The sequence below is a fragment of the Prionailurus bengalensis genome, chromosome A1 (assembly GCF_016509475.1).
Source record: "Prionailurus bengalensis isolate Pbe53 chromosome A1, Fcat_Pben_1.1_paternal_pri, whole genome shotgun sequence".
Classification (NCBI taxonomy): domain Eukaryota; kingdom Metazoa; phylum Chordata; class Mammalia; order Carnivora; family Felidae; genus Prionailurus; species Prionailurus bengalensis.
In genome coordinates this window covers 202,520,409-202,592,497 of record NC_057343.1, presented here as the reverse complement: position 1 = coordinate 202,592,497, position 72,089 = coordinate 202,520,409, and the positions used below count along the sequence as shown (strand labels likewise).

Here is a 72,089-nt window from a genome sequence, read left to right as displayed (position 1 = left end):
GTACCTTCTAAATTTGGGAGAGGGTAAAGCACAAGACATTGGCATGACTGTGATGTTAATAAAGTTAGCAGGTATTCAGTGCTCAGAATGCATCAGCACTGCACCAAGCACTTTACAGGCATTGACACTTTTAATCCACCCAAATATTAGTGTCTCTATGTTTACAGATTAGAAAATTGAGGCACAAAAAGGTCAAGGGACTTGTCCAAGGTCAGATAGTCAGCTAGTGGCTGATCCAGAATTACAGCAGATGATGCTGTAATTGGAATTGCAATGCTTAAAAATCAAGGCTGGGCCAGTTCTCCTGAGTGAATCCTCCACCTCCAAAATAAATTCAGAATATGCGGGTCCTTTGATGAAGTAGATTTCTCCCAACTGGAAGTCAGTCTGTATGTGCTTTTTTAGAGTACTTGGTTTAAAGTGACTTAAAATCATAGCTTCTAGATTATATTAAATAAAGATAAGGAGCAAAGATTATATGCATATTGAAATATTTTATGATAACAGGGGCTCCTGGCTGGCTCAGTCTGTAGAGCAGGAGACTCTTGATCTTGGGGCTGTACGTTCAAGCCCCCTGTTAGGTATAGACATTACTTGAAAATAAAATCTTAAAAAAAATATTGTATGATATGTATGATATATAGTATGTTATATTTGTCACAAATAGGCATTTTTGAATGTCATGAAATAGCATGGAATAGTTATCTCCATGAAATAGTTATAAATTAGATATAATCATGCGTTTCTTCTAAATTAGGATTCCAGGTTGGGGCGCCTGGGTGGCTCAGTCAGTTAAGCGTCCGACTTCAGCTCAGGTCGTGATCTCACAGTTAGTGGGTTGGAGCCCGGCATTGGACTCTATGCTGACAGCTCAGAGCCTGGAGTCTGCTTCGGATTCTGTGTCTCACTCTCCTTCTGTCCTTTCCCTGCCTGGGCTCTCTGTCTCTCTCTGCCTCTCAAAAATAATACAAATAAACTTTTTAAAAAATCTGAATTAGGATCCCTACCGAGGAGAAATTTTCTTCTTTCTTGCTTTCCTAAAATAGAGTTCTAGATAACTAGTAAAAATGGATTGGAGGAAACAAAGTCATTGAATTATCTAGTTTAGTAGAGATGCTTTCATCAAACACCACCTTTTTAATAGGTAATTTCTTCCTTACTCATTATTCATTATTCATTACTGATATTCCTGGTTTAATTTTCTTTTTGCTCTCTAATAAAAGAATTTTGTCAATTCCAGAGGTTATTATTAAAATATTTCACTGTATTTTTTCCAGAGAATTTGAATGTATTGGGAAAAGGTGAAAGACTTACTTTAAAGAAGTGAAATGGATCTTCTTGGTACAAAAACAGTCCTGTGTACAAATCATTCATTTTTTTTATAGTTTATTCAAAGTGGGTTTTTTTTAATGTTTATTCATTTTTGAGAGACAGAGAGAGACAGAGCACGAGTGGGGGAGGGGCAGAGAAAGATGCACACAGAATGCAAAGCAGGCTCCAGGCTCTGAGCTGTCAGCACATAGCCCAACACAGGACCCGAACTCACGAACCATGAGATCATGACCTGAACCGAAATTGGACGCTTAACTGACTGAGCCACCCAAGTGCCCTCATTTGAATAACTTTTAAAAACCCATAAATATAGGCTGAGTAACATATTTGCACGCCAGCCAAAATACAACTGAAAACCATATTATCATACTTTAATTGCTTTATTTAGAACTTACGTCTTTTAAATTAGCTATAAAATATCACATTAAAAATTTTTTGTATGTAGGAAAATGTATGTATTTGTAATCATGAGATTCTACTAAATAGATGTCCTACTTCAAAAAGCAAAGTAAGCAAAATCTATTCTTTATTTTAATATTGAAAGAATAAGGAAATCTGGTAAAGGAATAAGCTGTCAAGTATGTAACTCATTTAAATTACTACCACGTTTTCCTTTGTTTATGTGACAATGGCACTCCCCCTCTGTAATAATACAGAACACTTTTCCCATTTTCAGAATTCTTATTTGAGAATCACATAAGCTCTAAAACTACCATGTGCCCTGTCACTCAACTAAACCTGCATCTTCCCATTTACAAATAAGGGGAATGAACAATGTGCTGTTAAAATCTATACTTTCAGAGCAGTTTCTTTTACAATACTTTTCTGGTATGTTTATAAGTGCTCAGCATGTGCTTAATATTTTATCTTAAAGATAGATTATTTTATTTATACATCAAGCACGACACATTCATTGAGCTAGCAAAGCAATGGGGTAAATGTGCCATTCATCATTTGGATCTGATGAATTATTAAATCTTAACAATGTGTCCAGTATTCAACTTACGTAGAAATATAGAAAAGTCAGATTACAGAGATATGCTTTTAATGTATTCATTTTCCATCTAGAAAGTTATATCACTGGGTGCTGAAGAGAGTAACTTCTATTTTAGAAAAACATAATTTTTGACTTATAAATGACCAGAGGAGGTTTTGAATAGTTTATAAAGGGACATTGACAGGACATTTGATAGAAATAAACAGACCAATTGATCTATTCACTAATTGTAATATAAAGTGGATGATCTCATACTAACTTAAAAGAATTTGATATCCTCTTTATGCACAGATTTTAATTAATACCACAGTTTTTGTGTATTCTGACACGTTCACTGGTGTTGCTCCCCAGGGATTTAACACGCCAGGTTTTGCCTCTCTTTCATAGACCCTAAGCCCTTCAGATCAAGGAATTCATTTCTTCACTTCAAGATATCTAATTCCATCTTCTAAACACAGTAGGAAATAAATTCTTGTTAATTAAGGTAAATCTGTATGATAGACTTCTGACACTGTAAGATATTCTAAATTCATGCAGAGTTCAAATATTTTCAAGAAATCTTTTCTATTCAATGTTTGCAGAAATCTGAAATTTAGCTTTTCAAGGACTATGGATATGATCATTTGAACCTGGTCTTTATATAGGCTATAAGATGATAATATTTGTTTAACATTTTTTTGGAAAGAGTAAGTTGTGGGGCGCCTGGGTGGCTCAGTCGGTTAGGCGTCCAAGTCTTGATTTCAGCTCAGGTCATGATCTCGCAGTTCATGGGTTCGAGTCCTGCATCAGGTTCTGTGCTGATAGCACAGGACCTGTTTGGGATTCCCTCTCTCCCTCTCTCTCTCGGCCCCTCGCCCACTTGTGTTCTCTTTCTCTCTCTCTCAAAATAAATAAACTTAAAAAAAGAGCAAGTTGTAAATGATGTTAATTCAACAAAGATTGATGAAATGCAGTTATGGTGCTAAGATAGGAAAGTAGCTTACAATGTAATGGTGGTGGATAATTCCAACATTCAATTATTTTAACATAATATAGTGTCTCACCTGAGTTTTCTCCAAAAATCACAGCCATGGATGAAGACCTGAATATTAGCAGTTTGCATGGGAATATGATTCTGGGTAGTAGATGTACAGGATCAGGGATGCAACCATGCAGGGATCATTTCAGAAGCCTTATAAAATGCATTTCAGAACTGTGTGCCCCAATGGTCAAAAGGGGGAAGCACTTATCTATCAGCTCCAGTGCACATTGATTAAGGGCAACTGCACTGGAATTAATTTCAAGAAAATTCAGGTTGCATATGCGTTTAGTGCTGGCAGGTGACCACAGCCATTTGATGCAAAGACATCACAGAAGCCCAGGGCAGTAAAGGAGAGAGGTAAGAAGCACAAGACTAAGGCAAAATGCACCCACAGTAAGCCAGTCAAAGATTACTTGGGTTCTGTCATTCCTGCTGGAACACTAGCTGAAATACGAGGCGAAACAGAGAAAATAAAATATCCAGTATATATGGTGCTAAGTGCTAAGGTCAAGGGTGATATAGAAGCAAAGAGAAGAAAACGTTTTAATCAAATTTGGGACTTAGGTAAGACTTCTGAGATAATATTATGCCCAGATAAAGAAAATAAAAATGTAAGAAGATAATATTATATGCTCAGAATGGAATTGTATTCTAAGGACAATGGGTAAGAATATCAGGCTTTAAGTACTCTAAGCTACAAATTCAAAAAGAAACACCGGCTATTGGAAGCAGCCACCTCTCCGCAGGACCTCCTGAGATGGCAGCTATTTCACAATACCATCTTTACTTCAACCATTGTCCACCTAAGGCAAAAATGTTGCCTCTTGATGAATTACGGTGCTCATGAAGCAGGGCAGTTTTCTCTTATATACTCCTTGTAAAAGAGAAGTACCTTTCTCTTTCAAGCCAAGGGTAAAAGGGCCCCAAAGTCACTTGGTTATATATAAATTTATGTACTGGATCTGAAAAGAGGATTGGGACAGATGTCATAATGAGGCATTTCTAGAATGGGAACACCCCATACCGCCATATTGATGTCCAATACCACTCCCTTCACTCTTGTTATAAGTTGCCCAGGAAATAGTACGCAGGATCCTGAAGGTTACAATAAGCCCAGAAATGGGGTGACAGTAGATGGTGCCATGAAGCCCTGGAAGTTAGATGGGATTGTATACTATACTCCAGGTGTGACAACACAACATGGAGCAAAGAGGCACATTCATCAGAGGCATATGACCTGCGATGTCTGGCTGGGTGGGTGAGGGGACAGCCAGAAAATGTTAGGAAGTTGCTCAGGAAGCACTTCTCTTCAGCGAGTTGTTAGAAACATCTGTCCACACCAAGCCCACAAAAAAAACAAGCTAGAAAAGCAATATAGTCAGCCCAGCAGGAGACTGCAAGACTACAGCCTTGTCTTCTCTTGCCAAGAATAGAGTAGGAAACTCATGGAAGAGGGGGTGAGTGTGTCCATATATGTACGAGAGAAGAAACACAAACAAACTACTACCCTCACCTTTTGACTTGAATTATCCTGTCTTAAGGGGGTTGGAAAAAAATATGAAATTAAAGTTGTTAAACAAACAGCACTGAGCCTCAAGAACTTAAATGAGATTGTTTGAATAAATACAGGTTAATAAAAAGCTGTAGAATTGGACTAAGATGGCACATTTAAGGGAACATATTACACATTGAGGAAAGGATGGTCCACTAGAGCTGAGTTAGCATTAATTGTTAGAGCAAAAACTCATTTTATATCCCAAAGATTCCTTAATAAATTACTTATGAAGCTAATATTTACTGACCCCATATTTTGTGCTCAGCCCTTACTAATCCCGTCACAATCATAATTTCACCTATGGGTTACTTCTGCATTTATTTTACAGATAAGGCAACTGAGGTTTATAGAGGGTAAAGAACCTTTCAAAAGGCCCACGATAGAGATTTAAAATCAATCTGCATGCCTGACTCCACAGTGCACACTCTTAACAATGGTGTTATGCTGTCACTCTTTGGGAAGGATATTGCAAGCAAACAGAAGAAGAGTACAGCAGAATAGCATGAAACAACATACATATGGGGTTACATGTAACCTGGCATTACCAAAGTATTAAGCGTGAGGAATAGGAGGAACGAGACCAGGTCAGTGGATAGAAACAAGTTCATGGAGATCCTCTTGTGCACACTACCAAGGGTGCACACTACTCAAATTGTAGACAGTAGGCACTAGGGAAATTTGGAAGGGTTTTTTTTTTTTTTAATTTTTTTTCAACGTTTTTTATTTATTTTTGGGACAGAGAGAGACAGAGCATGAACGGGGGAGGGGCAGGGAGAGAGGGAGACACAGAATCAGAAACAGGCTCCAGGCTCCGAGCCGTCAGCCCAGAGCCCGAGGCGGGGCTCGAACTCACGGACCGCGAGATCGTGACCTGGCTGAAGTCGGGCGCTTAACCGACTGCGCCACCCAGGTGCCCCTGGAAGGGTTTTTAACTACGGGAGTAATAAGGCCCAATCTGTGATTTCTGCCAAGGTTGATTCTCTCATATGTGTTAACGTTGCTTTAGCCAGATATCAGACTCTTAATCTTCACCTACTGCCTTTAAAATTCCTTTAGGTAATAAGGAAAGCCAAGCAAACAATAATATGAGATTGTGATTCATAGCCACAACCACTACTAGAAAAACATCTTAAAGAACATCATAATAGTGTCCACATTCAAGAATTAAGAGCCACTCTGCTGAGAGTTTTTATCATAAATGGATGTTGAATTTTGTCAAATGTGGTTTTGTATCACTTGAGATGATCATATGATTTTTATCCTTCATTTTTTTTAATGTGGTGTATCACATTGACTGATTTGCAGATGTTGAACTATCCTTGCATCCCTAGAATAAATCCCACTTGATCACAGTGTATGATCCTTTTAATGCGTGGCTGAATTGGTTTGCTAATATTTCTTGAGCATTTTGGCATCTATGTTCATCAGAGATATTGGTCTATAATTTTCGTTTCTTATTGCATCCCACTTTGGTTTTGGTTTTGGTTTTGCTATCTGGGTTATGCAAATGAGTTTGGAAAAGTTCTCTCTTCTTCTCTTTCTGAGAAAAATTTGAGAAGAATTGGTATTAATTCTTTGAATGTTTGGTAGAATTCACCAGTGAAGACAGCTGGTCCTCGATTTGGTTGTTGGGAGGTTTTTGATTGCTGATTCAATCTTTTTATTAGCAATCAGTCTGTTCAGATTTTCTATTTCATTATGACTCAGTTTTGGTAGGTTGCATGTTTCTAAAAATACATCGATATCTTCTAGGTTGTCCAATTTGTTGGTGTGTAATTATTCATAGTAGTTTCTCATGATCCTTTGTATTTCTGAGGAATCAATTGAAAAATCTCCTCTTTCATTCGTGATTTTATTTATTTGAGTGCTTTCTGTCTCTCTATGGTGAGACTAGCTAAAGGTTTATCAATTTTGCTTATCTTTTCAAGCAACCTCTAGTTTCATTGATCTTCTTAACTATATTTTTAGTCTCTATTTTATTTGTTTCTATTCTAATCTGTTAATTCCTTCCTTCAACTAACAATGGGCTTCATTTATTCTTCTTTTTCTATTCCCTTCAGGTCTAAAGTTAGGTTGTTTATTTTAGACTTTTCATATTTCTTGAGGTAAGCATGTCTTGCTATGAACTTCCCTATTAGAACTGTTTTTGCTGCATCCCACAAATTTTGGTATATTTTATTTCCACTTTTGTTTATCTCTAGGTGTGTATTTCTCTTTTGTTTTCTTCTCCTACCCATTGGTTGTTCAGTAGTATGTTGTTTAATCTCCACACATTTGTGAAGTTTCCAGTTTTCCTTGTGTAATTCTAGTTTCTTAACATTATGGTTGCAAAAGATGCTTTATGTGATGTCAATACTCTTACATTTATTATGATTTATTTTGTGGCCTAACATATGATCTATCCCGGAAAATATTCAATGTGCATTTAAGAAGAATGTGTCTTCTCTTGCTTTTGAAGGGAATGTTCTGTATATATCTGTTAAGTCCACCTGGTCTAACACATCTTTTAAAGTTAATGTTTCTTCATTGATTTTTATGATTGAAAACTCTCAACAAAGATAGTATAGAAGGAATATACCTCAGTATAATAAAAGCCATATATGACAAGTCTACAGAAGACATTATGTTCAATGGTGAAAAGCTGAAAACCTTATCCCTAAGAACAGAAATAACACAGGGATCCCATTCTACCACTTTATTCAGCATAGTATTGGAAGTCCTAGCCAGAGAAATCAGGCAATAAAAAGAAATAAAAGCCATCCAAATCCAAAAGAAAGAAGCAACACTGTCACTCCTTCCAGATGACATGCTACTATATATAGAAAAGCCTAAAGATTTCATCAAAAAAATGAACTAATTAATAAATTCAATAAGGTTGCAGGATACAAAATCCATTCACAAAAATAGGTTGCATTTCTATACACTATCAATGAACTATCAGAAAGAGAAATAAAGAACACAATCCCGGTTAAAATTGCATTGAAAAGAATAAAATACGTAGGAATAAATTTAACCAATGAGATGAAAGACCTGTGCATTGGAAACTATAAGACATTAATGAAAGGAACTGAAGAAGACACAAATAAATGGAAAGATGTTTTGTCCTCTGGATTTGTAGAACCAATATTAAGATGTCCATACAACTCAAAGCAGTCTACAATTGTACATTCAGTACAATGCCTATCAAAATTCCAGTGGCATTTTTCAAATAAATAGAACAAAAAATATTAAAATGTGTATTGAACTACCAAAAATCTGAATAGCCAAAGCAATATTGAGAAGAAAAACAAAGCTGGAGACATCACATCCCCTGATTTCAAACTATATCACAAATTTATAGCAATTAAAACAGTATGGTATGGCCATAAAAACAGACACACAGATAAATGGAACAGAATAGAGAGCCCAGAAATAAATCCACACATATATGGTTAACTAATTTAAGACAAAGGAACCAAGAGTTTACAAAGGGGAAAGGATAGTTTCTTCAAGAAATAGTGTTAGGAAGACTGGACTGTCACATGCAAAAGAATGAAACTGGACCACCATCACACCATATGCAAAAATTAACTCAGAATGGATTAAAGACTTCAATGGTAGAATTAAAACCATAAACTCATAGGATAAACCAGGTGGAAACTCCTTGACATAGGTCTCACTGATGATTTTTTTGAATCTGACACCAAAAGCAAAAGCAACAAAAGCAAAAATTAATAAGTGGGATTACATCATACTAAAAATCTTTTGTACAGTTAAGGAAACCAACAAAATGAAAAGGCAACTTACTGAATGGGAGAAAATATTTGCAGCTCATATATCTGAAAAGGGGCTAATATCTAAAATTATAAAAAATTTATACACTTCAATAGCCAAAAATAAACAATCCAATTAAAAACTGGCAGAGGACATTTTTCCAAAATATATATATAGAGAGAGAGATGGCCAACAGGCACATGAAAAGATGCTCAATGTCACTGATCACCAGGGAAATGCAAATCAAAACCACAATGAGGTATCTCCTCACATCTGTTAGAATGACTATTATCAAAAAGACAAGAAATGACAAATGTTGGTAAGGATGTGGAAAAAGAGAACCATTAGGCACTATTGCTGAGAATATAAACTGGCTCAGCCACTAGGGAAAATAGTATGGAGGTTTCTCAAAAAATTAAAAATAGAACTACCATGTGATCCAGTAACTCCACTTCTAGATATTTATCCAAAAAACAAAGAAAACACTAACTTAAAAACACATGTACCCCCATGTCCATTGCAGCATAATTTAAAATCGCCAAGATACAGAAACAGTCTAAGTATCCATTAACAGATGAATAGATAAAGAAATTGTGGTATATATACATTTATATATAATTTATAGTTTTATTTTATTATATTTTTATTTTATACATACAATGGAATATTATTTGGTCATAAAAAAAGAATGAAATTTACTATTTGCTACAACATAGTTAGACCTCTGTACCTCAAGGGCATTATGCTAAGTGAACTAAGTTACAGAGAGAAAGAAAAATATTTTGTGATCTCTCTTATATGTAGAATAAAAAAAAGAAAAACAAGCTCAGAGATACGGAACATTACTAATTGCCACAGGCAGAAGTTGAGGTAGGGGGTGGAAAAAGTAATTTGCTTTAAAAATGCAATTTAGCTATATTTTTTGATCTAGCGTGTGTGTGTGTGTGTGAATTTTTATCTATACCTATTGAAAAAAGAAAAGCCACCTATTTTTAAAAAGAATTACATGTCATAACATTTCATTCTCAACCCTTAATTCAAAACTTCACAGTTGACTTTTCTAGAATCACTTTCCATATAAATATATGGATAACCAGATGTTTAAATATCTTCATAATTTAACAGCTTTTGAAATTTGACTTTAGCATTTGTTGTTTGCAGGAAAAGGTTGGTCATGAGCTAACTTAAATGTTTATGCCTAGAATTTCATGTGACTAATTTAAAAGTCATACTTCTTAAGTGTTATGAACATTTTTTTCTATGGATCTTTGGACATTATAAAATGAAATATAATCTTTATAACATACTAAAATTTCTTTACCCTGGGGATTTTATTTTATACTACAGACAGCATCACATCTTGAGAGTATAGAATTTCAAGCCCAATTCTTAGAAGAAAATTAGCAAATTTTGTGAAATTGATTATAGAGTTAGCCAACATAAATAGCATGTAAACTCTCTTAAGTATCATATAAGACAAAGACTACTAAATTCAAGTCGTTGGAAATAAGCCAAAATGCAATCATCTCTAAATCTTAATAAGAATCCTTATTTTTAAAAAGGTATATTTAATAGTAAGAGATAAACCTAAAAGGAGACATATCTGATTACAAAAACAGACATTCTTGTGTTTAATACTCATATAAAATTCAATACAATTTCAAATTGTGAACAATATGTTATTACATTTCTTCATGTTTTTCTTTATACAGTTAAAAACACAAATAAAATAGATATGAAAGGATACTCTTACCTAAATACACAGAGATATTTGTAATTTTCTAGGCACCACAAAATGCATGGCATTCTGGCTGTATCATTGAAATTATAAAGTAATATCTTTTAGATGACATGTTAAATCAAAGTTTTCCAGAGATTAAAGATTACATGGTAAATCTGGTAAAGAGCAGGGGTTATAAATCTAGGGTCCCAAAATATGTCTTCAAAACTCTTCTTACACTCTCCTTAAAGCAAAGGCCTCAATATAACATTAACTTGCCAACAGATTTTCTGTTCAAAATAGCTGCCAAGGGATTATTGGACATTTGGTATTGTAACACACATTGATAATTTGCAATTTATGGAATGCCACAGTTTCATGGTTACATTAAAAGTCAGTTTTGTTTCTTTTCATAGCATGTTGAAATAACATGGGTTTGTTTTATCCTGTAGAATCTGAAAATTTGCAATATGATAGTAAAATATTAAAAAACACCGATTAAGAGAGAATGGTAGGCAACTGATTTGAAGTTGCATACTTTTTGGAGAAATCTTGCCAAAGAGCTTCTTTTCTTTTCTTTTCTTTTTACTTTATAAAATTTTACTAAAATTAAAAATAAACACAAGAGAACATGTAGCAAAAGGTAAAATGCAAGCAAAAAAATCAAAGATGCAATATGAGTATTCAATTATTTCAATAAACCATTACAATATTATCATACAGACTCAAAATTATTTGGACCAGTTTTAAATTCTCAGATTAACAGTTTTAAACTTATTTGCAACCTTAAATTCTTTGCCTGCAAATACACATTCATGCTGTTTTTCCTCTCCTTCTCCCTCTGCTTTCCTACTTCTCCCCTTCTCTTTCCGTCTCTCTGTTCTTTCTCTTCACATCTCCCTCCTTCCCTTTAAAGTATAGAGTAAATATTTTAAATGCTGATGGCTAACATTTTTAACTAAATTTTCATCTTTAATGTATTTGCTTATGTACACTCCATCTAAAAAATAGTCTCATCTAGACAATATTGTTGAAATAAATATATAGGATCAATAATTGTATCATTAAAATTCATTATGAAATTTTAGTAAAATATATTATAAAATTAGAGAAGGTTTGGGGCACCTGGTTGGCTCAGTCAGTGGAGTGTAGGACTCTTGATATCAGGGTTGTGGGTTTGAGCCCTACGTTGGGTGTCAAGATTACCTAAAAATAAAATCTTAAAAAAAAAAAGTTAGAGGAGGCTTAAAATAATGTGCTATATATTTTGTAAACCTTAAAAACTGTGTTATTTTAGACATTTTGGCACTTTTAAAAAACGAAACATAAATGTTGCAATAGGATTTTAAAATTCTGTAAAAGTAACTATTTGAGATAAATTGATAATGTTAAATAAAAACATCCTGATTTAGCTTACTGGTTGACATATATTTGTTGGATAAATAAATTACTGACCGAAAAAAATGTTTTGGCAAATGTTCAAGATAAATTCTTACAAAACTAAGAATTATAGTTTTATTATTTATTTTTTTATTTTGGAGAACGAGTGCATATGAGCAGGTTAGAGGCGCAGAAGGAAAGAGAGAGGATCTTAAGCAGGTTCCATGTTCCAGGCTCCTTTCCATAACCCTGGGAACATGACCTGACTGGAAATCAAGAGTCAGACGCTCCATTGACTGAGCCAGTCAGGTGCCCCTACAGTTTTATTTTTACTTCACAATAAAGGTAAGAGTTGTTTCCTAACGTGATTTGCACTGCTAGCTACTATTTAAAATCAATTTTCCTCTTTCTTTCCTTTGCTACAAGTCACTTTTATGGATAATATAATTTAATTTCCCAGTAATTATGCAAATACATGAGAAAATAGTGTTTTTACCTCTGTTTTAATTAATTTATTGTTGTGACAATAATGAATATGTTTATTATAACAATGTTATGAGTCCCATATGCCTTAAGAAAAAAAGTAATATGGGGGCGCCCGGGTGGCTCAGTGGGTTAAGCGGCTGACCTCAGCTCAGGTCATGATCTGCCGGTTCAGGAGTTCCAGCGCAGCATTGGGCTCTGTGCTGACAGCTCAGAGCCTGGAGCCTGCTTCAGATTCTATGTCTTCCTCTCTTGGCTTCTTCTCTGCTCGCACTCTCTCTCTCTCTCTCTCTCTCAAAAATAAATTTAAAAACATGAGAAATAAACAAAAAAAAGTAATATTGTTTTTTAAACAGATCAGAAAAAATAAGTAAGTACATTAAATTTACTATCACTTATTTCACTTTCTTAAATTCTTCATTCAATCCTGGCAGAGATCGTAATTAATTTAGATAAATTAATAATGAATTCTTATTTATTTATTTAACATATTTATTTGTATAAATTAATGAATTCTCATTTATTTCCTAGTGGGCATTTAGCTACAATACAATAAACAATAGGAAAATTCAACATATTTTTGAAAGATGCCACTTGTGCGAAGCGCAGGTGCTAAAGCCAAAACGGGATGTGACTGGATTTTTCTATACATGAGTTGACCTGTTTTTTTTTCCAGAAACGATCACCATTCAGTCATGGTAACCTTGACCAAATCATCCACCTTAAAGATTTATTAAATGGGGGCGCCTGGGTGGCGCAGTCGGTTAAGCGTCCGACTTCAGCCAGGTCACGATCTCGCGGTCCGTGAGTTCAAGCCCCGCGTCAGGCTCTGGGCTGATGGCTCAGAGCCTGGAGCCTGTTTCTGATTCTGTGTCTCCCTCTCTCTCTGCCCCTCCCCCGTTCATGCTCTGTCTCTCTCTGTCCCAAAAATAAAATAAAAACGTTGAAAAAAAAATTAAAAAAAAAAAAAGATTTATTAAATGTATCAGTTGACATTCAATAACAGTTTACGTCTATGGCCATAGATAAATTATGTGAACCTGGCCTGTTCTTTAGATACAGCAAATTACCAACAACTTCAGGTATTTTTTTTTTAATTAAAAAAAAATTTTTTTTCAATATATGAAATTTATTGTCAAATTGGTTTCCATACAACACCCAGTGCTCATCCCAAAAGGTGCCCTCCTCAATACCCATCCCCCGCCCTCCCCTCCCTCCCACCCCCCATCAACCCTCAGTTTGTTCTCAGTTTTTAAAAGTCTCTTATGCTTTGGCTCTCTCCCACTCTAACCTCTTTTTTTTTTTTTTCCTTCCCCTCCTCCATGGGTTTCTGTTAAGTTTCTCAGGATCCACATAAGAGTGAAACCATATGGTATCTGTCTTTCTCTGTATGGCTTATTTCACTTAGCATCACACTCTCCAGTTCCATCCACGTTGCTACAAAGGGCCATATTTCGTTCTTTCTCATTGCCATGTAGTACTTCATTGTGTATATAAACCACAATTTCTTTATCCATTCATCAGTTGATGGACATTTCGGCTCTTTCCATAATTTGGCTATTGTTGAAAATGCTGCTATAAACATTGGGGTACAAGTGGCCCTATGCATCAGTACTCCTGTATCCCTTGGGTAAATTCCTAGCAGTGCTATTGCTGGGTCATAGGGTAGGTCTATTTTTAATTTTCTGAGGAACCTCCACACTGCTTTCCAGAGTGGCTGCACCAATTTGCATTCCCACCAACAGTGCAAGAGGGTTCCCGTTTCTCCACATCCTCTCCAGCATCTATAGTCTCCTGATTTGTTCATTTTGGCCACTCTGACTGGCGTGAGGTGATATCTGAGTGTGGTTTTGATTTGTATTTCCCTGATAAGGAGCGACGTTGAGCAACTTTTCATGTGCCTGTTGGCCATCTGGATGTCTTCTTTAGAGAAGTGTCTATTCATGTTTTCTGCCCATTTCTTCACTGGGTTATTTGTTTTTCGGGTGTGGAGTTTGGTGAGCTCTTTATAGATTTTGGATTAACGTTTATTTATTTTTGGGACAGAGAGAGACAGAGCATGAACAGGGGAGGGGCAGAGAGAGGGGGAGACACAGAATTGGAAGCAGGCTCCAGGCTCTGAGCCATCAGAGCCTCACGGACTGCGAGGTCATGACCTGAGCTGAAGTCGGATGCTTAACCGACTGAGCCACCCAGGCGCCCCTATTTTTTTAAGTTAAAAAATATTCTTGGGTAGGAATAATAGTAAGTGATTCGTTTTAAGTTAAAACTTTTCCTAATTCTGAGATCTGTAGGTAGAAAAGGAAGGGACATTTAGAGTGGATAGAATTAACACAATGTATTGAATGTAAAAATTAATTTGAAAACCCTTTTAAGATATTGTGATACCTCTCAAAGGTGGGGGTGGAGTGTATATTCAAGATGGAGACAAGGCCGTCTTCCAATAGGTAATGTGTGTAGATACAGCCTGTTCATGAATTTTCATATCCATATGATTGGTCCTCAGAACAGAATCAGTCAGTGCCTGCAGATCAGAAAGGAGAAAAGCAAGATGGTGGAGAAAAGAATATTTACACATGTAGCTAACGAGGCTCCTTGAAGAATAGAAAGAAAAGTTCTTGAAGATGAGTCTTAATTTACAGTGTTTATATGTGAAGTTATAAAGAACTGAGTAAGTAGTACTTTTCTAGTTTCTAGAAAGAAATAAACAGTAAATGAATGCCTTATTTGTTTTATAATATGTTGAACACAAAGCGAAACGTTTGCAATAGAGGGTAGGAAAAAAACCAACAAAGTTTTCTTAAAGTTTCCAGACCAAACGCCAACATTAAAACAACAATATTAAGTATGTATAAATGGAGGTGCTTTAACCCAGACAGGCTGGCAAATATAACGCTTAAGTGAAAAAGGCACCAAAATGCTTCCTCCGCTATTAAACCCCCAAAGAATTTTAATTTAAACTTAATTAGAGTTTTAAGTAAAACGTTACACATTAATTATCCAGTCTCGAAGGACATGCAAAATAATGTCCTTACACAGGAAGTTGGTTCAGCATTGACTAGCTGCCAACTGTCAGACTAAGGAATTTTTACAGAGACCTGCATGCAGAGGTTTAAAAGGTAGAGGAATTAAAATTATACACACACACACACACACACACACACACACACTTATATACCTATATGTATAAATAATTAGTATAACTTTTGTTATAATTCTCTGTGACGTCATACTTTGTAATGAAAGTGAAGCACATTGCAAATGGGAAAAAACTTACTCATTTAAATATTTTAAAGAGGAGAAAATATAATTTTACAAAAATTGTCACTTTTTTCCTGTTTTAAAAGAAATACCTGTATTCAAAAAATATTCAAGTTTAGAGATTCATGTCCTTACAATCCACAAATCTTTTCTAAATTAGTCTTAAACGTCTTATTTGCTGATTCAAGTAAACAAATGACAAATCTATAAATACATGACCGATGAATAACGGTATCTCAATGAATTTATAGACTAAATGTAGAAAATTCTCAAATGCAAAATATGTCATTTGTATTTATTATCTTCAAATTTTACATGTACGTCATGTAAATAATTGAACTCAAAACACTGGAAATCATCATTCTTAAGGGTTTAATGTTGACTATTGGCCAATCTTGAACAAATAAGAGACTCTAATCAAGGTCCATTTGCAAAGAGCTCCAGACCACCATTAATTGTTTGAGTAGAAACTGAAGTAAAGTTTCTATTGGGAGAATTTCATGTTGCCTGAAATTCTTGCTCCCAGCAAAGTAATGGAGTTGTGATCTACCTGTTTTCTAATAGTATTTAGCACACCTCCATGTGGATATAGTTTTGAAGTATGAATTTTTACATGTGAATGGAAAACTACCTTCTAATTATATATTTGTTAAGAATAGCAAAGTATATTTTGTTTTTAAATATTTTATTATCATTCCCCATCCTCATTCTGCTTTTCTTCCCATAAGCAGCCATTCTAAAATGTCTGATGCATAACCTTTTGTTTGTATGCATTCTTATAAGATGTGTATTATGGTTTTGTGTTTGTGTGTTTTAAATTTATAAAAATATTTTGCTCTAGAGTTCCTTCTGCCTCTTACTTTGTTTTAACACAATATTTTCAAAATCTATAAACTTTTCTGGGTTGCATTTAGACTGAGGTAAGTCAGCTTCCAAGATAGCCCTCAGTGATTCACACACTTCTTGGCAATATGTGCCTGTGAGATTACCTCTTACAGTCAATCAGAGTTGGCCCTGTGTATGACTAATACGATGCAGTAGATGAGTGGCAGTGTGATTTTTGAGGCTAGATCATAAAAGGCAATATGGCTTCTGCCCAGCTCTTTCTCTCCTGGGACTCAGAGCCAGGGGAGGAAACCCTGGCCATAGGGAGAGGCCACACATATACCTTCCAGTGAATAGCACCAACCAAGGTGCTGTTAGTTGGCCATGAGCCAACTTCAAATGCCAAAAATGTGAGACAGTCTTTAGATAATTCCAGTCTCTGGTCTTTGAGTGGCCCCAGCTGAGGCCAAGTGGGATGAGATGTGGTATCCCCATTAACTTTCTGATCTATGAGTGTCAGTTTGGGAGCTCTAAGCGGGAAGTGCTGAGAGATCAGACAGGCAAAAGATTTGTAAAAAATGCCTGTGAATGATAAAGGAGGAAGGGGCAGAGAAGAAGGGAAGGGTCTTCAGACTGTGATGCAAATATGATACTTTTGGAGAGAAGGAGGTGAGGAGACTTAAGTGAGAAGAGCTTCAGACTGACCTGCAGTTCTGAAAAAAATCTTGTAGAGACTGATAGGGAAATCCTAAGCAAAGGTTACCCACAGAAAATACCATATCAGGCAAAAATGACCAAGCTCTAGTTCCCTTGCCATGCTTAGTCATTGGCTATGAGGAACCCTGTGAGAGGATGACCTTGGCGTGAACATCACAGGGCATTCAATGGTGTGGCAACTGGAGGCTGGCAGTCAGCTATGCTCCACACAGGTTTCCCTTTATGGCTGCCACAGTCTACGCCATTCAATGCACAGATCCACTTTTCCATGCATCTTTGGGAAGCAGCTTCCCCCTACTTCTCATGGACTTCACTTCCTGAGAGAACCTTCCTTGTTAAAACATTTTCTTTTATTGGCTCTGATGGTACTACAAACCATTGATTTTCTATGGCCACTCCCTAGTCTCTTTGGCTGATTTATCTTTCTCTGTATAACCTTTAAAATAAGGAGTCTCCCCAGGAACTGGCCATGGCTCATCCTCATAGCAGGGAATCAATGGGATGAACTACGGCCCTCATCAGTGCAGTTGCTCTCAGGGTCACAACTGGGATTCATCATGTCCATTCTCTACTATCCACTATGTCTATTCATGTCTCACCTCTGCAGTTCTTGATAGCTATATACAAACAAAGAGAGAGATTATGAGGAATTGGCTCATGTGATTATGGAGGCTGAAAAGGAGATTACAGAGGCTCAGAAAGGCTGCAGTCAGCAAACTGGAGACCCAGGAAAGCCAATGTGTAGATGTATACTTCCAGTCTGAGCCTGAAGGCATGAGACCCAGTTGATCCAGTGGTGCCAGTCCAAAAGCTATCAGGCTCAAGACCCCAGGAGAACCAATGTTTTGGTGTCAATCCAAAGGCTGGAAAAGACCAATGCTCCAGTTCAAGCAATCAGGGAGGAATGGACCCTACTGGAGGTAGGGTCAGTCTTTTTATAATATTCAGGTCTTTAACTGATTGGATGAGTACCACTCACATTAGGGGACAGCAGTCTACTTTACTCAGTCTGCCTATTCAAATGTTAACCTCAGTTAGAAACATGATCAGAATAATGTTTGATCAAATATCTGGGTACCTGCGGCTGTGTCAAACTGACACAAAAGTCATCACAGTGATTCATCTGGTGGTGCAACTCAAACCTTAACCTTCTTTCCTGAAAGGGCTGAGCTCTTCCCAGGCCAAAGTTGCTACACATGTCCATTTGCAGTTTTAACTAGAAGAGATGGACTGGGTTCCACATGTATTGCTCCAAATCAGGATCACCTACAAGACCAGTCATTTTGTCTACTTGATATTAAATTATTTAAAAAATCTCATGCCAAGTGTTTGTTGGTCCTCTTCTTCTCCTTCTTCTAATATTGAGCATTAAATTAAATTAATTCCTTGGTAGTAAGTTGTTTGCTATTTGAAGCTAATAATCTTTTAACATTTTCGCTATGTACTTCAAAATATCTTTTTGCAAGCTCTAAGGATTTTTGCTTTTCATCAGCCATTTCCTAAAACTTTGGAAAAGAGTGGACAAATTGTGAGACAAAGCGTCTTTCACATTTGTTCTTTACATGTTGTGGTGCATTTTGCCAAAACCTGATTGATAGGTTTTAAGGACCTGATTGATGTTAAAACTATTCCATAAATCTGTTAATGGAGTAATATCACACCAGCTACTACACATTCCATTTGAGACAAAAAAAAAAAAAAAAAAGACTTAGATAGGATCTTCCCAATCAATAGCTACAGGAACTAAAAACACAACAGGAAAAAAAAAAAGGCTACTCAGATAGGATTTTCCTAATCAATAATAAGAGAGGAATGTCTGGAAACATTATCTGTTATCAAAAGAGGCTTGTTTGCAAGATTTTACTTCTTCATGTATTCCATTATGAATAATCACAAAGATAACACTTCCTATAATCATTAAATGCTTGTTTCACAAAGCACTCTTCAATGACCCCTTAGGGACCATGTGGTTTGGGGAATGATAAGCTAACCCATTTTTAGTTTAGCGGTACCTTATTTCCACCTAAAAGCAATGTCAGCCTATCTTTGAAAGCTTCAGGTGTGTGGCACTGTCTTCTTCTAGTATCTGAAATAGACCTACATGATGACATTCATCTCTAAAGATATCCAGGTTCATCAATATTGAACATGTGCTTTTGCAGAATAACCATGTTATCAATACTTTCCTGCAATTTAGTGAGGGTATCAGCAGCTGCTTCACCTATGACCTTTAAATTACACAGTATATATTGCAAAATCTGTTGAAGGATCCTGAACTTACTCAAACTAAGGTCTTTTGGTTACTCTCTCTCTCTTCCTCTCCTTTTTCTTCAAGTCTGTGAAGATGTTTAATGTTTTCTGCTCTATCAACATGGTTCTCTACAGCATTACACAATGACTGAGGCTATCAGCATATAATGCATGGTTATTTCTCTAGTTTTTTAGTACCAACAACACTTTTCATATATTTTTTTTTTTTACATTCTCACATATAGAAAATCATTGCATATCTGTAAACAAATACAAGTGCATTGCCAGGCTTATGTCTTTCATGAGTTCTTCTCTCTCAGTTCAATTTAACACGATTTTTCTTCCAATGGATGCCTTCTCTGGACTTTAGGCTTGCCTAATTTCTTAAAAGGCCTTTTCACTTAATAATGTAAAGAAGACAATCGATAATGCACAATACTTTTAAACAAAATCCTATTAGAAGAGCTAAGATATAGCTGAAACAATCTACACATTCTCATTCAAACTCTTAATGCAACTTAAATGTTTTTACTGGTACATTAGACTGTGTGTTCAGTAATGAATGTGGAGGAAGTTTTGCAAGTATTCAAGTGAATATATGGCTAAGAGTTCAGATAACTGATAACTAGAGACACAATGTTATGTTTGCAATATTATATGATTCAATGATATGATTCATTGATGACTCACTCACATGAGAGCGAACATGTTTTTATTTGGACCTCTAAGCAAGTGTGAGTGGGATCCTCTAAGCAGCTGTCAAGAGGATTTGAATTTCTTAAAAGTGTGGGTAGAACAATGCTTTCAAACCCAGAAGGAAAATACTATTTACATTCAAAAAATATGTGATAGTGGGAAAAAGAAAGATTTATCTGGAAAGTAAGAAGACTGAATAAGTGTTCTGTCATAAAAGCAAAAAGAAGAGAGATTATAAAATGAACCATGCCAAGAATTTGAGAAAATATTGTTTTATTTTCACATAGAAACTTAGGGTAGACTTAAGTGATCCTAGATTTTTATCATTGGATTGGATTAATTATTACTTCAAGTAACTTTTACACTTTTGATACAAAAGCTTGGGAAATAATAACATAAATCACATAGTTATATTTTATTAGTAAAGAACATTTTCATATAACACATCAAATAGTAGCTTCAGAAGACCACCAAGGAAGGAGCAAAAAAAAAAAAAAAATAGCTCTCTTTGGATTTTTGTTAATCTTTATTTTGAAGGCTCAAGTCTATGCTACCTAGTAAGAATGCATCACCACCTTGTGGAAATTCCTTCAAACTACAGACACATGATCCCAAGTTCCAGATGGATTCAACAGACTAGTAGATCAAACTATTTCATTTCCATTTAATTTAATTTGACTATTATTTCTATATAACTCACAATCCAATCTTAGTCTCTCAACTCTTCCTCACTCCTCAATGCTAGACCTATCTTTCCAGCTGCTTGGTTCAGTTTCCCACCTGATGGTCTGTAACCACTTAAAATATCATAACTTCTAAAGCAAATTCTTCATAAAACTTCTGTTTAAATTAGTGGACACTCATATAGTGTCCAGTCATCGAGGCTAAAAATTTAAGCTTTCTTTGATAAAAATCTCCCATAAAAATCCACTCCAACTTAAAATTAGTCACCAAATGCTCTTAGTTATAATTCCTTAATGTCTTTCCCAACTATCCTCTCCTTTTTATCTCTACTAACAAAATCCTAGTTTATGCCTTCAAAATTGCATATGTAGGCCATTTTAAGTCTTATTCTAGTCTCTATGCTTCTATTGTCTCTTCTTCCCCCATTGCTACTGCTAATGTTGCATTTCTTCCCTTGTTAATCAGTTTACTTGATTTAAACTGTCTTAGGCATGATGGCTACTAGTCTTCTCAGTGTCTATATATTCCTTTCCTTCTTTCCTACCAGTGTGTTGGATATCTGATGTTCCAACCATACTCTATTTACTATGTCTCAAATATGCTCTACTGCTTTCTTACCTCTCCTCCGAAGCTCATACTTTCTCTCTTTGTTATGCCCTTATAGCATATTTGGATTTCAAAATCCTTGTGAGTTTGAACATTTGTTTGGACAAATGTTTAAACATTTCTGCAGTGAAGTTTAGTAAACTTGAAGACAGTTTTCAGAAAAATGGTTCTTTTCGATCTCAAAACGTACTCCAATCTGGACACACAGGCATAATGGATATTCACGTGGCAAGCTAGGCAGCTAAATCCATATTGGTAATGATTGGCATTAAAAAACAAAGTGGACATACGAAGGAAGAGAGTGTCTGCTCATATATCTTAATTGTGACTTACTTAGTTTGCTATATGCCTTTTGTTCCTTCTGTGTAAAATATTGAACAACTGTTTAATAGAGTTTAACAAGCATTTTGATCTACCCACTTTGGTATCCTGAATCTCCTTACTGACTAACTTTGCATTTTAATCAAATGAATTCGAATGTTTTTCAAAAGAATCATGCATATAACTTTAGCATTTCAATAGATGTTTCTACCGGACAAAACAATATAGGGTGAGTTGATGACAGAGGAACTGGTCATACGGTGGCAGGTCTGGGTGACGAGTAGAGCTTGGCACATGTTTAGAATCTGATCAGATCAGAATTGCAACAGGCGTTCCCAAGAGATTTGGTGGGACTGTGAGGAGGCAAAATAGATCACTTTTAAGCAAAATGTACCACAGACAGATCAGATAAGCAGATTCAGAAGAAGATTAAACAGAGGAGGCAGTCTTTCATCAAGTTTTTAAGCAGCACCAGGGAGAGCTCCCCACGTATGTCAGTCTCCACTTGCAGGAAACGGATGGTGTGTTCTTTTATCACTGGCTAGGAACTTTTCAGATGGACCTGATACCCGAGGTAGTCTATCTGACAGCACAGACCTCTGGCCTGTTTAGTCAGATTTCAATCCTCAGTGGATGAGGCTTCATTCTCATAAACCTAAAAATTATTGGGTTACTAACCCAGGTTGATTTGATGCTTGGGTTAGAAGATTAATTTTGGTGGAAAGAGATTCTCCTGAAGTCTCAAGTTCTTTGTGTTCAGTTCCCCAACCCCCATCATATAATCATGCTGGAGAAAGGGGCTGAAGAGAGTCACCTTGCTCAAAATTATACCCTCCTTCCCAGGGCAGCCCACAGCTAGTGACTGGTTGATTCAGTCAAGTTCTCTTTTCCTAACTCAGAGCAACTCTGAAGAGCCATTAAAATTTCAAGCCTTTCACAGGGTCAGCTGAGGCCTCACTGGGACTGTACCATAGCCCAACTTCTTATTTAGCTCAGTCCTGCTTCATTCTCTTCTCCCACAAATGTTGATGCTGAGAATACCCACCATGGAAAAGACACTAAACAACCAGATAGATAGAAGAATTCAGCTAGTTGACACTAATCCAAATCCATCATTAACTACCACAGGGCTGACACAATGGACACAAAAATATAGTAGCCATGGTGGCAGAGATGGTGGCTAAGCATGGGCTATATAGATCATGGGTTCTCACTCACCAAAGCTGAGACTGCTACTGCTATAGCAGATTTCCAACCTGTTAGTAACAAAGACCAATGGTGAGCACCTAATGACACTATCCCTTGAAGAAAAAAATTAGTCATTTGGTGGCAAGTCTATTATATTTGATCCTTTCTACCATGGTAAGGGGCATTAATATACCTTGTCAGTAACTGGCGTGTATTCCAAGTGTGAGTGTGGCTTTATTGTCCGTGAGTTTTGACTAGCACCGTCCTTCAAGGGCTTAAAGAATGTCTGATACACTCACACACCATCCCCTATAACTTTTCATCAGATGTATGGGTCCACTTAACAACATAGGAGGTATGATAGTACATGATCATGAAGTCCCCTGGTCCTGTCACATATTACACATACAGTGGCTTATGGCCTCATAGAGTATGTAATTACTTATCAAAAGCATAGCTAAGGCGATAGCTTGGAGATACTACCCTACAAGGATGATGGTATTATCCTCTAGGACACAGTATACACAGTAAACAAATGACTATTATAGAATACAACAACCCCAATAGATAGAATACATAGGTCTGAGAACCAAATGATGAAGTAGCAGACGCCCTGCTTGCCACTGCTTTCAGTGACCTGCTCGGAGAACTTGTGCTTCCTAAAATCTGCAACTCTGTCACCAAGGAACATAAAAAAGTCACAATGAATTTTCAACTACAGCTGTTGCCTAGACACTCCAGGTTCCTCATTCCAAGGTACCAGCAGGCAAGAAGAGAAACTGTCATCCAGGCAGGAATAATTAACTCACCTCATCAAGAATGGGTAGGGCTGCTATTACACAATATGGACTAGAGGGAATGAATATGTGTGGCACTCAGGCTGTTGTGTGGAATGTCTCATGGATATGGATAGCAGCCTCAAAAGAGCATGATAACCAGAAGCTTGGACCTCTTAGGGATGAGGGCTTGATCATCCCCACCAGATAGGCCATCCAAACCAGCAGAGTTGCTCACTAAGGATAAAGCAATCTAGAATAGACAGTAAAGGGGGGAGATGCTAAGTATCCATTGGAGCCTCAAGACCTGCTGCAGCTGCAGATCAACTTTCTCTTATCTGTTCTCCTAAGGAAGAGAGCCCCACCAGAGTCCTGAATGAGTTTCTGTGGAAACAAGTAGCTCAAGGGTTGGACTGTCATGGATGCTGTGATGTCCTTCTTAAATCCATCTTCAAAATGGAAGAAATGATTTTTCAGCTGCTATGAAGTTGATTAAAGGCTCTCAGATCTGTTCTCATCTTAGAATTACCACCAGCTTAAGAGAGCCGTGTTGCCTCTCAGAGCAGTCCATATCTAATAACTGGTAAATGCAGAGTTATAAGGGCTAGGCCTCCTCACCTTAACTTGGGACAGCCGAGAAGAGCCCAGCTCCAAAGCAGCTCACGAGGTTGGCTGAGACCTTTGTTACATTTGCATCACCGCCCAACTTTCCCCTCTTCCAAACCCTGCTTCCATTCTTTTCTAAGAACAAACTTCCTGCATACTAATCTTCCACTTTAAAGTTTGCTTCCTTGGGCACGCGATCAGTGGCCTCTACTAACAGTAAGTGGATCAGATATTTTTTGTGGATTATAAAACTTCTGTTAATGTCTAGAACAGACATAACCTTCATGGTCTGTATAAAAGAAATTCCAATTCTCTCATGAGTATTTAGTTATATCATCAATGTGTTCAGTTGATGGAAAAGTATAAGCTCTCTGGACTGATTCTCATTTCTACCCAATAGGAATATAGATATATATATTTTTAAACACCCTTAATTGTTGGGAAAATATCTTAACACTGAAGAGAACTGAAGTTGTAAAGCCTTAATGTCTATAATCCATAATCATAGACAAAGATTACATGATATATAAAGTTTAATTTTTAACAAATGTATCCCAGGTTTTAGTTTCAAGAAGACCATTTCTCAAGGAGAGCAAACTCTCTATTATCTGTCTGATCATGAAAAGGAATGTGTTGATTAATCATATTCTCTTTAATAGAGATTCCATATGTATTATGTTTGAATGAGCAATTTTCAAATGATTCAAATATATCAATATACATTTAATATCCAGATGACTATGAAAATAATCTAATAATACGTTTTTTAAATGAGTCAAAAGTCATTTTAGGATCCTCTTACATTACAGGTTTATGAATATAGATATTGTAATTTAGACTTGCAGGAACAATTGTTAAGAAAGACTTCCAATCGATCTACTAGTGGACCCCAGAATGACTATTATACTGTCATAACGCATTTTGAACCACACATTCTAGGTGCAAAGACCACCAGAGACCAGAATGCTATCCCCTAACTGTAGCCCACAGTCGTAAAAAACATAGATGAGGGGTCTGTTTAGCTTTCAAGTTATAAACTAGTTGGTCAGTATGCGTGACTTAAGAATAAATGGGGGAAAGTGAACAGTACAAGTAAACAAATGCAAAAATGTGATAGGTGGGTGTTGAGTATCATGTGTGCCTATCCCTCTGCTCCATGGAAATCACTGTCAATGAGAAGCTCCTTCATTAGCATCTTTGCTCACAAAAGAATACAAGGTTGTTCTGATATATTTCCTCTGAACAACTACAACTCACTTTATGAATACATCTGACATGCACTCAGTATCATTGCAGCACTCACCTTACCTAGTTGTCAAGGAAACAGACATCACCATCACTTAGGAAGTAGTGAAAAGAAATCTGTAAAAGAACAGAAATGTATTGTATATTGCAAGGGTAAGAGTTCCTTTCTCTGAAGGAGAATTTGATGAGTTTCCCATTTTAATGAATTGAACTCAAACTCACTGCAAAGCATAAAATCTGACCATGACAAATAAGATGCTATAAACAATGCTCACTGATGGCAGAATAATAACGAAGGTGAACTGGCTTTATATTTACAGGTAGATTTATTACAGAGTATATTCATTATACCCAACATAAGGTATGCTATGTCCATATCTGAAAATTACTAAACTGGCTTAATTTAATGAATTCGTCATTTTTAAAAAAAGATTAGCAATTACAAACCAGTAAGTATATAAATAGTTGACTAAATGCAACGAATTCACCTCAAGCTGTAAATCCATTTGCTTGGGAGATGTGTTTTTGTTAAAGTCAATATATTGAAATGATTAAGAACTTAGCTTGTAATTCAAATATCCTTGTAATCAAACTGCAGTTAATTTACAAAAGGAGAGAAAAAGATGGCACATTCAGAGGGGTATAAATGAAAATAATGAAGGGATTATTTACAGAGGTGTGGGAAAGTTGAAAGAAACCATAAGGGATGGTGATGAACCCCAGGACCAGCAAAAATGAGAGCCATTACTACTCCCAAGAACTCAAGAAATGGTATTCCCAGAATTTGGTTAAGAATGAAAAGAATACCCAATAGAAACTATAGCTACATAGGAAAGCAAGCCCTCTATGCAGCAAGGCAGGAGGGGAGAGGGAGTGTAGAGTAATGAAAAGTAACACCATTTCTCTCTTCTTTCACTATCAAGCTTGCTGAGCTGTCCCTTTCATTGAAGCCAATCAGAAGCCAGGGGAAAAGACAGCCTGGATGATGCCCCAAAACAGAGCACAGTGGAAAATTGATCTAGGGAAGCAAATGGAAAATGATATCCAACATATCCACTTATTAGTTCTATTACCAGAGACATATTACTTAATCTACGTATCTGTTTCATCATCTCTAAAATACAGTTAATAATAGTATCTTTCTTACAGGGATGTTGTGAAAGTAATATATGAAAATAGCTAGAAAACCATAACCCAATAAACCTTACTGATTATTATTTTTCCAAGTCAGTTTCTTTTGAATAAAAAATGTGAAAGTATTCATGCCATGAGAGATGGAGAAGGTGACTTGAGAAGTTGAAATTTAGAAGATATTCAAAACATAAAGCCCTAAATATATACAACCATGTTAACATTAAACAGAATAGTAGTTCGACATTTTCTGCATTCGTCAAAAAAGAAATACGTTTCAAATTTTAAAAAGTAATTCATTATTAGTTATAAAATGTTAAGCACATTTTCTAGTTTTAACCTGCCTATAGCAGAGACATCAATTTCTTTCACATTAATAGCTTGTGGGGGTCTGTGGTCTGCAGACAGAAAAAGGGCTCCTTAAAGATGTCCATGTCCGTGTCCTATCCTATGAATACCTTACCTTCTTTTGCAAAAGGGATTTAGCTGATAGGATTAAGTTAAGGATTTTGAAATGAAGAGATTATCCTGGATTACTCTGGTGGGCTCAATGTAACCACAAGGATCCTTAGGAGACGGAGGCAAGAGGGTCAGAGGGAGAGAAACTGTTGAGATGATGGGAGCAGAGGCTGGAGGGATTAGAGGAAGGGATCGGGAGTCTCTAGGAATGCCCACAGACTCTAGAACTGGAAAAGGCAAGGAAACTAACTTTCCCCTAGAGACTCCGGAAGGAATGCAGCCCTGTAGACACCTTTAGTTGAGGACTTTTGACTTTCAGAACTGTAAGATAATATATTTGTGTTATAGTAAGCCACTAAATTTGTGGTAATTTGTTACAACAGAAATTTAAAAAAAATACTAATATAGGGTCTGTACTAATTGTTTCTCTCTGGCTCCCCCTAGATCCATTTTCTGTCTTCTCCATCTTGATCTGTGCCACAAAAGGCTAACTTTTGGCTTCTAGCTGAGATCAATGAATGGGAAGTAGTGGCTGGCAATGGGAAGCCTGGAAGAGAGAGGCCAGAGTATTTATCCCTACATGACCAGCCAATCACTGCTGTTTTGGCCATAGGCATCCTACCTTTCAAAGCTTCCAGGATCCAAGGCTCAGGGATGACAACAACTCCCCATGTTGCTAGTCCTAAATGTTTTACTACCCTGTTGGTTTCCTTAACCCTGACCACACTTCCCTAAATAGTCCCTTCATTAGTAACTCTCGTTAAACCTTTTGAGTACACCATCTTTTTGCTGCCAGATGCACTGTCCGATTCAGCACAAAGTATCTGTTTCATAACTATTCATTTAAAGTTCAATTAATGGAGTATTAAATTGTCCTTGAGGTGCTCTGAAGGAATCCCAAGCATAAGAGAGTTTGGCAGGCCAATAGTCTATCAGTAATTACAATTTTAATTTGTTCATCTTTCTTTTTGAATTATAACATCTGTCCCCACTACAGAGAAACAAAATCCTCACCCATTAAAACAACAACAACACACATTTATAGCGGCTATTCATATTTGCATATACAAAATAACATTTACAAAAAATGTTACAAAAATACCTTCAAAGAGAGAAAAATGTGTTCTAGGCACTTTTAAAACTAATTAGCAAAGGCAGACAGAAGAATATAGACATTTTTTCAAAAGGTAATACAATTCACTGCAGCATTGAAGGTCAATTAGATATAACAGATTACAGGAATAAATAAATGGTAAGTAGAATTTAATTTTAGAAGTGTGTGTGCCCATTAGGAGCACATTTGTTTTATTTATAGTCTTTCAAACCTATTACCATGGTTGTTTTTACAAACTATATCAAGGAAATGCCAAATATCTGGACTGATCAAAAATACTTAGTCAATCTTCTGGAGCTTTGCTATAATATGGCAAATAAATATCCAAATGACTGATAACCAAAATGTACTTCTCACTTTACAGCTGGCTCTTTTATACTGTGTGTATAGATAGATCAACTTAATTATGACCAAGTAAGAGCTGCGTTAAAGTTGCTAATAGAAGGAACTTTCCTCTGTATGTAAATCACATACATTCACACTTCACTGAATTAGATAAATAAGGTAAAGCAATAAAATGGAATAATTTTTAAAACCCTCCACCAGTGCCCTCAAATTGGTTAAATAACTGTACTTCATGCAAATCTTGAAGTTCTTTCTCCATCTTGCAAACAATCAAACCCTACAGAATAATTTCTGCTACAGGCAGATGATGAAAGTTTGTGGGAAATAAAGCTAAAGTTCCCCACCAAGTGGGCTTGAGATTTTTCACATCAATTAAAATTGGTTTTGGTTACCATTTTGCTATAGGTTCTACCTCTTCTCACTTTACTCATGAGTAAAGGTCACAAAGCACAGAGGACTAGGGATGGCTCAAAACATATTACTGCTCCTAGAAATACCACAAAGAGTCTTAGATACAGAGACACAATAGTGTCAGTTCTATATTCTCACTGAAACAAAGATACAAGAACAGGCTTCACTCTCTAGATAATGCATATTTTAAAAATGCCTCAAATCAAAGGATTATAAAAATACAAAACTAATTAAATATGCACATTAAGATTATAATTTTAGCACTTGCTTTTAGCTATAAAATAGGTTCCTTTCTCTAAAGCATATTAAGAACAGAAAAGATTTATGCTCATGTTGTATGAATTAAACACTTGTATGAACTACACTGAGCTGCCTTCATTAGACTTAAGGCTGCTTGTTAGTAAAATCTAATGTGCTTAAAGTACATACGTAGGTGTGAACACTTGCATTTCCAAGGTCAATTTAACATTTTTATACAGCATTGTAATAAATAATTTATACTTTGTAACAGAACTAAGATGGGACTCTAATCAATATACATGATAATTGGTCTGTCTTTGGTATGAGGTATTAGCTTCTCTTTAAGTTGATATGTACTATATTATAATGTGTGTGCAGTCTAAGTTAGAATGTTGGATTATTATATAACACATTACATCATGGATAGTACTTACAAAATCTATGCACAGCATTAATGAATATGTGCTCATATTAGTATCTATTGGCATATTATATACATACATTTAGACAGACACATATATGTGATGTGTACATATACGCACATATATACATACATACATATATATGTACATATACGTATGTATGTCTATATATCTAAAACTTACCTGGCATTGCTAAGAAAAAATAAAGCTATATATTTCTATGTGGCTAGAAAAAATATAACTATCAGCAAATTCTTAACTAGCAACTAAATTCTAAGTGTACTTCCCATTCTGAAGTTTTTTGCCATTTGAACAGAAACAGACCTACTATATCCTTCCTAATGCGACTACAATCACTACCACCATTGATAATAACTATAGTAATGATGATGATGATGATAATGCTATCACTACTGCTGTCACTACGATGCCTATAAAATCAATCTACTTGGTATTTATGAGTTATTTTTTTTTTAATTTTTTTTTTCAACGTTTATTTATTTTTGGGACAGAGAGACAGAGCATGAACGGGGGAGGGGCAGAGAGAGAGGGAGACACAGAATCGGAAACAGGCTCCAGGCTCTGAGCCATCAGCCCAGAGCCTGATGCGGGGCTCGAACTCACGGACCGTGAGATCGTGACCTGGCTGAAGTCGGACGCTTAACCGACTGCGCCACCCAGGCGCCCCTATGAGTTATTTTCATATCAATTATCTTATTTTATTCACATCAACCTTGTCATGTGAAAATATAGTCTTTAATGTTAGAGGCCTAGACATATGCATTGAAGGTAGTGGAATAGGAAAATTAGATTTGCCTCATGTATCTCTCGCAACTTAGACTTCCACTTTCCTTTCTCTGTGAGTAGGCCTTCCATGCATGATTTAGGAAATCTGAAGCAGGTATCGTCAAAACACTTATTCTGGGTTGGTGTTTGAAAACCAACCATACTTCAGCTGATGTGGGGCTGCCACAACCCCCCAGAGGCATCAACTGAGAGCAATGAGAGTACCTTAATGGCCAAACAGGAATAGGGAACAAACCTAGAATGGACAAACCAAGGCTAAGAGAATGTGCCTTACTGTGTGATAGTCCAGATCACCTGGTTGGGCATGTGAACTCAGAACCGGCATGGGCATCCCAATGACTCTCACAGAATTCAGAGTTTGGCAGGATATCTTCTCAAGCATCCTGGCAACAATACCATAAGATGTGGAAGGTGCTAAGAATCACTTGCTTCATCATGGTGCCTTCTCAAGAGACAGCAATGCCCGTTCCCATTCCCTCTGATTCACCAGGTGACCTGGATATGAAGCAACATTTGTTTACAGATTGCAGGAGGCAAGTGTATAAAATGCCTGGCAAGAACAAGGACCAAGAGGGGCGCTTGGGTGGCTCAGTGGGTTCAGCGTCAGCTTTGGCTCAGGTCATGATCTCACAGTTTGTGGGTTCGAGCCCCGCATCAGGCTCTGTGCTGACAGCTTAGAGCCTGGAGCCTGCTTCTGATTCTGTGTCTCCCTCTCTTTCTGCTCCTCCCCCACTCATGCTCTGTCTCTCTCTCTCTCTCTCCTTCAAAAATAAAAACATTAAAATAAAATAAAATAAAATAAAATAAAATAAAATAAAATAGAACAAGGACCAAGAAACTGAGTAATGAATTTGGTGCCCTTTTGGCTGCTAGGCTGATCGATGGTAATTGCTTAGTCACCTCAAGCAAGGACTTGATGTAAATGCATGTTCTATGGCGCCTTTCCAGGAGTTATGGAGAGGTAAGAGGTACAGTATTGTGCTTACATTACACCTTTTTCAACAACACTAAATGGAAAGATTTGTGAAAGATTTCATGCTTTGAATACTGAAATTCAATCCAAACACTCAAAGATAACTTTCATTTTCTGACTTTTCTCCCAAGAAACTACAAGTTATCCTAACTAATTTAGACAAGCAACCCACATTCCCTTTTAGATAACTCTGTAATTATTTTGTAGACAAGGCTTATAACACTTACTTGAAAGACTAGAAATGTGAGAAATGCACAATTCTCCATCTGGAACGTCAGAATGAATTTGGAAAGGGCCTCTTTCTCTAATAAAAGATGAGAGACCACAGTGGTTATTCGACCAATGAGTAGAATCTCGCTTCCTCTAACTTTAGGGAGAAAATCGCCACAGACAAAATCTATTCTGGGCCAAAGACATTTTGATGAGCAGATAATAAGGGAATTTCTGTAAATGCTAGAAGAGAGTTCTTCATTTTGTCTCAGTTGGAAGTATTTATTTGCCCACCCAAAAAGCTTCCCAAAATATAGCTTATTGAGATTATTAAAAAAGATAAATATTTAGAAGGACACAATATACACAACATATTTTTAGAAAATGTTGTTGATATTAGCAGCAGCAGCTAGTTGTTTATTTTATGCAATTTTGAAACAAAGACCAATCATGATAAATCCTACAAATTCTCACTAATATACTCATTCAGGATATGATAGTTAATAATGCTTTCTTTTAACAAAGTAGATATTATATATTATATACTATGTATTGTAAACATATCTATGGATATCTTTAGAATAATGCCTTCTCTTAAAAAGTATATATATATAAATATATATTTGTATTTATATTTATATGATACACATATAAAACATGTATCTCATATATGTAGGTATGTGTGGTATGTGTGTGCATCCCACCAACATAGGCCATTTCAAACAACATTGAAATGTCTTGAAATAAAGTCTAGAATTATTAACTACACTATGTTTCTACACATATAATTATATGTGTAATGGATAGATTATGGGTGTTCTATCCCCAATTCAATGCAATACGACACAACATTGTGTGTTAGAAAGAATGTAGACTATTTGCGCCTTGGTTTGGTGATTTGGGGGGAGGAGTCGAGGAAATGGAGGTTTGCTTACTTCGGATTCGGTGCTATCAGGGAATAGGGATAATTCTATGATTGGGTATCTTAATAAATCTTTTCCAGAAGGAGGTAATACTAGAAGGAAAATAAAGCTGTAAGGAAGCAGCAATCATTTAAATTAGCCAGGAGATGTTTGATATTTCTGTGGTTTGCACAGTGCCCTGTGCTTAGACAAAATTATCAAGCGGTCTTTTCCTTTATAGTCACAGAGAACCCCCACTTCATGATGATAATCTGTGAGATTGTTTTGGTGGGTCAAACAGGAGAAAACTGAGTCTTAGCTGGGAGGACCAGGTCAGCTCCTAACAACTAGCAAAACTGAGGCCCATCTGTAAGTGTCAGACCAAGTTCCTTAATGTCAGAGGCTACTTTTCTCTAGAGAGAAATCTCTAGAGAGATTCTATTTTTCCTTCTAGTATTCCCTCCTTCTAGAAAAGGTTCACTTCTAACACCATTTTACTAACACATTCCACAGTTCTCCATGCTGTGCAGTCTCCCTTGTTGCAATGAACAATAAACCCAGCTTGTTCGACTACAGGTAAATTCCTAGTGGTCTATTGGCTGGAAGGCATTAACATACTTGAACATATTATGAAAATATCATGTAATGTGTGATTCAATTTTTATTTTACCTTTTTATGTTTATTCATTTTTGAAAAAGGGAGAGAGAGAGAGAGAGAAAGAGAGAGAAAGAATGAGCAGGTGAGGGGCAGAGAGAAAGGGAGACACAGAATCTGAAGCAGGCTCCAGGCTCTGAGCTGTCAGCACAGAGTCCGAGGTGGGGCTCGAACCCACAAACCATGAGATCATGACCTGAGCCAAAGTCAGATGCTTAACCTGACTGAGCCACCCAGGTGCCCCTGTGTGCTTCAACTTTTTAAAAAATGTTTGTTTATTTATTTATTTTGAGAGAGAGAGAGAGAGTGTGCACGCCTGCATGCCCAAGCTGGGAAGGGGCTGAGAGAGAAGGAGAGAGAGTGTGTGAAAGAGAGAGAATCCCAAGCAGGCTTCACGCTCAGCGCAGAGTCCGACTCGGGGCTCAATCCCATAACCATGAGATCATGACCTGAAATGAAATCAAGAGTCAGATGCTTAACTGACTGAGTCACTCAGGCTCAATTTTTAACAATTATGTGTGTGTGTGTGTGTATATATATATATATATACACACACACACACACATGTGTGTATACACACACACACACACACACACACACATATATAATCTCTCTCTCTATAATTATGTTTTATTTTATGTATATATAGAAGAGGGCTTTCACTTTTTACTCTTTTTAACTTACATATTTATTTAACATGTTTTAGTATTATTTTGAAATTACTTATTTTTTAAGTTTATTTATTTTGAAAGAGAGAGAGAGAGAGTGGCACTGACAGTGCAGAGCTTGGGGATTCTCTCTCTCCTTCTCTCTCACCACCCTTCTCAAAATAAATAAACATTTTTTTTTAAGGGGGGGATTATCCTGGGTCACCTGACTTCATCAAGCAAAGCCATTAAAAGCGGGAATGGGCCCTTTCTGAAGAGAGAGATTCTTCTGCTGGCCTTGAAGAAGCTAACTGCCATATTGTGAACTGTGGAGATGGCCACATGGAAAAATCCTGAACTAGATGTTGAGAGTATTCCCTGAACAATAGCTAGCATGAAAATGGGGACCTCAGCCCTACAACTACAATGAAATAAACTATGCTAATATCCTGAGTGATCTTGGAAGCAGATTCTTTCTCCAGTGAATGCTCTTGATGAAAATGCTGGCTGGCTGACACCTTGATTGGAACATTGTGAGACCTTGAGCAAAGGACTCAGACCCAGATTCATGACCCAAGGAAACTGAGAGATAGTAGATAGGTGTTGTTTTAAGCTGATAAACGTGGTAGTTCGTTATGCAGTGATAGACAATACAATAGTTCAGAAATGATACGATGGGTCTAGAAAATAATCAGAGATCCAGACAACTCTTCCATCTATTATTGTGCATAGCTTCCTCCTCAAGTTTATCCCAAAGACACAAGATGGCTGCCGGAGCTCTGGCCACAATGCTCAGTTTCTAATCAAGAAGAAGAGGATAAAAGGGGGTGCCTGGGTGGCTCAGTCAGTCAGGCTTCTGACTCTTGATTTCAGCTCAGGTCATGATCTCATGGTCACGGGATCAAGCCCACATCGGGCTCTGTGCTGACAGTGTGTAGCCTGCTTGGAATTCTCTATTACCCTTTCCCTCTGCCTCTCCCTGGCTTATTCTCTCTCTCTCTGTCTCTGTCTCAGAGACAGAAAAGCTGGGAAGCCTTGAAGAAGAAGAAGAAGAAGAAGAAGAAGAAGAAGAAGAAGAAGAAGAAGAAGAAGAAGAAGAAGAAGGAGGAGGAGGAGGAGGGGAAGGAGAAAAACTAGGAGCAAGGGAGGTACATGCTAGTTGTCTGTTACCCTTTTAAGTAGTTTTCCCAGAAGACTCACACATAAACCTCCACTTATGTCTTACTGGCCACTCTTATCTACAAGAGAGGCTAAGAAATAGAGTGTTTTAGCTGGAAATACCTAATAAGCAAGCAAACAGAAATACAATTCTATTAGCAAGAAAGACGATGGGTGGAAGGGGCATGGAAATTTGGTGAACAAATGGCAGTCTCTTCGACAAAGAGAAAAACAAATTTCCTAACATCAGTCTTTCAGTGTCCTTTTATTCTACTTTAGAAGTTTTCTGGCAGGAGATAATTTTCCAAGCAGAATGCCTATAGAAGTACAGAAACATATTAAAAAGCAAGCTTCTGACCAGAGCACAAAGAAAGGTTTCTAATAAACACTAATATTCTTGATCTTGCTCCATTTCTTCTGCCCCCAAATGCCTCATATCCTCTCCTGTCTTTAACAGCTATTTGTTCACCCACTGGATTCATGCCCTGTCCTGTGGAAAGACCCACAAATATGAGCCACAGGCAAAGAAACTGCCTGATCCTTTCCTTGATCAGTGATGTTTAACCCCCAAATCCAAAACATGAAGAGAAATAAATCTTCTATTTAAGCACCATCACGTTTAAATCATTTCCCTTTACCTTCTCTCTGCCTCACAGCAAAGCCTATGTGTTGCTGAATGATTAAAGACAGCAACAACATGACTACTTGAAGATCAGATATGAAGGTCAGCTCACGGCAATTTAAGTTTACAAGGAAGAAGGGATGAGCTGGGAACATGCTGGAGACCCATCCACAAAGGAAAGAAAGAGGAAGGTAGCTAACCTGTCTGGGAAGCCGCAGGCTGCAGCCAGGTATTGGAGGCAATGCCCAAAGGGTGTGAAGAGCTCAGACATAAATAAGGCTGCCTCTAGGACCCACTGGACAACAGAACAGAGTGTTCAGGAATTTTGTTCTGGTGAACCAGCCAGCTACTGACATCTGAGGAAATTCCGCCAAAGGCAGCAGGACTCCAACAATCTGGCTGGGAGATCATTTGATAGTTCATCAAAGATTTGCAGAAAGCCAATGGTTTATAATAACGGCATAGAAATGGACTCTCTCCTTAAAAACTTAAGAGTTTTGGGGAATGGTAGAAAGCCTATACTTAAAACAAAACAAAACAAAACAAAACAAAACAAAACAAAACAAAACAGACCTGCACCTAAACAAAATAGAAAGTGATATCATAAAAAATTACCCCCAAAGTGCTGGAAATTATAGAATTAATTTGACTTTGGGGAAGGCAGCATATTTGAGAAGCTTTCTTCAAAGTGTATCCCTATCACATCCCTAGCATCCCTAACCCTGATACTCCAAGAGGACAGAAAAGTGCTTAAGAACACACAAGTAGGTCACAGAAAATTCAGATTGGTGTTCTTGAGCAATTACTGACAAAACACCAGGCAGGCTAATGGTTGAGGTACGTTTCTTCTTCTTTCCCTTCAAACACCTGATTTCATCGCATACACTGCTGTGCATGTGCCCTCTGCCCTATAACCTCACTGCAAAAAGTACACAGCAATGATAATAATCATAACAATAATAATAAAGATCAAGGCAATGTAATACTCAGTTTCTCCCTTTCTTGAGATCTATTTTTAATAGCGTTATTGAAGTATAATTGACATATGATAAACTGTATATATTGAAAATGTATGATTTGGTAGGTAGATAGATAATAGTTAGATATCTGTGACACTATCACTTCAGTCAAGATAATGAAACTCCAAAAGATGTATCACTTCCAAAATTTTCCTGAAGCCCCTTGGCAATCCCTCCCTGCTGCCTCTCCCTGTCACTAAACCCCCATCCGCAGGCCCCAGTGGATCTGTCACAATATGTTAATCTGTATTTCCTAGAATTTTATATAAATGGAATAACACAGTGTTCACTTATCGGTCTTACTTCTTTCGCTCAGCATATTTATTTTGAGTTTCAACCAGGTGATAACACATTTCAATAGTTCATTTCTTTTCCCTGTTGAGTGGTATTTCAATGTGTACCACTTGTTTTTAGGTCTATCATTTTTGTTTCCTTTTCAACGTCTTTCTTTTTTCCTTCTTATTGTCAGCATGCTTATTATAAAAGCTTTCATAATAGTACAAAAAGATAAACGGTAAAAAAAATCACCTACAGAAAGCTTCAGTATTTAAGTTAAAAACCAACAAACAAAACTAAACAAAAATACCTGAAGACTAAAGAGGCTTTATGAGTGTCAAGGAAGTAAATATCAAGGAGTCGGCGAGCCTTGATGGAACCAAGGGATGCTATTTCGGTCGTGGTCCCCTTGCTTAGAGCCCTGTAAACTGCACTGCTTAGGGCTACCTATTCAGTCTTCCAAAGGCTGTCATGTAGCATATTTTGCTTGCACAAAAGGTGTTGTGATGAGGACAGATTATGAAATAAGGCAAGATGCTAAATCTAGAAACACAAGGGGAATCTTTAAAAATAAAACTCCTGGAGACCCACAGGTTAATGACAACCAATAATCCTTATAAGTGGGTAAAACCCCAAAGTTCACGGCATGAGCACACAGAGAGAATGCAATTTTGGTTACCATGTGTTATCAGGAGTTTTTCTACTGTTGAACTGCAAATAATTTTTTTAACATTAAAAATCCTTAGGTGTTCCCCATTGGCCCGGATATACACTCAGCAGCTGCTTCTTTTAGCCTAGCAAAGATCAACCTGACCTTGGCCAATCGGCTCGTACTTTGAAGAGTGTGCTTTGTGAAACATGTGAGTGGAGTATTCATGCTTGGCAGAATTTGCTGTCTCTTTTGCTCAGTATTTTACCATGATTAATCCCCATCCATCTCTCTCTGCTGCTGCCCCTACCAACGCTGTCAGTCTCATATTTCTTCTCTATAGCAGACGCCTTTCAAATGTTGTTGGATTCTGGCTGGGTGTGACCTTTTATGGGGCACTGCTGCCTCCTATCAGGCTTTTATGGGCCTGTTGGTTTGTGCACATGTGCAGACATTCTGACCCTATGACCTCCAGAATAGATTCTATGAGAACAACTGTATCTGACCTTTTCAACATCTTGGACACCCAAACTCTCTCAAGTGCATGGGCGTGAAGAATGCTCCCTGGTGGTTTGGGCTTACATTCTTCTCACATCAGAAGAAACAGTCTAGGAGAACGTGAAGCCAGGTCAGAAACGCTAACCTAACAGCAATGTTGCAGGCAGCCCTTCAAGTTGCTGGCATGAACTGGAACATAAGGCAGCTTTTATTGTGGTTTAAGCGAGCAGTTCCAAATATATGAATTATACTTTGTGTATAATCCAATCTGTAGAAAAAGGAATGGCTAACAAAACTCCGGAAACCGTTTGAAGCCATTTTTTTTAAAATTCCTTCTCAGATCTAGTCTTTTTTTCTGACTCCTGAATCCTGTTGTTAAATAAGCCTGCCTATCTATCTATCTATCTATCTATCTATCTATCTATCTATCATCTATAGATGATCTATCTATCAATCATCTATCTATCTAGGTAGGAATCAATTTTATGATATTTCTAGCACATTTGGTCTGCCTTTTCTATGCTGTTAGTTTACCAACAGTGAGCTTATTTTTGTAAGCATTTTAGTATATATTTAAAGATGCAATGCAACTTAGAAAAACTGCCAGTCTACTTTTCACAAAAAAAAAAAAAGAAAAGAAAAAGAAACCTCTTAAATCAGAGTTGTGAAGCTTTAAATGCCAGATGAAAGTAACTATATGAAGTCCACTTTTTCCCAGTCTTCACCTACTTTCCCAACCTCCATCTACTACTAATAAAGATCTGGATTTTGCCCTTCAGTGCGTGCACAGTCTAGCAGGACGAACTGGGTCACCAAAGCCTGTTCCTTTCCTTTGTTTCTCTTGACATTTACCTCACTCTTCTCTTTCCTCAATAAGCTTTCTCTTTACTTTCTCAAAATTGAATACTTTTCTCATCTTAGTCTAACGCCTATTTTCATCCTCTCTTTTGATGGCTGACAATGTCATATACACTCCATTCGTTCTCTACCACCTTATTCAGAAAGTGTGATTTTCCATCCACTCACCTTTTCTTCCACTCTGAGAGCTATACTCATGTGTCTTCCTCACTGCTGGCATAATTCAAAATAATATATTTGCCCTGGCACAGCACACCAAAGTCACGTCAGCAATTCTGCAATGGCTTGGGTACAGGATTATGGAGAGGCACATCATGTGACGTTCAGGACAGCTAAATCAACATCTCAAGATTGGAAGGCATACACCATCAAGACCTATAAGACATGATTTTTATTTTTTCATACATCATACAAGAATCCAAAGCCAGTGAAACTATATACAGTGCTTCTCGTCACTATCACCAATGGTTTGTGTGGTTCATAAAAAGGAGAGTGTATAATAAATTCTAAGACTAGGCCAAGAAGATTAAATAGTACGTTGTACCACATTTCTGAAGTGAGATGTAAAATAATTTGGGTCCTGATATTTAAGTGAAAGTCAGCGGGATGCTAGTTATGAGTAATAATATAATTTCTGATTTAGCATTACAGTTCAATATGCAGTGATCTTTCTAGGCTGTTACATGTATCTAGGGAGTAGGGAAAGGGTTCTTAAAATATGGCAAAACATCAATTTAGCTACCTTCAAGTGAGAGCATACATCATATAATAATAGTTCAGTGTTTTTATAACTAGATTGAACTCTCTGATAGGAGAGTGGATAGCAACATATTTATCACACATATGAATCCTATTACTATATTTTGATAACAGACCCTAAATAGCCATTATGAAAAGAAGTTTATACTTGGTCTTTTACTTTATATTAATTTCTTGTAAATTATGACATGGTGATATTATCTAGTTATACAGTTATATTAACTGTAATATATTAATATTTACATTTAAATAAAGGTTAGCACAATATTGTCAAATCAAAAAAGTTAATTATAGTAATTCCTTAAGCATTATGCAGACTTGCAGATTTTTATTTCTTGCCGATATGATGTGATCAGAGACTTTGGAACAGTTAAATGGTCAAGAAATTTTATGTGCACAAGTAAAATAAAATGAGATTGTGCAAAACAGGAAACTTATTTTCTTATATTATTAATCTGTAGCAACCTTGTTATGTACCATCATATTTGATGGGATTTCGGTTCTCGGAGTTTCAGATTTTGTTCTCTATAGAAACACCTCCAAATATCAGTTTTAAGCCTGCTAATTATTTCCTTGGACAGAGGGTGTTATGTGTATTAGAAATAGCATTTCAAACTTTCCTTTATGGTATTAACTTATGATATAAAAATGATGTGGCATTAGCATATAATTATATGTATTATACATAAAGGATGTGCTACATACACTTTTGATATATTTCATAGATGTGTATGAGGTATATATAAATGATAAACAAAGCCATTTAAAGTAGTCTGTTACCATTACTATACTTTTACTTATGTTTTTAATAGTTTTTTGGATAGAATTTTGTACAGCGGATGGAACTGCAGAAATAAGTCAACAATAGACAATTGAGAAAAGGCATCAAGGTAATTGTTATATCTTGGCTGGTGAACTCTTAAATCAACAAAGGAGCCCGTCTCTCTGCTAATCAGCCCCTGTGGGTCCCCCGCCCAACAGTCGAGCACAGAAGTGAATCTCGCCGCCGCAGGGGTTTCTCTCGTTTTCCAATTCAACGTTTCCAACACAGAGTGAATGGAATAAACTTGGGGAAAAAATGGCAACTAATACTTTGAGGTGTGTGTATTCTGGGGATGATATTAAGAATTAAGTTATTCTCTCAAATGTTGTGCACTAATAACTATACTGTCCTTTCCGGACGCTGCCATCAAAACGAATGCAGAGGGAATGTTGTCCTTACAATTTTCTGAATGTAGGCACTCAGAGAAAGTTGAACTTCTGGCAGATGGCATGAAGAGGTGATTTGACAGAGTTTGAAGCAATTAAAATAGTACCTTGATTCTTTGATTTCCACGAGTGTATTCATTTTGGGGAAACCCGGGGTGTTGCACCAGCGGAGGAGGAAACAACCTAAAACGGAAAGTTTAACCTTCAGAGGGTTGCATCTCTGAGGCCACAGCCCGAGGTTGAACTTTTTTCCTCCACCTCGTATTTAGGAGGTTGGAAGGTCCCCCCAGCAGACAGCCCCAGGTGGTAGGCAGGCAGGGACCCCTCTTTTTTAGTGATCAGAGCTACCGGTGACCGGATTCACCTTTGCTTTCTCGTCCCCAGCTGGGCCCACCAAAGCGCGACCCAGGGGAACCCGGGCTCTGGTCCCAAACGTGGGTGGCAAGGAGATTCACACTAAGGAACCGAGTGGCCTCTCCAGGAGCTGCTCTTGCCAACCTAGCAAGGAGAGAGGTCTTCCTGACTTTGATTTTCTCCTCAAGTCTAGCATGAGTGAGGGCAGGGGATGTAGATTCAGTTCGATTTTTCCTCTTTTGTCAATGGGAAGATGGAATCGGAAAATGCCCTTGAGTGCAGAACCCTGTGGGGGTGGGGGCCCAGCTAGAAGGTTGGTAAATTGGAAATCCTGGAGGCATAAGGCCCAGGGGATCCGGAGGTGCGGTGGTGGGTGGTGGGGGTGAGGGTGGGGGGTGTCTCTTTGTTTCACGCTCTTTGATCCCGGGCCTGGGCTAGGCTAAATTTCTAGAGACAATGTGCTGGAACATGGAAGCATGGAGGTTTTGGGAAATATCAGAAACTTGATCGCAGGACTCTGAGCCCGAAAAGAACCCTAGGACAGGAGCTCCTGGGCCCTTGTTGAGAGGCCACCTGGGGTAGAGAGGTTGCCCAGGGCGTCCCCGCCGCTGCGCGGGTGGGAAGGAAAGGCGTTCTTGACCCTTTCCGGAGCAAGTCATTAACTCAGTTGAGTTGATCAAATGACATTCTTTCTGTAAGAGGTCGTCTCCAGAGCCCCTTTTCTCGATATTTAGCAGGTAGAGGAGCAGGATAAATCCGCCTCTCAACGTGAAGTCTCAAAGAATTGATGAGTTTTCTTAACAATGTGGATCCGGAGGCGCAGATAATTCTAAACGCACACAAGACCCGAGCTCTATCCTCTCATTCACCTCCGCGGAGTTGAAGCAGACAGCAACCTTGAAAATTGTCCCTAAAACCTCTCTCGAACTGATCTTTTTCGAAGATTTGAAGATTTTTTTTCTCCAGCCCCGAACCCACCTTCTCTTCCACTCACAGAATCTACTTGTGGGTGCCACCGATGATTGCCTCTCCCCTTAAAAACAGCCCCGACCCACGCAACTCTCAGCTACACTAAACAGCCCCGACACACTTTAGCCACCAGTTAAATTCATCGGAAGTAGCTATAACTGACATCACCTCCGCAACCCACCCGATGACTCCGGCCCAGGACACCTTGCAATGAGGCTGATTTTTGAGCGCTGAATTCTGAGAGTAAGGGAAGGTTATTTGAGGCATCCTGATAGATTTCCGGGCTTCCAATTCCCTCCCCCGCTTGGCTGGTAATTTTCTGCTGCTCCTCCTTCTCCTCCTCCTCCTCCTCTTGACCTCCTCCAAGGTACCTTGGCCTCCCCTCCTCCACTCGTTCCCAGTAAACCTCCAGCGGGCGGTGGAAATCAATCCGTTGGCGCTAAATTCAGAGCTGCCCGTTGGACAAAATTGCAGTGGGGGAAAGGGTGTTATTTCTTTCAGAAAGAATGTCATTTGATCAACTAGACTGAGTTAACTTGCTCCCGGTTTCCTGAAAGCTCGGGTGGGCCCGTGGGTGTTTTGCTAGATCTAGTGCAGATATGGCAGCTTTGAGAGAATCGTCCAGGACTTGGGAGATAAAGCTTGTTCTCCTCTCCAGACTCCCAACTACCCCCGCGAGAATCCGATACATTTAATGAAAGCTTTGCAAGATGTAGGTTTCAGTGAGTCCTTGGGCCAGAACCTCTCAGCACATTGCACTCACTGGCTCCAACCTGGGCTCTGAGCCAACTCTGGTCCAGTTAAAAATTACCTGTTCCTAGCCACTGAACAGTTCCAAAAACAAAAACACCCTCTCCCCAGGAAAGGGAAGAAAAAGATTTCACCTCACACTGCCAGCCACTTTTGTGCGATCATAGTATTTCCAGAGGCACAATTTTAAATGGTGTAAATTTCTGTCCTCGATTGGTCAAACTCCTCCTTGCAATGAACAGCGGAACCTGGCATTCTCAAGACTGATCTGAGGTTTGTGGCTTCCCCGCTGCCCGGAGCGTGGAATTCTATCCAGGCTGGGAATCGAGCAGCAGACCGCACAAGAACGCTGCCTCCTGCGCTGCCGCCTACGAACATCGGGAACACTGGTGACATAAACAGCTACCTGAACCCAGCCAGAAGCGCAGGCTAGGAAGTTCAGCCTGCAGAAGATTCTTGCTCATTCACCCAGATTGTTTCAACTGGTTAATAAAGCAATTGACACCAACAAAACCACATTCGCAGCAGGAGTCCTCAATAAAATGAGAATCACAACTGAAGGTTTGTTGTTGTTAACAACTGCCTTTATTATTATCATTGCTTGTTTTTTTTTTTTTTTTTTTTAAGGAACAATTAAAGGAAAGAGAGACAATCATTTCAAACTCATGGTACAGAAAGAAGATCTCTTCCCTTTTCCTCTGAAATTAGAGTGCAGATTCTTTTGATTTCATCCTTGGTAAACCACCACCTAAAACAACTGGAAGAGGGTCAAATTGGCTCTAAGCACCCACACCCTAATTCCAGCATGGAATATAAATGGTTAACCATTATTCCCTTTAAATGCACATTTTTCTATCTGACCCTTGGATATAATTTAAGATACTGATGGTTTATATACCCTTATTCTACATGATTAAGACTACACAGAAAAAGTAAAAATGAGAAGGGGAATGGAGTGTATACATACATTCCATACCTATTTTCTGAGGTGAATAAAATGTGTTCATGTTTCATCTTGACGCTCAAATTGCAGGTTTTTTGGATATCACAAAAGATAAATCCTTCTGTCATTTATATATATATATTTATTTTTTTCTATCTGAATACCTTACTCATAAAAACTGGCAGTCCAATTGTTATTTTACTCTTTCAAACCTGATTCTGATGTGGGCTAAAGAGAGCTTCACCTTCCTGGGAATAAGTTTCCAAACAAACCCATAGTTCAGAGAAAGCTGATCAACAATCCCTTTCCTTCCCAATCTTAGTTAGTGGAAAAGGAAAAAGCTTTTTTCTCCTTTCTGTACATAATTTCCCAAAGAACTGACTTAAAATTCACTTATATCTGTCAGAGCTTCTTGGGAAATAAATACATTCTAAATGTGTAATGCCACTTTTCAATTGCAATTAAAACCTATTTAGATTTTTGAAAAGTAGCCTGAGAACATATTTGTTCAGGACTCTGTATCTGGCACTAAGTTTGATGTGGAATGCTTAAATTTTAAACCACAGAAAGAAAGCAACAGCACACAGACACATGGGCTTAAGATCCCATGTGTAATAGCTGTATTATGGAAAGCGCATACAAGTGCACACCGGCCGATGTCACAGACTCAAGAGAAACTTACTAAATCTCAGGATATTTTTTATATTCAAAGACACTGTGAAGTATATTGGGGTGATGGGGAAGTAATTGGGACTATACTTTGTCACTACCAATATGCTGCTGCTTCTCTCATCAGTAGAGGAGCTCACAGCAGGGGAGTCACACAACTGCTGTTCTGAAAGATACATTTTTGACCTAACAGAATATGCAAAGGTCAAAATAAGTCCGTTTTTGTCAGGAGAGGGTCTAATCTCCCCTTTGAACACAAGAGGTCGCTCCTGTGATCAAGTACTGGGGGGAAAATATTGCTAATCATAGTTTGTTATATTCCATAAAAACATTACAAATATTTTTTTACAGATATATTTGATATATTAAATGCACAGTTAGCAATCAGCTAAGGAAACAGGAGAATGATCACTGGTCATGTATGAACTTTAAAGTGAAGTGAAAAAAATAATGGCTGCTCCCCTAACTTCGGTTTTAACGAAAATACATTAGCAATAAACATAGAACCCGAGAGCACGTCCATCAGGGAACAACCTATTAGTGGGTTTCTTCAAATTTCTCCCTTTAACAAGGAGTATCTTCTGCAAGGTTTTTACCTCTATCAGCTTAGGAACTTATTAAGAAAATACTTGTTTATAATGACAGCGTGGGCTGAAAAAAAAGAAAAAAGAAAACGTGTTTTCATCATTATGATGAAATTTCCCGTTTGTAAAGGCTTTCCTCCAAGACTTGGAATTGCTATCATCATCAGTAATAATTCTTTGGAATAGGTTATTAGTTTAGGGAGCTAAAATATCACACTGTGTGTGTGACTGGTTTGAAGAGGGATGGATAGTGAAGGCGCTTTGTGGATCTCAAATATGTCATCAGGCTTCTGGTAGCTTCTGCTGTTTAATTCCATGTTATAAAGGCAGCATGATGGAATACGATTGGTTAAAATCCCCTATTTACTTTCTGGCATTATAGTGGTATCTCTCTCTCTCTCTCTTTTTTTTTTTTTTTAAACTAGAGTCAACTTGGTTATCTATAAGGGAAACATGCCCTTATATCGGGAAGACTTGCTGGTGTTTTGATTACCAGCATCAGTTTTGCAAAAGCGGCCTGACAAAAGGCTCCATGCACATAATACCAGAGATTAGAAACTTTAAACAAAACAGATTTTTAAACAGAAACCTGATAAATTTATCAACCTATGTCTATTTCAACTTTCAATTTCACACACATACTCTGATATAACTTTAAAACTTAAAATAAAAATAGAAGGCATGAGATCCAGTTAAAACTCTTCCTTGAGAGAAAACAAAACGAAACAGATTATGTGTTCTTGGTAAAACCCAGCTAGGTCAGGAGAAAACTCAAACATCTTAGCTTCCATCTGTGCTCTGGAAAAGCATAACCCTGCAAACCAAGCCATGGAGGCCAGTTGAGAGCTCACAGCTCTTATCAAGGGTTAAATCTGGCGAAAAGTACAAAGAAAGGAGTTTCCTCACAAACTGGGTTTTCTCCCAGCAGCAAGACACTGAAATTAAGCCTTTTACTGTTTGGGTTTGTGGACCTTTTAAGAGAAAACTGGCGGTCACATTAGATAAGGAATCGCTATTAAGAAGCTTTGGGAGACTTGTGGGTGTGGGGGTGTTCTTCGTGGCCTTTCCTGTGACTTTGCTTTTGGAAGACTGTAAAGGGTGATGAGAACATGTCAGAAATTATTGAAAAAGGTTACCGGCGAGCCAACATTCTTCTCTCTCCAGGTTGTTTCCCCGAGAGAAAAGTATTAGATAAACAAACCCGGTGAAGTGAAATAGGTATTTCACCGCTCTTCAGTATTCGATCCCTCCCTATTCACGCCCTTAGACTAACACATTTTTCTTTTAATCTCTAAAGACATGGAGACCTGTCCTTATAATTACCGAAACACCACCAACAAAACTGCACACGTCTGCTTAAAAACAAAGGGCAGGAGACCAGCAGGGAGAGGACCCGGACAGGATATATATAACCGCTTTACAAACTTCCAACTACTGGAAGCATTTCACTCTTTGACTTCGGGTTAGTGCGCTTCCAAACGCTAGAGTTAAACTGGAAAAGTAGATAGACCTCAAGGGTCGGAAGAAGAGAGAGGAGTCCGCGGAGTCAACTTGCTTTTACCTGCGTACTCCCAACCTGATTCTCCGCTAAGGCAACAAGCGCTCTTTTCCTCCCACCCCAGCTTTTTGGAGATCTGAGGTCGGTGGTTAACGGGGTTTGGGGTAGCAGTAGAAAACAATTCCGGTGTGTCTAGTCATCCGATTCCCGGTTCTTCTCCCGCTAGGCAGCTCCCAGCGCGCCAGGCGCAAGCGGGTCCGGGAACTCACCCTCCCCAGCAGCAAAGCCGGGCCGGGCCCGGAGCTGCGCGCCACAGCGCCAGACGAAACCGAGCCAAACGGCCTATTCCAAGACGCCCCTTTTCCTAGAGTTCTGGAAGGACCTCGTCATCAGGAAGACCTACCCACCAGCCACTCGCCACCGGCGGCAGAAAAGTGCCCCGCGCGCAGCACGGCCAGCCGGATTGCGGGGACCCCAGGAGCGCAGGGCGGAGGAGCAGCGCGACAGGAGGCGAGGGCGCTGGCGGCACGGCCGGGAAGGAGCGAGGGAGGGGGACAGGAGGAGGAGCAGGAGAAGGAGAGGCAGGCCAGAAGCCAGAGCAGCCGGGCAGCCCGAGCTTCGGGGGAGAGAGCGGCCTGAGCCCGGAGCAAGTTGCCTCGGGAGCCCTAATCCTCTCCCGCGGGCTCGCCGAGCGGTCAGTGGCGCACGGTGGCGGCGAGGCTGAAATATGATAATCAGAACAGCTGCGCCGCGCGCCCCGCAGCCAATGGGCGCGGCGCTCGCCTGACGTCCCCGCGCGCTGCGTCAGACCAATGGCGATGGAGCTGAGTTGGAGCAGAGAAGTTTGAGTAAGAGATAAGGAAGAGAGGTGCCCGAGCCGCGTCGAGTCCGCCGCCGCCGCAGCGCCTCTGCTCCGCCAACTCCGCCGGCTTAAACTGGACTCCCAGCTCCGCGAGGGCGCGGCGCAGCCGGGCAGCGGCTCTCTCAGCCTTGGCAACCCCAGGGGCCACTATTTCCCACTTAGCCACAGCTCCAGCATCCTCTCTGAGGGCTGTTCACCAACTGTACAACCACCATTTCACTGTGGACATTACTCCCTCTTACAGATATGGGAGACATGGGCGATCCACCAAAAAGTAAGAGGCTATTTTACCTTGTGGGGCTCGGTGTGCTGTTCTTGTGCGCGGGTCTCTCTCAGGCACGGGTGCCAAGAGCTCTTCAGAGTTGGAGTCATTGCCTGGAGAGAGAGAAAAGGTGGCTTTTTTTTTTTTTTCCTTGTTGCCGCCACGCCTGCATGCTTGCTGTCGGTTCTGATCTTCGGGAGACTGATCGTACCTTGTGTCTGAATTCGCCTGTATGCCCTCCAAAACCCTAGCCTTCTGGTGCTAAGCGGTGGTTTCCTCCTCGGGAGTCTTGAGCTCCCCGAGAAGGTTATTCTGTTGCAAAGGTCTGCCTGTGCATACAATACCCGGAGATGTGAATTAGCATTAGACTTGCAAAAGAGAACGAGTGACAACTGTATTGATGCCTGCTCTTGCTAACAATATCCAGTCCTATGTGCTATTTAAGAGCGTGCTTCACGAAAAATATAAGCGTTCACTTAACGCTTCTAGTCAAAACCTTTTCTTTAACTTGACTTATCCATAATCTTTCCCGATGATTATGGCAGAGAGGGAGGAGGGAGGAAAAAGAAATACAAAATGAACGGGTTTGATTGCGTGCTAGGCTTACAAATGTAGACTATTCAAATCTGCATTTTACATATATTCCACCTCCTTTTTTAAAATGAGTCAAGGTTTTGATGGCACACTTCAATTACCATCCCAAAGTGCAATACTCTTGAAAAGAAAAAAAAAAAAGAAGAAGAAGAAGAAAGAAAGGGGGGGGGGAACTCCCAGAGTACGCCCTATAAGAGAACGACACTAAAAGTGTGTTTATCTCTGTAGGAAGTAAACGGTTAGTCAATCATGTATTTATTTTCATTTCAGAAAAACGTCTGATTTCCCTATGTGTTGGTTGCGGCAATCAAATTCACGATCAGTATATTCTGAGGGTTTCTCCGGATTTGGAATGGCATGCGGCATGTTTGAAATGTGCAGAGTGTAATCAGTATTTGGACGAGAGCTGTACCTGCTTTGTTAGAGATGGGAAAACCTACTGTAAAAGGGATTATATCAGGTACGCCATTTATATTGCTTCCTTAATTTTGTGAGATTTCCCTGTCTCTCTCTACTCCTTTTTTATTATTGGACGTGGCTTTGTCTTTTTGCGAAGTTTGCCTTAGTGGGAGCCGGTGTGGAAAAGTTACCCTTTAAATGTGTTACATAAATTGCACTATTCTGTTTCTTTCACTGTTTGGGGGGGGGACCCCACAACTCAGTATTGGTTTTTATAAGTTGCGGTAGTGAAGCTGGTTTAATGGCTCTTGGAATTTGTGATGGTCAAATTGTGTTCTTCTTTCACCCTCCCCCTTCCAAAACAAACAAACAGAAATTTAAAGATGGATAACTTCGGGTTTCTAAATTCTCTTTTTTAAAAGGTTGGTTTTTATTGTATCATGCGGTGTTTTTCCCTATTCGTTTATTTTTTATAGTTCAGTATTTTAGTAACTTACAAATTCTGTGGAAATGTCAATGCAATACGCAAAGTAAAAGTTTGAACTAAGGATATTTAGAAGTGCACTTTGAAAGTGCAGATAGAAATATTGCCCCTTTCACTCTTAGGGCAAGAGTCCCTTCTTGGAAAATTTCAAAACCAACCCAAATATTCCCTGCAAAAAGACCGGATATTTAATCTTTTTAAATATTAACCCTTTGGTGACATCTGACTATCTTTTCTTTCTTATCTTATCTGAGCTGATGAATTAGACAGAGCAGATCAAATTGCTCATCATCTGTCTACGAACAATTGGTATATTTAGATAATTGAACAGCTTCCTTTCTCACATTAAAATCTGGTAACTGATAAAATGAGCGAATTGCCCATACTGACAAGACTAACACCACATTGGGAACTTTCTGAGTTTTCCTTTTTTTTCTCTCTCTTTCAGTTTATTTTGTGCCTTAACTTCATGTTCACAAATCTCAAATTTTCTCTAACCTGTGTATATATATGTCAGAAATTTCATTTTCTGCCTTAGGAAGCAAGTAGAATTCCTAAAGAAAATTTTATTGTTTTAATAACAAACGGAAGAGATAACATCTTCACTATTATGTTAAATAATATCAAAGTATTATGTATATATTTTTTAAAAAAAACTCTCCAGTGTCTATTAACAAGTAATTAGCTTTTGTAAGTTACAGAATTTCTGGAGCCGAGAACTTATATTAAAGTTTAGTCAAGATTTAAGTATGCAGTCACAATTTTTCCCTGTCCACGTAGTGTGCAACGCTTTTTCGTATTGCAAAATCATGAAATAGTATAATCTTGATAGGTAAAACTGAGCAGTTGGGGGGTTATTAATACTTTGCAGGGAGAGAGCAGGAGGAAATAGGGGATGTGGGGAACTAGAGGAAGGGGGAGGGATTTTCCAAATTGTTTGGTCACAGGCAAGGTAAAGTCCTCATCCTATGAAATGGAAGATCTCACATCGAGTAGGCGGAGGGAGGAAAAACTTTTGAATCTACCTTCTAACCTCTGACAAATGAGCCGTTTTCATTGTTTACTTGACTAGTGTGTGAGCTTAAGATTCTGGAGAGGGAGAGCTCACTTTGCACCTCTAGGACTATCTTTCCTCCTATGGAGATAGGGTTTTGCTCAACTGCATACAGACCTTCCTGTATCTAATTCTGCATACACATTTATAAAAGGAGCCAATCGCTCTTACCTTTTCCCCTTCTCTCCCCCTCTCCCTCTCCCTTCTCTCTCTCTCTCTCTCTCTCTCTCTCTCTCTCTCTTATGTGAGTGTGTGTGTGTGTGTGTGTGTGTGTGTGTGTCCCTGTCCCTTTGAACTCCTGTCCTTTTAAAAGCAGAACAGGGGGACTATTTAGGTTTGTCTCCTGGAGGGGGGAGTGAGGTGCCCTCCCCCTACTTTGTATGGATCTTTTCCTCTGGTCCATTCTGTTTGTAGAAATGTTCCCACTTCTGTTTTTACTGAGCTGGAGAGGGGGCCAGGGCAGTGCCCCCTAGGTGGAACCTACAAGGATTGTCCTTTGTAGGGTAAGATCAGCGAGGAAGACCTTAGAAGTGGGTCTTTTCATTTTTCTCGCTGGTCATGGTTCTCAAGCAAACTGAAATAGAAGTAGATGCTTCAACAACTTGAGAAAGATTGAGGGAGCAGGAGCAAATTTCAAAGATAATAAAAGAAAGAATGGAGAGGAAAACTTTGTGTTAACATTGTTGCGGGAGGAAAAATCCTTAGGGAAAAACTGCAACGTGGTTATTGTGCAGAAGGGGATCTGGAAACCCTCAGAGGTTTCATTTTGCTACTCTGCTTGTGCATTTGTGCATATTTACAGACCGAGTGCGCTGATAATCTCATCCCCTAGCCTCTTATTATCTTGGAAGGACTTTTTGTAGCAGTTTTGGAGGCATTTCTAGCAGCAGAAATTGGGGGATAGGAAGGCGAAAGTGTAGGGCCAGTGGCTACTAGAGTCACCCGGACTCTTTTCTGCCAAGAGCTATAAGGGTTACCCTGGGACTGATGGCTGGAACAGAGGCCCAGGTTTCAAACACATCAAACATTTTTATTTTGCGGCTGTTCTGAGCTAGTAGGTACGGACGGACAGAGACATGGAGGTTCATAGGAAAGGAAAGGGGGGTAAAAGAAAGGGAGAAGAAGAGAGAAAACCATTTCTATCCTCCCATTCTCAGCTAGTCGGCGGATGCTGACTTCCGTGACGCAGGGCGTTGTGGCTGGGGTCATCTGCAGTCTTGGGCCCGGGCCATGCCGGCTTGAAGTGATCCCTCTCTCTGTGTTTCTCTCCTCGCCTCCGCCGGCCCCCCGCGCAGGTTGTACGGGATCAAATGCGCCAAGTGCAGCATCGGCTTCAGCAAGAACGACTTCGTGATGCGCGCCCGCTCCAAGGTGTACCATATCGAGTGTTTCCGCTGCGTGGCTTGCAGCCGTCAGCTCATCCCTGGGGATGAGTTCGCGCTTCGGGAGGACGGGCTCTTCTGCCGTGCAGACCACGACGTGGTGGAGAGGGCCAGCCTGGGCGCCGGTGATCCGCTCAGCCCTCTGCACCCGGCGCGGCCGCTGCAAATGGCAGGTACTCCTTGCCCGGAGGGAGGCCGGCGAGGGGAGGCTGGTTCTGGGCTAGGCCAGCGCCACCCCCAGCCAGCGCGGCGGCTACCGACCTCAGCGACCCTGGCAGCCACAGGGCAGTGGCTGCGCAGCGGCAGGCAGTTTAAGGAAGTGTTCTGGGAGCAGTTTGCACAGCGCTTTGCTCTTTTGCGCAAGGTTCAGTGCTTTCACTGTGTCCCCTGGCTCACCGCACCCCCCCCCCGCCCCGTCCAGCACACCTACGCGGCTGTGTGTCTATATATGGGTACACATAAATGTACACCACTTGCGCTCACATGTACACACACGTCCAAACAGTACTTCCAGTTCACCTTGGCCTCCAAACCGCGGCTTACTGAAAATGGGCTTCAGCTCTCCGCCAGGTATTCTTCCTGCCGCTGCCTAATTAAAGGGGTGGAGCTCTGGGCCCTGGAGCTTTTTCCTTTAACCCAATGAAGGAAGCTCAGGTAGCCGTAAGTCATTTAGCCCCTCAAATCCCTTTTCCTTGCAACTGGCCCACACGCTAAAACGTTTTTAAAATGTGTGTACTTTTGTGAAAGAATGGACGTGAAAAGATACAGTCCAATAACTGCAAGCCATTGCACAGAGCTGTGATTTAAAACTGTCAACAAGCTAACCCGGAGTAATTGACTTTTAAAAGGAGCCTGCCTCTTTAAACCACTCATTCTATGTGATTTGGTGAGGATTTCATCTTCAGGCTTGTCGCTGTAACACTAAATTGACCCAGTAGGTTTTGACCTGACCCTAGGGGTCCTGGAAGGTGCAGGATTTGTGCCATACATTTCAGAAAGCCCTTCCCCAAGAAGGAGAGTTGAAGTAAAGCAAGGTTGGCCAGGACGAGGCCTTCCCTAAGAAGGCAGATGACGTTTCCCAACCTTTCTTCCCCTCATGAGTAGATCTACCTGGCGCATTTTTAAAGTATCAATTCTCACTAAACACTGATGTTGAGGAAACCCGGTCTTCCCACTCTGCTTTTTCAGAGGCTCCAAGACTTCTCTTCTAGGGGGATATGTGACTAGCTTGCACATGGGCAAAGCCAGAGTGGTGATTTCTGTCCTGTGCAACCTGTGCTGTGCTTGTGGGGAGACAGAGGAGAGGCAGAAATACTGGGAGGAAGTCAGGAGACAGAACACTTCCCAGCTGTCATTTATCTGCAGCTCTACAGTTTCGGTTTTCCTTTGCGTGGAGTCAGCCCATCTCAGGAACGGCCAGGTAGATTTAGTAGTAGGAAAGATTAAGGACTGGAGTTATGGTCGAAATACTGAATTTCTTTAGCCCCTTGACACGATTGCCCCCTCTGGACTGAAGTTCAAGGCTTTCTGGCAGAATTCTCTTCGGCCTTTGCATTAGAGACCTCTTGGCTGGTGTAGTGTCTCTGGCTGATGCTGGGGTATACTGCGTTTCCTTTCCTAGCACCTTCTGTGGCCTTTGCCCAAGAGTCTAGAAGTGGGGTTTCTCCAGTAACCTGGGCCCAGTCTGGGTATGAAGAAAGGCCTGGAGGAAAGAGAAACAATGCTGAAAGATGCTACCCCTGAGACGGCCACCCCTTTTCTGAGGCTATGTTGACCAGAGCAAGGGTAGAGGCTGTGTTCTGGGCCTAAACTAGTCAGCATTGACCTCTCAGACTAGAAAGTCAGATTTCATTCTCCCTTTTGCTTCCGTGGTCCCTACCTCTGCCTCCCCTGCTTTGTCTGTGGAGGCTGCAAAGCAAGCCATTGTCCCTGCGGCACGGGCCCGGGAGGGTGAGCAGCCCGGCCTGGCCCGCACTCACCTCAGTGCCCCTTGCCTCACAGCCGAGCCCATCTCTGCCCGGCAGCCGGCCCTGCGGCCCCATGTGCACAAGCAGCCCGAGAAGACCACCCGCGTTCGGACTGTGCTGAATGAGAAGCAGCTGCACACCTTGCGGACCTGCTATGCCGCCAACCCCCGGCCAGACGCGCTCATGAAGGAGCAACTGGTGGAGATGACAGGCCTCAGTCCCCGCGTGATCCGGGTCTGGTTTCAAAACAAGCGGTGCAAGGACAAGAAGCGGAGCATCATGATGAAGCAGCTCCAGCAGCAGCAGCCCAATGACAAAACTGTGAGTGGCCCTGGAGCCGGGTAGAGGACTTGCGGGGGGGGGGGGGGGGGGGGAGTGCGGGGGGAGGGTCAGGGGCAGAGCAAGAGTGTGAGGTGCTTGGCAGCTACCCAGGTTGGCCTGCACGTGGGTTCCATCCTGCTGCAGGGCAGGAGCCAGCAGCCCCTTACCTCCACCTGTGCCCAGGGGAGAAATAGCCGCTGGCCACCTGCCCAGTGGGGTGCCCTTCAACCACACCCCTAGGCTGGAACCAGAAGGATGTGGTCACCCCTTCGTGGGCAGGCGGCAGCAAGGCCTGGCTCCATTTTACCAGCTTTCAGGTTGTCAGTTCCCCAGGCACCGGAGAGAGGGACAATTCCTTGGTTCCCTATCTAATTCAGAGGTTTGATGGGTAGGTCACCCAGGCAACCCTCCTGGTGTGCCCCCAGCGCCCTCAGGTCAGTGAGGTCCCCCAAGGTGACCTGTGAAAACAGGACACCCTCTGCTCTAGGTCTAGCCCGGGCTTCCAGAGATATTATTATCTACTGTCATCCCAGGCCCATGCCAGCACCCACTCTACAGGCTTCCTGACTGAGTTAAACTAAAGAACTTTTTTTTTTTTCTTTTTACCGCTTCAGCCCTATTTTTAAATGCCATAAAACCCCTGCTGTCATTAAACTTGGCAGGCCAGCCAAGCCTGGTCTGGGGCACTTTTCAGGTTGGTGAGTGCGTCATAGCACAATAGCCGCCAGACCTAAACCCTTGGGGGTGGGGGCTGGCGCTGTGAAGAGAACTGCCTGTAGAAAATGTAACTGAAAATCTAACTAACTGAAACTGCCCAGAAAACCACCATGTCTGGAGGCTGCCAGGAGGCCTCTTTTGCCTCAGCTTTCTGCTTCTGTGATGCTATGGCCTGTGAAGGCAGATGTGGGGAATTGGGATATGCTGTGAATGTAAAAGGAAAGGAGAGGAGAAAATCAGAATAGAACTCAGTTTAATAAGATCCAAGCAGACCTACTAGTCCCGCCCACAGAAGCAGAAAAACAAAATACAATAAAACAAAACTGGACTCTGGCTAATATCCATACATGCAGCAGATTAACTGAGTCAATAATAGTCACTATATAGATAAGATAATGCCAGGGTTTATTTGCTTAGCCTGTGCAGACAATGGAGGGAGGGAGTTTGGTCATTAACATGTTGGGATTGGGGGGGGCCTATTCACAGAATATCCAGGGGATGACAGGAACTCCCATGGTGGCTGCCAGTCCAGAGAGACACGATGGTGGCTTACAGGCAAACCCAGTGGAGGTGCAAAGTTACCAGCCGCCTTGGAAAGTACTGAGTGACTTCGCCTTGCAGAGTGACATAGATCAGCCTGCTTTTCAGCAACTGGTAAGTCTCAGCTCTTGGAGTCAGGAGGCTGAATCCCCGACAAAAAGAAGATTCTGGTTTAACTGTCACAGGAGGAAGGATTCAGTGGGGAGGGTGCCTCCCTGGCCCCAGGGTCGGGAAGAGAGGAAGGAGGCTTGGTGGAGAGGAGGCACGCACTCAAGGAAAACAAACCTCTTGTGAGTCTTTTCTGTGAGTTCATAACTTGACCATATAGGTTGAATTTCCTATCAGCCAGGCCTTCTTTGAGGTGTAACTTCAAGGTATCAGACTAACTAGACATGTGTGGGAAGGCGTGCAGGGTTGCACAATCATACATCTCAGACTTTTAGAGCTGGAAGGGACTTTAGAGATCACCTTGACATTTTGATCAGCAAATAGTAAATTTATTCTCTCCTCAGCTCCTAGAGAATGGCATATTTAAAAACCTAAATCTAGCTGTTTGTAATAATAACTGATGTAAGACACAATCAACGTTATTATCAATGGGCAGCAGGCACTTGGCTGGGTATAATTTTCAAATATATCAGTAAAGAGTTCAGTTATTTAAGAGTATGATTGATACTTTGTTACTATTATTCCTTTCTAGGACTATCTTAATCTAAAATGTAGGACTGCTTTAACATTTTAAGTGTATGAGTTCAGACGTTATACACAATCACATACTCTGGGGGATGTACAGCAAAAGAAGCAAGAGTTCTACCAATCAGAGAGACGGCACATGAAAACCTGTTTTAGCATTAATATGTTTTACACATCCAGAGAAGGGAAAATTAACTTACCTTATGCCTACAAAAGGCTTGAGGAGCAAGATAAATAATTATTAAATATGTGTACTTTGTGATATGGCATATATAGACATAATTTTCTTTTTATTTAAGAGTTAACAGCCCTATAGAATCTTGTTCTGTAAAACAAGATCTATTCTAAAAACTTTGTTCCTTTCTTTGAAAATAAAACTTGAGTTGAGGTTAGCTTTTCACCCTCGCATTTACCTGGAGAGCATTTTCTTTCTCTGTGGCAACAGTTAGGTAAGAGACCAGAGGCAGTGGTTACAAGGACTTGGCCCAGCTTTACATTTGTAAGTGGGCCAGGCTAGAAGCTAGATAAATTGGAGAAGCCCCTTAACCTCACCATGGGAAAGTTTAATAGGATAGAAAGGAAGGTAGACTCTGGAATTAGGAAAAAGAACTTATTTTAAAGTGAGGTTAATCTTATGTGTTATTTAAGCAAAACCCGGGTCATAGAAGGCAGGTAAGAGGAGGGTTCAGGGCAGCGAAGTGTTTGTACCTTCTAAAACTTTAGTGTTAGATGAGAGCAGTGGGAGGGAAGCCAAGACAGGAGGGCGGAGGGTTGGGGACAGAGTGGAGAAGGAGGTTTCCAACAGCAACACAATACTTTCGGTTTAAAAGAAGGAGGCAGATATTTATAATGCGATGACGTTATAATATATGGGGCTCCTCTTGGAAGGAAGAGCCTGATTTAAAGAGAGAGAGAGAAAGAGAAAGAGAGAAAGGCCAGAAGGCATCAGGACCAGCAACAAGGAAGAAAGCCCACGCTGTGAACCCTCTGAGGAGTTAATCATTGTTCTGTGGAGCCTCCTCTGAATCTCCTGTCACACGATCTGAGCGATCTGAGCGTGTGTTATGGATTTTCCAACTCAAGAAGAGAGGCTTTGATGCCTAGAGACTGCGAAGTCGCCTGCTCCCAGGGCAACATGTAGCCAGCAGGATAATTTTATTTCGAGCATGCATGGTAGAGTTGAGATGCCATTTTACAGTGGGAAACACATTTGTTCTTAAATAATTTAATGCAACATAATGTTGGGAATTCAGTTTCAGTTAAAACAGAGATCTCTTGAAAGATGGGAAAGCGAGAGGTTTTCTTCTCAAGTTCTTTTCTTTGAGGGCTTTCTTTAAGCCTGTTGAAACTCAATGATCTCTGTGGATATCTTTATCTACATATCCATCTATACACACAAACACTTGTCCATGCATAGACACATAGGACAAGCTTATAATCCTTTTAGGAATACAGTCGCAGCCTCCTTTATTCATTTCTCAACCTTCTGTGCAGGTGAATTTTTCAGAAGGAGGACCGGGCTCTAATTCCACTGGCAGTGAAGTGGCGTCGATGTCCTCTCAGCTCCCAGATACACCTAACAGCATGGTAGCCAGTCCTATTGAGGCATGAGGAACATTCATTCAGATGTATTTTTTTCCCTGTTGGAGAAAGTGGGAAAGTATAATGTTGAACTCCGAAACAAAAGTATTTAACGACCCAGTCAATGAAAACTGAATCGAGAAATGAATGCTCCATGAAATGCACGAAGTCTGTTTTAATGACAAGGTGATATGGTAGCAACACTGTGAAGACAATCATGGGATTTTACTAGAATTAAACAACAAACAAAACCCAAACCCAACATACGCTATCCAATGACCTTAGGAGTACTGAAAAAAAAAAAAAAAGACGTTTTTAAAACGTAGAGGATTTATATTCAAGGATCTCAAAAAAAGCATTTTCATTTCACTGCACAGCTAGAGAAAAGCAGAAATAGAGATTTTCTAGTCCATCCTATTCTGAATGGTGCTGTTTCTATATTGGTCATTGCCTTGCCAAACAGGAGCTCCGGCAAGTGAGCAGGAAGAGAAAACTGGCCTCCTTGGCTGAAAGTCCTTTCAGGAAGGTGGAGCTGCGTTGGTTTGCGATGTTTTTCGTTGACTTTAACAAGGGGTTAATTGAAATCCTGGGTCTCTTAGCATGTCCTGTAGCTGGTTTCTTTTTTACTTTTGCCCCTCCCCCCTTCTTCTTCTTCTTCTTCTACTTCTTCTTCTTCTTCTTTGCTTTTTTTTTTTTTGAGATCCATCCTCTATCAAGAAGTCAGAAGCGACTTTAAAGGTTTTTGAATTCAAATTTAAAAACCAACTTATAAAGCATTGCAACAAGGTTACCTCTATTTTGCCACAAGCGTCTCGGGATTGTGTTTGACTGTGTCTGTCCAAGAACTTTTCCCCCAAAGATGTGTATAGTTATTGGTTAAAATGACTGTTTTCTCTCTCTCTGGAAATAAAGAGGAAAAAAAAAAGGAAACTTTTTTTTTGTTTGCTCTTGCATTGCAAAAATTATAAAGTAATTTATTATTTATTGTCGAAAGACTTGCCACTTTTCATGTCATTTGACATTTTTTGTTTGCTGAAGTAAAAAAAAAAGATAAAGGTTATACCGTGGTCTTTGAATTATATGTCTAATTCTATGTGTTTTGTCTTTTTTCTTAAATATTATGTGAAATCAAAGCGCCATATGTAGAATTATATCTTCAGGACTATTTCACTAATAAACGTTTGGCATAGATAAATAAATAAATGCAATGATCCAGGGTCCCTCTTTTATATGTTTACAAGTAAGCCATTAAAATGTCTGCAATTAAGGACTGCATGTGAACGGGGTAGACTGACATACAATAGGTGTGATGTTTTATTGCAAATAGTTAAGGTCGAACTTGCCAGTTTGCATTTTAATAGTTGAATCAAAACTGGTTGGAAGCCTTTAGTTCTCAGCTGTGATAATGTTACTAACTGCTTTTTTGAAAATGAGATGCTGTCCTCCGTTCTACCCCCCACCTCTCCTCCCCTTTCTTGCCCGACCCACTGCACCCCACTCCACCCCACCCCACCCCAAATAGGAAGAAGGTCCTGCTTGAAATGCGTTTTGATTCTGAGTCTCTATTTTATTTTCTTGGAGTAAGTGCTTTATACCAAAGTCTCCTGCTTAGGATTGTTGAAATGACCCATATTTCAAGTATAAGCTCTTGCTAAAAGAGAGCCTTTCTGCCTGGTCAGTGAGGTATGACCATTATTTACCGGTGGCGGCTGTCAGCCGATTGAGAAATGCTGCTTTCTTTGCGCAGGAAGAGCAGGCCGAGAGAGTTTTCTCAGCAATTCCCAGAGCAGTCAGCTTACGTCTTTTCTGGTCTCTCTTCCCCACCCCCAACTTGTTTCCTCCTCCCCTCCCCCTTCCCCTTTCTCCCCCAACTCCCAACTCCCCAACCCTCGGAAGGCTGTCTGGCCGGTGCCGAGAACCGCGGCCGAGGCTCCGTCGGGGAACCGCCTTCTGCGGGCTGGGGCCGCGGCGCGTGCTGTGCAGGCCCTCGCGGCGCTCGGAGCCACGGGCACGAGCGCTCCCACGCTCCCCGCCTCCCCGGCCCCGGGCATTTAGCGGGGGTTCCCGTGTGGGAGCCAGAACCCAGGGATAGATAAAGGGCCCTGCCCGAAATCAGGCTTCTTGGTGCTTCTTCGATTGCGGGTGTCGAGCTGGGATTTGGGGCCCCACCCTGTCCCCCTTCCGTCCTCCACCCCAGGATGATACTTGGACTCTTTAGAAAATGGATGCGTTTGTATGCGCGAGTGTCATGGCGTTTTAAATATCTGACAATTCTTAATAAATACGAGAGCTAACATACCCTAATCGTGTGTCTTGTGGCGCGTGCCCCTTCGGACCCCTGACCGGGAGCAGCTCGGAGGCCCGGCTGGAGGCCGGGTGAGCCCCGCGGCTCCCGGGCTCTCACGTCGCTTTCACCCTCTCCAAACCTGCCGCAAGTCGGGAAACGAGCCTCAATTAGGCTTTTGTTTGGCATCGTTCTACATAACGGGTTAATTACAGGCTCTAACGTGGGGGCAGAGAGAAAACAAACTTTGCATTGAAAATGTTACAGTGCATTAGACATGCCCGTTGATTACTTTGATTGTTGTGTCTAATTCTTCACAGAGGGGTAATAATTTGGCCGGCGGTAATAATGGCTTGTGGTCTTCTGTTGAGAAAAACAGGAGTTATGTCTTATCTCACACAGATCTTCTCCTGAAAAGATCTCTCTCTCTCTCTCTCTCTCTCTCTCTGTCTCTCTGTCTCTCTGTCTCTCTCTTATCTCTCTCTAATCTCTGGCATCAGACTTGACTCTTTTACCTTCCCGATCATCATTTCTATGTGCCTGCCTTTTCAGTTTTCCTTTTTCCTCCCCATCATATTTGGGAATTCTAAATAACAAGTGCAAAGATAAGTAGGTCCAACCTGAATATTGGTGTCTGCACAGTTACTCATCTCCCAAGCCCTCGTTTGGAGACCATTAAATTCCTTTTTCCAGCCATAGCCTCTGGTGGACTCTGTAGAGGTTAGATGGGGGGAAAAAACCCACAAACTTTATTTAGGGTTTGAATGCAATGGAGGGACTTAAATGAGGCACACATCTTTGTGATGCTTTCTCATCCTGACATTTATTCCCAAGATTAGGGGTGGGGAGGTGGTGAAGGAGGTGATGTTTTACATGTATATATATCAGACTATTCTGAGGTCCACAGCTTGAATTTAAGTACAGTAATTTGGGAGGGGAGTGATGAACAATTTAGTTTCACTTGCTAGATTCAAGATATTTGTTGCCTGATGGCTGAGAATGGATTGATGGGTCGATTGCATTCTAGTTCTTGTATTATTCATATGAAAGGTGTGTTCCCTTCTAGACTCCTCAGCATGTGCTCTAAAATGTGTAGCTGAAATGTCTCCTTGTTTGCAAACCATCTCTCTCACATACTCTCCTTTTCCCTGTACACCTCTGGAGACCTAGCTTTGAGCTGTGCTCTTCTAATGAAATTCCTCCTGTTTGCTATTATCTTTGATCCTCCCTCCCCTTATTACTCTGAATTCTTCCTTCTGGATATTATGACTCATTTCCTCCAGCTTCTGCAAGCTAAAATCTAATGCAACTAAAAACATCCAGGATGCTCTCCTTAAATCAGGGAATCCACATCAACATCTATACTCAGAGAGGATCCCCCCCCCCATTGTTTCAGAGCAATAACATCTTCTATTTGAGTTTACTGTCTCTCTTTCCCTTTCATTAAATGGACCTGGCTTTCCTTACCATTCAAAAAGTTCTTTTCTAAGTCAAAACCATATTTGAAGAGACTTTTTTTCTTCGTTGAAATAACATTTCTGGTTATTTGACATTCTTCGTGGGTGTGTGTACCCACTTACCAATTCACAAGGGTTTTTTTTTTTTTTTTTTTGGAATTCCAGATTAAATATATGACTCTGTGATGCTCTGCTGCTATTCATCCTAACCAGCTTGTTAGACTCATTGCATTGACCTCTTTTTTTGGTCTATCTTATTCTTTTGACTAGTAGCCAAAAGACAATGTGCTTTTAAGGTACCTAGAAGTAGTTGGCATTTCCCTAGCACCTTGAACTTTTAAGCCATAAGATCGTTTTCATTGATATATCTCTTGTAAGCCCCATGTGGATTTACTTAGTCTTTTCCATTTTCTTAAAAAAAAATGAGAAAAAAAGTTAAAATTTTGTCTAAACCACGAGAAGAGCTATGTGTGGATGGAATTCAACCAATTTGGGTTTTTAATCCCACCCCTACTACAAGTAAACTAAGCAGAACTACTTATTTTCTTATTTGTAAAGTTTAGTCAATTTTTGTAAGAAATTTATAATCCAAATTATGCTTGATTTCTGTTCTATTTACTTCCTTTCTGCTAATCAACAATTAAAGATTAGTCACAACAAGGCAAGTCAAATTTTCTTTGGAGGTTCAGGGAGAAAAGGGGAAAGGATTTTCTGTGTGTACCTTTATTTTAAAAATGTTACTTCAAAACTGGCCCCAAATCTTGAATTCTTGCTAACTATTTGAAATAAAAATAATTAACTTGTACAGTGTGGGTTAATGTTTTTAAACTGAAATGCAAGTAGTTAATTCAGGGCGCTGGCAGCTGACTCTGTTTACTGATCTTTTCTGATTGTTGTTTTCTTGATAACTGAGCAAGCCACTGAATGGCTGTTTGAGCCCAGGCGCCACAAACATAAACTTCACAGCTTACAATGTCCCAAGTCATGATGGAGGATCTCTCCACACCTCCCGGAGACTTCTGAAGTGTAGACAGAGAAGTTGGTTCACAGAGAGCGTAGGAGGGGGAGGGGCGGGAGGGAACGCTGCGAGTGTTTGCTGTGAGCGTTGTTACTATCACATCCTTTAATTTTTATGGCGCTTACGCTGTTGGCTCAGAGAAGCCAGTTTCTGTGCCTTGGGGAAGCCAGTCTCTCCCCAGAGCCGCACTTAAGACTGGTTGACCCTTTTTATTTTTAAAAATTTATTTTTGAACTCTTTATGCTTAATTATCTTTTGGAAAAGCGCTCGGCAATGGTAACCAAAGCGGTCTAAAAAGAAACCCCCACCCCCACCCCAAAGGGGACGCCTAGATTTGGAGGAAAAAAATGTGGGGTAAGATTGCTTTCCGCCAGGTAGGGGAAAGGCACTTTACTACAGTCCTGTGGGAGATTCCACTGCGTCTTCTCCTTGCCTGGGATCCCCTTTCCATTCCATTGATTGAAAGTTCGCGTTGATTTCGAGGTGGTGTTATTTGTGGATTTGATTGAGGTGGCTGGCTACTTATTTTTGCCGGTCTTCCTAGGGGTGCTTCCCTCGGGTGCATTTCCCGCGGGGTGGCTGGGCGCTAAGAAGTGGGGACCCGACACTGGTCTAACCAGCCCCGCGACTCCTGCAGGCACGTCAGCCCTTGATCCCTTAAAGTAGGGACAATCGTGGTCCGGGAGAGGAAAAAAGGGTGTTGGTGGGCCCTTCTCTTTCAGGAGTTGATCAGGTTGGCAGATCTGGAGGGCTAATCCAAACAAGGCGCTTGACTTGTGAGGTCGCGAGTCTAGACAGAGCTGGTGGCTCGGCGGCTCCTTATCTTTCCCTGGAATCAGCCGAAGAGGCGCTCCCCCGGCCCACTGCGCTGCGCTCACCCTTGCCGGAGCCACTGCTCCGCACAGACGGCACAACAAACACAGCACCTGAGGCTTTACAGCTCGCTTTATTGTTTGGTGGGAATGCTGCAAAACGGTCATTTGTTTTTCGGAACCCGCGCCTTGGCCGCTTCGCGTTCTGGCCACCGACTCCGGGTGGGGGTGTCGCCAGCGCCCGGCTGTCCGCTCCGGCCCCGCTCGCTAGAGCGCTTTCGGCAACTCCGTCCGGCTTCCTCCCCTTCTATCCAGCGCCACCCGCCCCCCTCCGCGAGGGCCTACGGGAAACCCTCCCCGGCCCTTTTCTTTTTTCCGAACCTTGGGAGGCGAGGGGGGTGGAAGGACTGTGCGAGGAAGCCTAGGGCGAGGTGTCTTGGACTAATCCGGTATCTCTTCTTGCTGCCTGGAAATGACAGTTCTGCGCTATAGCCATTTATGGTTTGCGGGGTCAGTGAGCTCTGACTCAAGGGCGATCAATAAAAACATTTAGTTCAGTAATAAGCTGCCTCCCCGCCCCCCCACCTCAATGTACCGAGAAGGATGCGTCACCATCTTGGACAGGGTGTCCCTGAGCAGCAGAGCGCCCTTTCTTTCCCCATGAGCACAAAGAAGTGACGTGACTTTCCAGTGTGTTCACGACCATTTCGCTGGGCAAACCGTGGAAGTCTTCCTTGATCCTCAGCTGGCTTCCCCCACAAAGAGGCTGGCACTGCCATCCACTTGGGAGCATGGGGACCTTTGGGACAGAGCTTGGTTGCAAATGCCAACTTTGGAAGGACAGATAGCCAAGCTTGGGGATTTACAATCAAGGATTTGTGGTTTGCCACTTTAGATTAATTGAGGTTAAATTAATTATAATTTTGATCCTTCCCTATGGGATTTTTCTCTTGTTTCAAAAGGGAGGCAGGGTTTCTAGTTACATCTTGTTATTTGCTATTCTTGTAGTTTGCAAACAGCATTCTGTGTATGTGTATGTAATTGGTGTGGAATAGATAATACTGCCTCTGTTTGAAAACTAACCATAAATGTGGATGAGAGTCATTTGGTTATGTGCTTAATGTGGTAGTGATACAAACACCATCATCTCCCAGCTTTGGAGGCACCACAAATCCATATCATGCTTTTCCCTGCCTGGGCTCAGTCTCACAACCGTGTGCTAGATGAAAAAAGATAAAACTCAAGTTTCACAAAATCAAGGAATTTCAGTAAGGAGGTTAAAAAAAAAAATTCTGTCTCCAGAAAATAATTCTTAACTGTACTCAGGCACTGACTTGTCTTGTTCTCATGGGTAAGGGTTGCTGTTTATTTTGACCTGTCACAAATACAATGTGTTGTTTGAAACTTGTTAAACTTAGCAGGTATATGGAGATAGTACTAGACAGGCCACTGAATATGATAAAGTAAAATATGGTGGGAATGAATTTTAAGGGCTATGAAAGATTTTCCTTTTTCCTACTAGTTTTTTAATGAATATTTCTTTGATCTTTTTTCTCAAGGTTATGCAATATCTATCTGTAGATTAGTAGTCTAGTGTATAGTAAGGTGTGATTGGCAAAGTGTTACTTATTCAGGTTCTATCCTGCAGTCATTTTGATAACATAAATTGCCTATATATTCTAAGTAAGTTCTCTTTTCCTTCATTAAAAAATGCCCACACCTAGGTAAAAACATTTCCTGTCTCAAAATTTTCAATAATTACTTATGAGAACAACTATTAATTTGTTGTTGTTGTTATATACAGGAGGTTTACTTTCAAAAATAGCTTTAGCAAAGGAAAAAGTGTATTTGGTTTTGGGAGAGGACTAGCAGGAAACAAAAAAAAAATGAGATAGATTTGTGAATAAAGCATATATACTTTGAAACAGTATATTTTAAGCCACAAAGGGAAAAAATATTTATGGACCAAATAGTGAAAAATCTTATTTTAAACTCACAAAGTATACCTGATAGTTATTTAAAGTTTTATATCAGTAGTCAGAAACTTTTGTTGTGGGATATCAGTTCTCAAGAAAAAAAAAATACATGAAATTAACGTAGACTGTCAACCAAAATGCATTTAGGATCTAATTCATAAAACAAGATGAGTGACTTTATTTGTAAAATACAGTAATTTGTTTCCACTAACAAGGAATTCTGATGTCTAAAATGATTAAATGTGGAAAAATAGATGACCAGTTTCTGGAGAATGAAAATGCTTAGTAAATTCTGAAATCATTCACTTTTTGCAGTAATACAGGGAAATATTTTTAGAGCTCACTACTTAGAATTCTGTATTTGTATCAAAGTACATTTCATACTTTTAAAACTATGTTGTATCCTTGAAATCTTTACAACTTTAGAGACACTAGCCACTCTTGCACTTTATGCATGGCCAAATTTCTACCTATTTATGAGACGTTAAACACTGGGATGAAGGACGGTATATCACCAATAAAACCTCACCTTTTAGTTCTATTATCCCATCAATGGATTCATAGGTCTCATTAATGTTAATGGAAAATGTACTTATGTGTCGTGTGCAAAACAGGGCCTGGAGATTTTTCACCCAGTAAAGTCTTTATAGCAAGTATGCTAGGGCCAAGATGACCTAAAAAAGTAGTTTTGATCACATCTAAGCCGAGATAATGTTAGTCTTGCAGGTGCAAATGAGCATATGAAATGTTAGGATTAGAATTGACTTTAAAAACAAATATATTATTTTTTTTAACCGCCTGAAAATATTCCCCCCCCCACCTTTTAGAATTTTTGGAGTAACCCTTAGCTAACTGATAGTTCAGAAAGATTCCTGCCAGGAAAATCCAATAGCTTCTCTACCACTGAGAGACCTAGGACCAAAGCTGGTTATATACTGCTTACTCAACATATAGGAAGTTGTTTTCATTGAATTATTTACTGGAATTTGAGCAATGCTTTGTTTATTTGTTTTCATTTTGTAGTGGTGACTGACTCTATGAAATCATTCTTGTGAATAAATGTATGCATTTGTAATGTGTATTATGGCAGCCTTTGGCCGAGGTATAGAGTTTTCTCTGGGGCAAAGCTAAGTGGCTAGCATTAGAATAGAATCTGTAACATTACAGAATTGAGTGATGGACCAACAGTATAAATGATGAATGTTATTTATCATGAACATTGTTTTGGTTATTCAAGTTGAAATCTTCCAGAATCACTATGCAGACTAAGAAGACTTAAAATATTCTTTATAAGGAATATCAAGAAAGGAGGCAGTTTCTCCTAGGGCAAAAGATGCATTGTGGTTGTTTCTGCCATGACATGACACTTTTCTATCTGTAAAGCACTTTACAGTCATTAGTTATGCATGAGAGTCCACAGAGCCCGTTTTCCTAATGACCTCTGTACCTGTTTCTCAGCACAATTCTCAATTCCCTCTTCTTTCCTTCATGTGTTTAAGAGCAGAACATCAAAGAAGCCATACTCTGTCCTTGATGACTTCAATGAGGACCGCATTAGATCAGAGAATGGAAACTATTTTATAGACATTTTCAGTGATGCCACTCTCCTTGCTTCCAGGAATCGAGGGGAGATGCTGAATGTTGACATGGGTGAAGACAGTGAGTTAGCAAAACTGTAATTTATCTCCTTAAAGCAGTGACTCTCAGACTTTTTGATTTCATGACCCCATTACACTCTTCAAAATTATTGAGATCTCCAAAAGCTTTTGTTTATGTGAGTTATATCTATTCGTATTTACTGTATAATAAGTTAGAATGAGGATTTTGAAATATTTAATATTCGTTTAAAATAATATGTTACCATAAATAACTTTTTAATTTAATGAAAAATAAGTATAGGTCACAAAACCAAAAATTTAGTAAACAGGGTGGCATAGTTTTCTAGTTTTACAAATCTTTTTTTTTTATTTTTTTTAACGTTTATTTATTTTTGAGACACAGAGAGACAGAGCATGAGCAGGGGAGGGGCAGAGAGAGAGGGAGACACAGAATCCGAAACAGGTTCCAGGCTCTGAGCAGTCAGCACGGAGCCCGACGCGGGGCTTGAACTCACGGACCGCGAGATCGTGACCTGGCTGAAGTCGGACGCTTAACCGACTGCACCAACCAGGCGCCCCGAGTTTTACAAATCTTTTAAGTATCTGGCTTAATTGAAGAGAGCTTAATTCTCATATCTGCTTTGTCATTCAATCTGTGGCACTATCTCCCATCATGTAGGCTCTGGAAAACTCTATGTTCACTTGTGAGAGAAGAATGTAAAAAGGTAAATAATGTTTTAGCATTATTATGAAAAGAGTTTTGACCTCCTAAACCTCCCCAAAAGTTTCCCTTCAGGGGTCCCCAGAACACGTGGTGAGTACTTCTGCCTTAAAAATGAGCTTTTACAGAAGGCTTGTAGAGACACTATTGTGTGAGGGAATTGAATTGTTTGTATTAATGCTCTAGTGACACAGGTTTGCTTTTACCCAAGTCCAGGTCACAGTTTTATTTTGTGACTTTCAAGTTCCATCATCAAATACTGATCTGAAAGTCATTTATACCCAGGGCCTTGAAGAAAAAAAAAACAACAACAAATTTGTGATGTTATATAACTGAAAATTTAAGTCTCCTTTCTAAAAAAAACCAATCTCTAGGAAAGACAGAACTATGAATGTGGTCTAGTGTATGTAGTACGTGCTGGACCCCTTTATCTTCTTATCCTTTATCCTTGTGAAGTTGTGGAGGATGATGAGCAGTGAAATCCATAATAAATAATTCAGACTTGATGTAGGTGGGAATTCCTGGCCACAGCATTCTGAGACAAGGAATTCCAAATAGTTATACTTTGAAAAAATAAAAAATAAAAATAGTTATAATTTGGAAAAGTCATTTGGTTGTTAGAATGAGATAGGCTTGTGAGATGAAAGACTGGAGGCTAGAAAAAAAGCAAGTCAAGGATCATAGTGGTTCAGGCAGGGGATGGACCTTTTTATAGATAGCATGAAGAGAAAGGAAAGCATTGGTTTGAGAGAGATTCTGAGAAAATGACTGATGTGGAGGAGAATGGCTGTTGTCCATCGGCATTTGTTTTCCTTTTCTTCATAAGCATATGGAATGGCCATGTATCCCAAGTTCTCTTACAGGTTGGGGCGGGAGGCAGGTGGTGAGCACACATGACCGCATCCTTGCCAATGGAATCTAGGCAGAAATAACATAGGTTATTCTAGCCTTGGGGATGTGCTTCCTTTACATTCTCTTTTGCCTTCCAACTAGCTGGAACTCATGAAAACCCAGGGTTCGTTGGCAGATGATGAAAGTGCCCTATGATACAGTGGAATAGCACGATGGAACTAACTAATGTCTAAATAACTTTGGTGAGTGAAACTGCCCACTCACCTGAAGCGTTCAACTCAAACTGTAATTGAGAAATGAGTGTTTATCTTCTTTAAGATACTGAATTATTATTGGGCCCATTTACTACATCAGCTTGGCCTTACCCTCGTACAAGAGAATATAGACTAGGGCTTTGAGATAGTGAAAAATCAAGGAGAACTCTAAGGTTCTGAATACAACATGCATGTGTTCACTTCCTTGCTCACTTATTCATTAACCCACGCAAGTATTTATCTAGTCCTTATTATGTGCCATGTAGTGTTCTATGTGCTGGCTATACAGCAGTGGACAAAGCAAAAAGTTCTTGCCCTCAGAAAGCCTATATTTTTGTGCATTCAAATGACATACATATAAATGCTGATGAGAGTAGTGATAGCTACTATGAGGAAAAACCAAGCAGATAAAGGGCATAGGGAAGATTGATCAAGTAAGACTTCTCTGAAGAAGTAACTTTTGAAGAAGTTGTGGGCATTTGAAAAAGTGAAAATGATATACGTATATACTGCATTGATGCTATACTGAAACTGCATATTTGAGTTTTGATGTTCCCTTGATGTATCTGGCTCTGTACAGAAAGAAATGGATCAATGTTAGAGGATATCTGTAAGTTATTCACCTTTATAACTTAGTGAAAACAAAGGAATCTGTGTAGAATAAAGAAAAAAAGGCCAGAGGATATAAGGAATATAGTAATTATCAAAGATCTCTTGGAAGAAAAGTGACTGGGGAGGTATATGAAAAAAAGACATATAAATGTGAGAAATAGGTGAAGAGATCAGAAAAGTAAAAGACAATAGAAATGTCTCAGGAACTGAAGCCAGAAGTCTTCAAAGGGGCAGGTATGAAAAGCTGTGCCCCATACATCAGAAAGATCAAGGAAGATAAGGACAGAGAAAATGCCTTTGAACTTGGCTGAATTGAGATCATTGGATACCATAAAGAGGCAAAGATGGAAGCCAGATTTAGGAGAGGAATTAGGGGCGAAAATACTTTAAATATAGTTCATCTAACTCCTCACCATTGTTATTGGACATTTATTGAGTGCAGTGATTCTATAGAGCTCTACTCTGATAGCCAAAGTATTCACTGAGTCCAGTTACCACTTTGTGAAGAATAACTGAAGATCAAGTACCAGAGTCTGGTACCTCTGTTAACCCTTTTAGAAAGGCTCTGGAGGACAGAATTACAAAATGTTTTCAACCCCTCTGGCCACCTGACTTTTCTGAATTCAGGAAGACTCAAGAATCCACAGTCTAAGCAGACAAACCAATTAGATGTTAAAATCCCAGAGGCTACAACTAAGCTGTCGAAAGAAAGTGAGTATGGAGACGTAATTATCCAGCAATTATAAGAAACTAGGCAAAAGTCTAAGAGAAAAAGGTCTATTGGCATGTTGTAAAACTGTTTGAAAGGTTAACAATTTGCTTAATTTTGTTGACATTAGGCTAAAATCTGTGTTTCATCAAAAGGTGATATTCCTTGGGTTCTATATTACCATACTATTAAAAACTCAGCTAAAAAGACTGTTGAAAGGCAACATATTTGAAAATGGCAGGAGGTAAAGAAAAAAAAATCAGAAATTCAGGTAGCAAGAAGCAAAATCCTCCTGCATTTTGTATTGTGATCCATCATCCAGCTGATGCTTTGTCAATCTGAAAACACTGGGGAATCAGATGATATACAGTTTTGCATCTCCAAGGCACCCATGGCAAGAGAAAATCAGTGATAAAATTTGGCATAATTTGCCTTTCCCGAAATGGATTCTTACCAGTAACTTACAGTTTTTCTTAGTTTTACTTTGCTCTGTGCAAAATAATAGGGCATATACAACTGTAGGTTTGTGTGTACTACAACCGCATTGGGGATAAAGACTCTTATCTGGCAACACACACAAACACATTAGGTTAGTTACTGTTTGTAGTTCAAAATAATTTTACAAGATCAATTATGCCCTACCCAATACTTTGGATTGTACACAAGAGGATAAAATACAAAATCTTTGGTAAAGGTAGCCATGCATAAAGGAAGAAAAAAAAGACTTACTTGATTTGAGGGCCAACATAAAAGAAATAGAAAGGACACACTCACCTGATGGGTAAATGCCAAGGTAGAGTATGGAAAAGTGCATGTGGACACAGCAAAAGACTTCATTGAGAATAGTTGAAATACTTAGTTTTAAAAACATTTACCTATGGTGATTTCTTTAATGCTATTTTTCCTTCAGAATGATAAGGATTCCATTTTTTCCCCCCGAGCTCTAATTTGGGGATTATGTTAAAGTACTTAAGGCAATAAGTGAAGACACCCCTGTAACTGTAGAGGTTCTTAGTTATTCTATTCTTTGTGGAATCCAGAAATTTCTTCTGATTTAATCTTTAATTTTTTCTCTGAAAAGATTAGCATTTCTGTTCACCCTATGTAGTTTCTTTTTATTTTTTTATTTTTTTAACGTTTATTTATTATTGAGAGACAGAGAGAGATAGAGCATGAGAATATGAGGGGGAAAGAGAGGGAGACACAGAATCCGAAGGAGGCTCCAGGCTCTGAGCTGTTAGCACAGAGCGTGATGCAGGACTTGAACTCATGAACTGCGAGATCATGATGTGAGCCGTAGTTGGACGCTTAACCGACTGAGCTACCCGGGCACCTCACCCTATGTAGTTTCTAATTTACCTCTTATAACTGGATTAATTTGACGTCACCCAACACTAGGTGTCTTTTTTCAAAGACAAAGTCTTGATTGTCTTTATGAGAAAAAATGCCACAATAACCCAAACTACATTTGTTTTCAGAAAATTGTTTTTCTTCTAGAGAGAAAAAAACCATTTTCTTTAAAATTAATAATGATAAATTGGGGCGCCTGGGTGGCGCAGTCGGTTAAGCGTCCGACTTCAGCCAGGTCACGATCTCCCGGTCCGTGAGTTCGAGCCCCACGTCGGGCTCTGGGCTGATGGCTCAGAGCCTGGAGCCTGTTTCCGATTCTGTGTCTCCCTCTCTCTCTGCCCCTCCCCCGTTCATGCTCTGTCTCTCTCTGTCCCAAAAATAAATAAAAAACGTTGAAAAAAAAATTAAAAAAAAATAAAATTAAATTAATAATGATAAATCTATTTTTATACTTGAGTTTTAATGAGAATAAGTTTCTTCCCCACCACCCACTAAATCAGAATGGCAACCTGAAATCATTCACTATTGCTTAGCAGGAATATGTAAGCAACACGTTTGGGAAAGTTGTAGAGTTAAGTGAAAGTGTTGGTTTTGTAAGACATAATGCATTTAACTATTGAAAAAAACAAAGAAAGAGAGGAGAAAAAAGAAAGAAAGAAAGAAAGAAAGGAAGAAAGAAAGAAAGAAAGAAAGGAAACAAGGAAGGAAGAAAACAAGGAAGAAAGAAAGAAAGAAAGAAAGAAAGAAAGAAAGAAAGAAAGAAAGAAAGAAAGAGAAGGAAAGAAAGAAAGAAAGAAAGAAAGAAAGAAAGAAAGAAAGAAAGAAAGAAAGAAAGAAAGAAAGAAAGAAAGAAACAAAGAAAGAAACAAAGAAAGAAACAAAGAAACAAAGAAGACAAGGAAGGAAGGAAAAACCAAGGATAAATGCATGAAGTTAGGTATTCTACAAGAGTCCCTAACCCTCTTGGCATTGAACTAATTACTGCAATAGTAAGCCACACATAAGCCAGATGGGTGGCTAGATGACAGAGGCAGTAAATGAGA

General features: G+C 39.6%; 1 protein-coding gene and 1 long non-coding RNA gene across 2 annotated transcripts; one reads left to right on the top strand and one right to left on the bottom strand.

The window, feature by feature from the left end:
- Positions 1-14,390: 14,390 nt before the first annotated feature.
- LOC122493977 lies at positions 14,391-41,011 on the bottom strand. The gene is made up of 3 exons (XR_006300076.1): positions 40,888-41,011; positions 38,981-39,187; positions 14,391-14,765 (listed from the first exon to the last, which is right to left on the bottom strand). It is a non-coding gene; the product is annotated as an uncharacterized LOC122493977 (long non-coding RNA).
- A 6,383-nt stretch (positions 41,012-47,394) lies between these two features.
- Positions 47,395-58,614, top strand: ISL1 (ISL LIM homeobox 1). Its single transcript, XM_043598770.1, has 6 exons — positions 47,395-47,683; positions 48,536-48,725; positions 51,498-51,757; positions 53,586-53,872; positions 55,076-55,243; positions 57,317-58,614. The coding sequence occupies exons 1-6, from the start codon at positions 47,656-47,658 to the stop codon at positions 57,431-57,433; spliced, it is 1,050 nt and encodes a 349-aa protein (XP_043454705.1). The 5' UTR covers positions 47,395-47,655; the 3' UTR covers positions 57,434-58,614.
- Positions 58,615-72,089: the final 13,475 nt, after the last annotated feature.

Bases quoted from the DNA above. Each gene is read 5' to 3' on its own strand.
- ISL1 (XM_043598770.1), top strand. From the start codon at position 47,656: ATGGGAGACATGGGCGATCCACCAAAAA. The intron at 48,726-51,497 runs GTACGCCATTTA...CCCCCCGCGCAG, and splicing joins TGTAAAAGGGATTATATCAG to GTTGTACGGGATCAAATGCG. The intron at 53,873-55,075 runs GTGAGTGGCCCT...GCCTATTCACAG, and splicing joins AGCAGCCCAATGACAAAACT to AATATCCAGGGGATGACAGG.